The sequence below is a fragment of the Humulus lupulus genome, chromosome 4, assembly GCF_963169125.1.
Source record: "Humulus lupulus chromosome 4, drHumLupu1.1, whole genome shotgun sequence".
Lineage (NCBI taxonomy): Eukaryota > Viridiplantae > Streptophyta > Magnoliopsida > Rosales > Cannabaceae > Humulus > Humulus lupulus.
In genome coordinates this window covers 232,803,868-232,875,956 of record NC_084796.1, presented here as the reverse complement: position 1 = coordinate 232,875,956, position 72,089 = coordinate 232,803,868, and the positions used below count along the sequence as shown (strand labels likewise).

General features: G+C 36.3%; 3 protein-coding genes across 12 annotated transcripts; 2 read left to right on the top strand and 1 right to left on the bottom strand.

The window, feature by feature from the left end:
* The first annotated feature begins 20,248 nt into the window (after positions 1–20,248).
* LOC133831312 (BTB/POZ domain-containing protein FBL11) lies at positions 20,249–34,209 on the top strand. Of its 10 annotated transcripts, none has more exons than XM_062261564.1 (20): positions 20,249–20,522; positions 20,632–20,682; positions 20,804–20,924; positions 21,483–21,618; positions 21,741–21,790; positions 22,665–22,753; positions 22,841–22,937; positions 23,142–23,178; positions 23,274–23,425; positions 27,891–28,407; positions 28,567–28,833; positions 29,059–29,204; positions 29,881–30,228; positions 30,911–31,154; positions 31,452–31,507; positions 31,680–31,747; positions 32,797–32,877; positions 33,213–33,257; positions 33,366–33,434; positions 33,828–34,209. In XM_062261564.1, exons 1-20 carry the CDS (start codon positions 20,341–20,343, stop codon positions 33,856–33,858), a joined length of 2,787 nt encoding a protein of 928 aa, XP_062117548.1. In that variant the 5' UTR covers positions 20,249–20,340; the 3' UTR covers positions 33,859–34,209. The 10 variants fall into 10 exon arrangements, 8 of the variants coding, with proteins under 8 accessions (XP_062117548.1, XP_062117550.1, XP_062117549.1 ...); XM_062261566.1 differs by having other exon boundaries at positions 33,823–34,209; XR_009892480.1 differs by lacking the exon at positions 33,828–34,209 and having other exon boundaries at positions 32,797–32,922.
* A 1,905-nt stretch (positions 34,210–36,114) lies between these two features.
* LOC133831311 (protein BUD31 homolog 2) lies at positions 36,115–38,818 on the top strand. Its single transcript, XM_062261560.1, has 4 exons — positions 36,115–36,263; positions 37,195–37,296; positions 37,437–37,624; positions 38,450–38,818. Exons 2-4 carry the CDS (start codon positions 37,203–37,205, stop codon positions 38,603–38,605), a joined length of 438 nt encoding a protein of 145 aa, XP_062117544.1. The 5' UTR covers positions 36,115–36,263; positions 37,195–37,202; the 3' UTR covers positions 38,606–38,818.
* A 3,911-nt stretch (positions 38,819–42,729) lies between these two features.
* Positions 42,730–45,072, bottom strand: LOC133829451 (uncharacterized). The gene is made up of 3 exons (XM_062259180.1): positions 44,128–45,072; positions 42,969–43,480; positions 42,730–42,884 (listed from the first exon to the last, which is right to left on the bottom strand). The coding sequence occupies exons 1-3, from the start codon at positions 45,010–45,012 to the stop codon at positions 42,743–42,745; spliced, it is 1,539 nt and encodes a 512-aa protein (XP_062115164.1). The 5' UTR covers positions 45,013–45,072; the 3' UTR covers positions 42,730–42,742.
* Between the last annotated feature and the right edge of the window lie 27,017 nt (positions 45,073–72,089).

Genomic DNA, 72,089 nt, shown 5'->3' with positions numbered 1-72,089 from the left:
CAATCCTTCCGCAGAAAGGCCTTCTGCTCCCCAAGGCAAGGGGAAACAAAAGGCCAAAGAGCCGGTTGTGGACTTGGGGGAATCCTCTGATGAGAACGGTAAAGTTATTTTGCTTTTAAATAGCTTGCCAATTCCCTATCACTTGTTTGACGGGGAGGGCAACTTTACATATACTCCAAATCTAGGGCCAGACTTCTTCATGCCAGATAATGAGTGTATGACTAATAAAGTCAATAGTATAGCGACCAGTAGTTGTAGCTCGGGTATTAACTTTGTGACCTTCTTTTCTGTTTGATAAAGAGTCTTCATCTGCCTTTATCTTTACCCTTTGCATGTTTTTACTTGTATGCAGATATGGTCACTCCCAACGTCTTCGACTTATACCAGGCTGAGGAGGAAGAGGAGGTTCCTCAGCTCCGGTGAAAGCCATCAAGGAGACACAACGGCGAAACAAGCCAAGGACCTGCCAAAAAGAGTCGAACAGAAGCTTCCAAGGATGTGCCAACTGGGCAAACTTCTGCTCATCCTCCAGCTCCTGCTGAGAAGGAGACTCCTCCTGCTCTGACAAACCCTTCGGCTGCGCCCAGCAGGGAACAAAACAAGCGGGAAGAAACTCTTGGGGCCAAACTCTCGAGCCATGCCTTACGAGCAGCAAAAGATTGCCTTGCGCACATCATGAAGAACGACAGCGTCAAAAATGCTATGGTTGAGGCAGAGAGTATGGGGGTCGACCAAATTCTGAATAGGACCCTGAACGAAATAGCCAGCGTAAGTGCTTCTTTATCTCTTTGGCCTTAGACTTTTTTATTCTTTGCAACAGGTTCTAACTTTATCTTCTGTCCTCAGGCTTTGCTGTCTGCAACTGCTGCTCGTACCCGCACCCAAGCCACCATCGAACAGGCTCGGGCAAAGGCTATCGAGAGGCACCAGGTGAAAGAGGCCGAGGAACTTTCGGCTGCAGAGGCCAGGCATGCAAAGGAGTTGGAGGCGATGGTTCAGCAGAGGGATGCCGCGGTGACGAAGCTATCGGAGGTTGAAGCTTCGAAGGCAGCTATTAGGAAGCAGAGGGAGGAGTACCAGGAGTCCAGCCGAGTCCAGTATCGCGAAGTCAAGAGAGTGGGTGAGGAGCTCAAGTCCAAGGACAAGGCCATCGCCACCCTTGAGAGCCAAGTGGGGCAGCTGAAGCTTGACAATTCCAAGAATCTGGAAGGGTATAAGAAGACGATGCTCCGGTGTTTTTACAACTTCTGGAAACACAATCAGGGCGCCGACTTCAGCTATCTTTCAGAAGATGTTAGGACTGCTAAGCTGGCTCGCTGCACTGCTCAATTGGCTGAAGAGGAGGACAGAGCAAGGATCCCTGCTTCCCCAAGCCTCGCTGGTGCAGAAGAAGAAGGAGTCGTCGAGGATGCAACCAATTAGAATGCTGATAAAGATCCTCCTGCTCCCAATGCCTCTTGAGCTTTATTATTTTTTCTTTCTTTTGATTACACGACCCACAGGTCGTGATGTAAAGACAATACCTTTTTTTTGAATTTGCTGCATGGGCAGCAAACTTTTCCTTTTATTTAAACAGTTACATCCAAGCAGTGATGCTTGCGGTGTAAAATATTGCATCATGATGCTATAATATTTTCATTTATTATAACATTTGTCCGTATGACCGAACTTATCATAGTACTTTGGCTTGATTTAACAAAATATAAATTTTGAAAAATACTCTAAGTACCTTAGCATGCTTTCACTCATTTTGTTCATGTGTTTACATACCTCATGGTACGCTTTGCTATCGATGTGCCTTATATGCCCCCCAAGTGATCGAGGAGCTTTAGGTCCTTGGTCACTTGCCTTGACCATGACCTGTTCGAACATTTCTGCTCGGGTGAAAAAGTAATATTTGTAATACAGCAAAACAACACACGTAATGAACAAATACTTGTAAATATAAATTTACAAAGGTTGGCCAGAATGACTGGCTGTGCACAGTCCCTTATAATCTCGTATTAAAAATGGACTAAACATGTCTTTACGAGTGATTCTAAAATAGAATCTTACATATACGAGCGATTAGCCATACAACATGGCTAACCCTCTTTGCAAAACTTGTAAAAAGTAAAATTTTATACAAGCCAGTCCTTTAAAAAGGACTGTTCACTGATAATACTTGCGCAGGTCTTCTCCATTCCAATAACGTGGAACGAGATCTCTGTTTAGGCATGCAAGTTTGTAGGTGCCCGGATGAAGGACTTCTTCGATCTGGTAAGGTCCTTCCCAATTAGGTCCGAGTACTCCAGCAGTGGGGTTGCGGGTATTTAAGAAAACTCGTTGTAGCACCAAGTCACCGACGTTGAATTTTCTTTCTTTAACTTTGGAGTTAAAGTACCGGGTGACTTTTTGCTGGTAAGCAGCAACTCGGAGTTGGGCCTTCTCCCGTATCTCGTCAATTGAGTCTAGGGACTCCATCATTAGTTGGTTGTTCTGGTCCTGATCGTATGTTAGGCGTCGATGTGAGGGGGGATCTAATTCGACAGGCAACATCGCCTCATATCCGTAGGCTAAGGAAAATGGGGTATGTCCTGTCGCTGTTCGGTGAGAAGTTCTATACGACCAGAGGACTTCAGGCAGCTGCTCTGGCCATGCTCCTTTAGCTTCTTCAAGTCTCTTCTTCAGGGTATCTTTAAGAGTCTTATTCACGGCTTCGACCTGCCCGTTTGCTTGGGGATGCGCAACTGAAGAAAAACTTTTAATAACTCCATGCCTTTCGCAGAAGTCGGTGAATAAGTCACTATCAAATTGGGTTCCGTTGTTTGAAACGATCTTCCTGGGCAAGCCATAGCGGCAAACAATGTTCTTGATGACAAAGTCAAGAACTTTCTTGGTCATTATGGTGGCGAGGGGTTCAGCTTCGGCCCATTTAGTGAAGTAATCAACTGCCACGACTACGTACTTTACTCCGCCTTTCCCTGTAGGAAGGGATCCAATCAAATCTATCCCCCATACTGCAAAAGGCCACGGGCTTTGCATCTGTTTCAATTCATTTGGAGCTACTCGTGGAATCTTGGAGAACCTTTGACACTTATCGCATCTTCGTACAAACTCCATCGAATCCTCGTTCATTGTTGGCCAGAAGTAGCCTTGCCTTAGAATCTTCTTTGCCAAACTCTGCCCCCCAGCGTGATCCCCGTAGAAGTCTTCATGCACCTCTAACATGAGTTCCTTAGCTTTTTCTGGTGCAACGCATCTGAGTAGTGGTATGGAATATCCTCTTCGGTACATAACACCATCGACCAGTATGTACCTAGCAGCTCGCCTTTGTAGAGTTCTGGCTTTGTTTCTATCGGCTGGTAGCACACCGTTCGTCAGATACTCCAGGTAAGGTGCCATCCACGTACCCTCCATTCGAATCTCCATATTGATCTCAACCGCTTGTATGCTTGGCTCACTCAGTCTTTCTATTGGCACAATGTTCAAGGTGTCAGCATCTTTTGCGCTTGCAAGTTTTGCTAAGGCGTCTGCATTTGAATTTTGATCCCGCGGAATTTGCTGAAGGGTGTATTCCGTGAACTGGGCTAGTAGGTCCTTTGTTTTATTCAAGTAGGCCACCATTTTTAAGCCTCGCGCTTGATATTCTCCTAGAACCTGGTTCACAACCAGCTGTGAGTCACTGTAAATATCAAGCGCCTTTATGCTCATATCTTTTGCCATTCTCAATCCAGCGAGGAGTGCTTTGTATTCGGCTTCATTATTTGACGCGGTGAAGTCGAATCTGATGGCGCAGTGAAATCGATGCCCTTCCGGCGTTATCAATATCACTCCCGCTCCAGCGTGGGATTCGTTGGACGACCCATCCGTGAATAACTTCCACGAAGGAGCTTTCTCTTGAGGCTCAGGCGCACTAGGCTGTTTGCATTGCTCGCTGTGTGGGAATTCAGTGAACTCTGCAATAAGATCGTCCAAGACTTATCCCTTGACTGCTGCTCGTGGTGAATAGGTTATATCGAACTGCTCTAGTTTGACTGCCCATTTTAATAATCGTCCAGCCGCTTCTGGTTTTTGGAGGACTTGCCGAAGGGGCTGGTCAGTTAAAACTGTGATAGGATGGGCTTGAAAGTAGGGGCGTAACTTTCTAGAGGTCAGGATTAAGCAATATGCTAACCTTTCAATTGGTGGATATCTCAGTTCTGCTCCGATCAGCCTTTTGCTTACATAGTAGACCGCTTTCTGTACACCTTCTTCTTCTCGTACTAGCACTGCGCTCGCAGCAACTTCTGTAATCACCAGGTAAATAAACAAAGTTTCTCCTTCTATTAGCTTTGATAAGATGGGAGGCTGTGCCATATGAGTTTTCAAGGCCTGGAATGCCTGTTCGCAGTCCCCTATCCATTCAAACTTCTTATTTCCCCTAAGTAGATTGAAAAAAGGGACGCACTTGTCTGTTGTCTTCGAAATAAATCTACTTAGGGCTGCGATCCTCCCGGTTAAACTTTGTACATCTTTGATCCTTTTTGGTGACTTCATGTCGATCAGGGCTTTTATCTTGTCGGGGTTGGCCTCGATTCCTCTTGAATTTACAATGAACCCCAAGAATTTCCCCGATCCGACTCCGAAGGAACATTTGAGGGGATTTAACTTCATCTGGTATTTATTCAATACATTGAAGCACTCTTGTAAATCCTTCACATGTCCTTCTACTTTCTTAGACTTTACCAACATGTCGTCCACGTATACCTCCATGTTTACTCTGATCAGCTCCTTAAACATGTGGTTGACTAGCCGTTGGTAAGTCGCACCTGCGCTTTTCAGTCCGAAGGGCATTACTTTATAACAGTATAAGCCTATATCAGTCCGAAAGCTGGTGTGATCCTCATCAGGGGGATGCATGCTAATCTGGTTGTAGCCCGAATATGCATCCATGAACGAGAGGATCTCATGTCCTGCAGTAGCATCGACCAGCTGGTCGATTCTTGGGAGTGGGAAGCAATCCTTCGGGCAGGCTTTATTGAGGTCTGTAAAATCCACGCAGGTTCGCCATTTGCCGTTAGGCTTGGGAACCAGCACTGGATTGGAGACCCACGATGGATAAAATTCCACCCTGATGAACCCATTCTCCTTTAATCTTTCAACTTCTTCCTTTAAGGCTCTCGATCTATCCTTATCGAGCAGCCTTCTCTTTTTGTTGCACGGGTGGAAAAGTCTTGTCTATATTTAGGACATGGCTGATAACTACAGGATCTATCCCGGCCATGTCTTTGTGTGACCAGGCAAAAACTTTCTGGTTCTTCTGCAAAAAATCCACCAGTGCGTGCTTCGTGGCGGGCTCCAGGTTTTTCCCGACCTTTACAACTCTGGTCGGGTCTTTTTCATCGAGTTGGACCTCTTCCAGGTCCTCGATGGGTCCAACATTTTCTTCAAAATCCCCAAAGCGAGGATCTAAGTCTCTATCCTCACTTTGGGCAATACCCTATTTGGTGACTTCATCACCGGATTGGGCTTGTGTATCTACTGCCATCTGCAACCTATCAGAGGTAGGGCTCTTTGGCGTTCCTTTTTTCGCCTTCGTTACTGAGGCGTTATAGCACTCTCTGGCTTCCCAACATGCGTCCTGCTCCTGCGTCCGTTGGGAACTTCATGGCTAAGTGCCACATAGAGATGACGACCCGTAGATCAACTAGTATAGGCCTCCCAATGACGGCATTGTACGCCGAAGGACAATCGACCACTACGAAAGTGGCGAGTAATGTCCTTGTAGCTAGCGCTGTACCTGTCGTCACTGGTAGTCTGATCAATCCGGCAGGGGCAAGTCCTTCTCTAGAGAAGCCGTATATCGTTTGGTTGCAGGGCTCTAGGTCCTTAACGGACAGCTTCATGCGTTCAAGTGAAGACTTATACAGGATATTCATCGAACTTCCTATATCGACCAGCACTCTTTTCACCATCATGTTGGCCATTTGGATGTCCACGACCAGCGGATCAGAATGTGGGAACCGGACGTGTTGGGCATCGCCATCAGAGAAGGTTATTTCGCCTTCGTCTGACCGAGCCTTTTTTGGTGCACGGTCCTCAACAGTCATCATCTCGATGTCCTGGTCGTGGCACAAGGTCCGAGCATATCGTTCCCTGGCCTTTCCGCTATTTCCCGCGAGGTGCGGGCCTCCACAGATGGTTAAGAGTGTGCCAGTCACTAGGGTAGGCTGTAAGGGTGGCGAACGTTGGCGTGTGGGAGCCTGCTCGTTGCTACCCGGAGCTTCTCGTTGGGAATTTCCCGAGGCCCGTACGTATCTTCTCAAGTGTCCTTGTCTGATAAGGAACTCGATTTTGTCTTTCAGCTGGTTGCATTCGTTGGTGTCATGTCTGTAGTCGTTATGGTAACGACAGAACTTGGTAGTGTCCCTCTTCGAAATATCCTTTCGAATGGGGCCAGGTTTTTTATAAGGCACACTAGAGCTTGTGGCCTGATAAACCTCTCCCCGAGACTCAACGAGGGCAGTGTAGTTAGTGAACTGAGGTTCATAACGGTTACCCTTTGCTCGTTTATTGTCGGAGGTGGAAGGCTCATTATACGGCTGTTTTCCACCATTCTTGCCATTGTCGTTCCCATTGCCTTTGCCGTTAGGTTTGGACCCATTGGCGGCTTTGGCGGGCTCGGCTGCTTTCTTATCCTTGCCAGAAGGCTTTCCATCGTCGGCAATGGCATCTTCGAGCTTGATGTAACGATCAGTCCGGTCTAGGAATTCCTGGGTAGTTCTCACTCCTTCCTTTCGGAGGCTTTTCCAGAGAGGGGAGCGATGCCTAACCCCTGCGGTTATGGCCATCATTTTGCCTTCGTCTCCCACCGTTTTTGCTCCAGCTGCTGCTCGCATAAAGCACTGGATGTAGTCCTTCACTGATTCTCCATCCTGCTGGCGAATTTCAACCAGCTGGTTTGCTTCGGTCGGATGCACATGACCTGCATAGAACTGTTCGTAAAACTCCCTTACGAACATTTCCCAGGAAACTATGCTTGCGGGCCGGAACTTAAAAAACCATTCTTGCGCGGCTTCAGAAAGTGTTGCAGGGAAGATCCTGCACCGAGCGTCTTCGGACACTTTCTGAATGTCCATTTGTATTTCAAACTTATTGACATGGGATACTGGGTCTTCGTACCCGTCAAAGTTTGGAAGCGTAGGCATTTTGAACTTGCTTGGAGTTTCTGCATTAGCTATCCTCTATACGAAAGGAGTGCCTTTCCTCCTATCGTGGTCGATATAAGATGTCCTTCCCCCGACCAACTGTTGCACTGCCTGGTTGAGGGCGTCTATCTGGGCCTGTACAGTGGCAGGAATCGCTGTAGCCTCTGTTGCTGAGGGGACGTTCTCGCCATGTCGCTCGCAGCGATCGTTGAGCACGTCTCGAAAATCCTCGTCTCTTCTCCGCTTCTCGCTACCCCCGAGCCGGTTGAAGACATTATTTTGCCTGGGCTGCCTCCCAGCATCCCGTCTATTGGGTTGGTCATCTTGAGGTACCTGGCTCCCGCCTTTACCTCTTTCTTCATTCCTTCGGCCAGCGTTTCCCTTGCCTGAGTCGGCCTCATTATATCCATGGCCATCTCTGAATCTCGATTGGCTATGGTGGGATTGACTGTTCCCTCGATTTCCATCCCTGGCTGAAGTTTCCCGAGCGTTAGAGGGCGGCCTGCGCTAGTCGTTGTGTCCCCGTGCATTATCATGCCGTGGGGGACCTCGGACCGCAGATCTTAACTCTGAGTCCCTCCTGTTACCAGGAGGGTACTGACCTCTGTTCGGTAGGTTTGGCTCATCACCCCTACGGCGTCTAGGACTGCGAGGCTGACGCTCGGCCCTATTCTGCCTCTGTTGCGGGGGATTACCTCGAGCAGCTGGGGATGGTGGCTGTGCCTTAGGGTCCAGTGGAACATCGTCATGGGGCACCTGAGGCTGCTTGGGCCTTTGCGGACTTGAGGGCTGGATTGGTGGGCTAGGATTGGGACCCCTCTGAGGTGGCCCATTGACAGGTTGGTCAGGCTGCGAGACAGGCGCGACCTGATTCCTAGCCAGTTGCAAGGCTGCCTCAAGGGCTGCCATGGCTTCGCTCTAGCGGCGGCCCATCTCCGCCTGCCTTTCGCTTAACTCCGTGCGCTACCGTTCAATCTCCTGCTGCTGCCGTGCCATAACCTCGACAGTTGTCTCTTGACTGGCTCTCAGATTAGCCAGCTCTTCTTGCAGCACTCCCAGAGTACTCTTCAGCGTCGCATCATCCATTTCTTCCTCCTCAAAATCTAAATGTGGCTCATCCTCAGCCACGCTTGCATGAGGAGGAGGAGGTGGCGGGTTTGACGGTGCAGCGGCGGCCGCCTGTCCATTTTTCCTTGCAGTTTTCGCCATTGGTTTTCTCAACAATGATAAATCAAGCTCTCAATGAAAGCACCAGAATGTTGACCCAGATTTTGGTCAACTGACACAGAGTCAGAATATGCTTGATGTGAATGAATGTGTTGACAAGAATCGAATGGCAAAAAGTAATAAGAACACGATATTTTATAGTGGTTCGGCCCCAGGATCTGGTAATGACCTACGTCCACTTAGATTATTATTGATATGAGAATCAAAGGAGTGATCAAAGAACAAGGGTTCAATGAGTTTCACTAACCTTTGAAGAACAATACAATATTCCAAGGAGAATTATTCTAGTCTCAAATAATTCAAAAGCCAAAAGTTCCTTCCTTGAGCTATCTTTCTCTATTTATAGGCTCAAGGGGGATTACACAAGATTGTTACAGATATTCTCTCATGAATAATGGGATACTCAGGAGATTGTGTGAGTTGAATTCAGGATTTACAAAGATCTTTATAGTAATATTACGTTTCATGCGGAACTATCGACCAGACTGGTCATAGGTGAGGCTGGGCAGCTTATTGCTTCTAATACGTCTTCTGGTCGATACACTAGCAGAGCTCCTCCAGATGTCAGCCACGTGTCCTGGGATCACTTGCCACGTCATCAATGCCAATTTTTTGGATAACATAAGGGTATGATTTTATGATTTAGAAAATAATTATAATTTGGATAGTTATAATTATTTTAGTTAGTATTTATAAAGATTTTAACATATGATTTAAATTAGTGTATAGTTTTAAGCTTTTAATTAAATTAGAATATAGTTTTAATGCACATTATTTGGGTTGTCTAAGGATTTTACATGTGACATTAAATTAAGTCCCATTCATTTAAAATAAAAGGTGTGGCCGAAATTCCATATAGTTTTATTAGGTGAAATTTTTGTGAATTTATTTATTAAATATAAGAGTTATTTTTAAAAGCCAAATCAAAGACCATAGCTAGTCATAGGCGTGTGACACAATTCTAGACTAGATTTTGACTCATTTTTTAACTTAAGGAACTAGGTGTCACTCCAAGCTTGCAAAAATGAAACTAAGATATTAAGTTGGTAATAGTTGAAACTTTTTTAAAACATTTGAACTTAAGAAGGCTTAGGTGTAGGCGTGAGCATAAGGTTTGGAGAAATAGTGCAAACTTTGACTATTTTGGTTACATGTGAGTGTGTGTGTCATCAAATGAGTGTTTGTAGCACAAGGATAGGAGAAACAAGTGGGTTGGCCGAGCCTATGGAGTGGGAGGGAGATTTAAATTTTGAAAACTAGTTGAATGTTGGTGGATAAGTTTAAGGAAAGGAGTTGGGGTTGGAGCCTATAAATAGAGCCATTATCTTTTCATTTTTTCACATAATCAAAGCTTTCAAGCCTCTCCATTTTCAAAATTCTATAGTCCCAAAAGCTCTCATCTTCTTGCCCCACAAACACCTAATAGCCGAACCACTATACCCTTAATAGTGCTCGGGAATTATTTTTCTTCTATTTTCTTAATTAGCCTCAAACACTTTAGCCAATATCAACCACACATAGCTGAAACACCTTGTTAACCACTTTATAGCTGAAATAGTCCTAGTATTTAAGCTCTTGGTGTTGTGTTGGAGATAGGCATTATAAAAGGCTCGGAATTTCGATCTTTTGATTCTAGGTTAAAGGTATGACTTTTATAAGGTTTAGAGATTTTGGAAGTTTAGTTTTATTATAAGTATCTAATCTTAAATATTTTATGTTATATGTAATGTAACACCCTACTACTCAGGGACTATTACACTGTGTATTTTAAATAGTGCTAAACTCGATAAACAAGTCATTTGGCCATAACCGTGTCACTAAACGTGATTAATAGTTTAGGGTTAAAATTTTTGGTCAAAGGTACAACTGTTTCACTAAAACGTTTACTTCATACATGGGATGCCAAAATACATTTAAAAAGATTAATTACAATGAAAAGTTACAACCAGCCGACCTAAGCGGCAAAATAGGGTTTGACCCTAGTTCCTCTGAGAAACCCATGCTGTGGTGGTCGAGCAGCCGCATATGTACACATCGTCACCGAAGCTCTCCAACTCAAGGATGGTCCAACTTTCTTTTCCCCTTACCTACACCACAAAGCACCCGTGAGCCAAGGCTCAGCAAGAAAACTTAACACATGCTCATTGTAACACCCCAATTTGCTGATAGGGTTTAGGACCTTGATTAGCGTGCATGGAGGGCAATAAGTGAAATAATATGATAATATATGAATTTAAATGAATATGTGATTAGAATGCATGTTTAGGTGGTATAAATATGCATGTGGGCCCCGTTTGCATGTTAGGGGTAAATTGGTAATTTTAGCCCGTTGAGGGCATAAATGCGATAATTGTGTTGTGTGATTTGTACCACGTGAGTGTGGTGATATCAGTGTGATGCACGTGCCGAGACGGTCCTAAGGAGCTAGTTAGTTTAAAAGTCACAACGGGACTAAATACCCGGCTCGGGAGGAGCCTAGGGGTATTTTGGGGATTTTGTAATTGGGTTCTTATGAGTTAATGGTAATTGGCAATTTGGTAACTTGTGTAACCGTTAGTAACCGCTGAGAGTAACAAGTTTGGTTGAAAGAAGTGGTAGAATTGTAAGAAAGTAGGAATGACAAAAAGGCCCTTGAGGTTTAGCTAGAAAGGGAAATTTAAGGAAGGGTAGGATGGTCAATTGGCTGGGGATAGATAAGCTTGAGTTGAAGGGAAGGATGGTTCACGTTACTCTTATTTGGGCAACTTAGTTTTACTGGAAATTGGAGGAAAATCAGAAGGAAAGGGGAAAAAGAAGAAGGGGTTGAAGTTGTGAGACCTAGGAGGAGATTCAAGGGGATTTGAGGCAACCAAAACTAGATTTAACCTAGGACTACTCAGAGGTAAGATCTATGTTCTGTTATTGCTTGAGTTCAAGGTTGATTTTTCAAAGATTGAGTGTGGAATTTAAAGATAGGATGGCTGGTTTTTATTGAAAATTCAGTTAGGACAATTAAGAGGAAAGAGGTTGGAGGCTGGAATTGAGAAGGGTTCAAGCCAGATTCTTGATTGAGGTAAGAGTTTGAACATGTTTATATTCTGGTTTCTGATGTGGTCTAAGATTTTAGAAGCAAGGTTTATAGTTTTCAAGCTCTGGTTTAAGTCTTGGAAGCCATGGTTTAAGTTTTAGGAATTTGAAACTCAAGATGGGATTTTGGGTGTGATTGGGGTTGCTTGTAATGTTTATAGGTTGTTAAAGGGTTTATTTGGGGTTTTGAAATGATTTTGGGACTTAGGTACTTGCTTGGTATGATTTGGAATGGTTTTAGCTCGGGAAAAACGCAAGGGAAAACCCAGATTTCTGGGTTCGCGAAGGAGCGCCGCGGCCCTGTTCTTGGGCGCCGCGGCGCGAGGCTGTTTCTGGGCGGGGGAAGCTCTCTGACTTGCTGGGCGCCGCGGCGCTAGGCTATTTTCAGAACATGAGATTTTGCAATTTTGAGCCTTTGCTCCGGGGGTTCGGGGGATGTCTTCGATGTATTGTTTTAGGGATTTGGGGGTTCCGAGAGTGTGGGATTGGCCCTGGGAAGTGGTTTTGGATTGGTTAGCATTAAAGGGTGTTTTATATGTGTTGTGACTAGGTTTTCGGAGAGGCTCGGGATTGAGGACTGTGCTTGTGACCTTGGTGCATCGGAAGGCTTGGTGTACAGGTAAGAAAACTGTAGCACCCGTAGAGCAGGGCTTGGCCCATAGTGTTGTTGCAGGGCGCGACCCTAAGATGTATGATTGTTAAGATGTAGCTTTAAATGTATTACTATATGTTTGATTGTTAATTGAGAATGCTAAATATGGTTATAGCAGAATGAACGACAAAGGAGCCGGGAACGGCGAAAGGCCGAGAACGGCGAGAGGCCGAGAACGGCAGTGGGGCTGGGAATACCACTTAGCACATGGCGTGCCTGTGGTTAGGGTGAGACCCCAGTGGATACATGGGATATCCCTACGGTGAGGACCGAGATCCCGGGCTTTGGTAATGTCTCCGGGACGGCACGGCCGTACTTGTTTAGTCTGAGAAACTATCTGTGTTGTCTGTGGACTGTCTAATGTGTGGATTATATAGTATGCATATGTTATGTGCTGTATGAGTTTTCTTGCTGGGCTTCGGCTCACGGGTGCTCTGTGTTGCAGGTAAGGGCAAAGAGAAGGTCAACCAGCCATGAGTACGGAGAGCGTGGGGGCGGTGCGTACATGTTTAGCTTGCCCAACTGCTTTGGTTGGGGTGTTTTGAGAAATGGCTGTATAAACCCTAATTTTGATACTTAAACACTTGTAAACTTGCTTTGGAGTTGTAAATATTTTATAAACTGTGTTTTGGGATCCCAGATGTAAGACACTTGAAATTTTCAATGAATTAAGGGATTTTCAAAGATTACAGCCTTATCTTTAGTTTAAACACGCTTTTATTCTAAAAACCTCATTTAGCGAGTTATTAGCATATTTTAAACTCACATAGTAACGGCTCTAAGGTAGTAGGGCGTTACACTCATAAACAGTTAATAACACATTCCTGGTCATTACAAGCATGCCTAGCAGTATCAACCCTACCCATGTATGCATACCATCCATATAAATGACTACAACATTGTAATGCCTCAAATTTCCTAATAAGATTGAGGACCTTGATTAGGAGGCCGGGGGGGCCATAATTGGTTTATTATATTATCAGATGATTATATTGAGAGGTTCTGTATCATTTTCGACATACAGTCTAAAGTTTAGAATATTTGTATCAATATTTCAACAGGTTGTCCAAAATTTTGACTGCATGTCTAATGATTTCGACAGGCAGCTTGATATTTAGACTGCCTATTTCAAAATTTCGACAGGTTGTCTGAAATTTCGACTGTCTGTCTAATAATTTTGACTGCTGGTCTAACATTGTGAAAATGTCAAAAAAAGAGGTCCAACAATTAAAGCTAAATAAAGTGCATATCGTCATTATTGGATTATAATTAATATTTTTCAAATGAAATTTTGTTAACCAACCATTACTTGATGATTAAGGATTGAGTGGTGGATATTCTAGTAAAACTACTAAGAAAGGTCATGATATAATTTCAACCATCCAAAGTAGTAGGTTTGGCTATTTTAGGATTATTTTGAAGCATCAAAATCATATATATACAAAATAATATTACATTGAACCGTAGAACATTAGATGTGATGGACCCAAAACGAGTATGTTTTAAAAATTTATACTCGCAAGCGCACGAATCGTATATGGAATATAGTGTTCGTGTAAGCACGAGATCGAACCCAAATGAGTTGTCTAAAATAAAAAAGAAAACTATTTTAAACCAAAATTAATAAATTCTAACCTAGCTCCAAAGGTTGATGAGAATTTGTAACAAGAAAATCAAATAAGAGACAATAGAAAAAGAAATTAAAGACAATATATAAACATAAATTAATAGTAGAAATCAAGATGGTAAAAGAAGATTATTAAGGTATTAGAATCCACAAAATATAAGTTCAATAATATTTATAAGTACATTGATTCCCAAGTTTTAGTGATAGTTAAAATAAATCAAACTATCATTTTCCAAATAGATTTATAATTTTAAGCATAAATTACTTCTAAAAGGATATGATTTTTCTTCACTTTTCAAAAAGTATAATTTCAAAGTATTTAATGTGAATCAACCTAATGAAACAACAAAAAATCAAATAACATTATTTATAAGACAAAACATAATATTTTCGTTCTAAGCATTGGATGTGTACAATTTAATGACACATCTTACACAAAAAATATTATGTTTTTGCACTAATGAAGAACAAAGTGTAAATATGTGCTAACAATAAAAAATACATGATATTTAAGACGAAAGAAGATATTTGAAAAAGAAAAATCCATAAACTTTGTTGCACATGGGAAATCAACATACAAAATAAATACTATTTAGTTACATATTGTTTCATCATCACTTTAATAATCTTAAAAATATTAGAAACTCATAACTAGAATAGAAAATACAAACAAAAAAATTACAAACATAACTAGGAAAATTTGGAGGAAAACCCCCAAATTGTTCCTCTAAAAATACATAGAAAATTAACCAAAAAGAAGAAGAAGATGAAGAGAGGTCTTGAAAGTGTAGAATGTGTAGTGTAGCCTCTTCCCAAAATAAGCACTCCAAATGGTCTTGGAAATTCCCTATTTATAGCCAAAATGAAAGCATTAAAATAATCAATTTAAATTAATAATAACATGGCAAATAGGGATAAATTGTAGGGTGTAATGATGATTTTGGGGTAAAATGTGTAGAAAAGTTAGGGTAAAAAAATTAGTATTTTTAGACAAGGGGACAAAGTGACAATTTGTGGGCTCAAGGAATTGGAGGCAGCTTTGTGGGCTGTGGCAGGTGGCTAGGAAGGGGAAACCGAAGGTGGGCTGGTGGTGAAGCAGGTTTGTGTGGATGGGGTGGTGAGCTGATGGCCGAATGGGTGAAGGAGGTGGAGGATGGGTTGGGCCGAAGGTGGTTTGTTGATGGCTGGAGCTTGGGGGAGGCGCACGAATGAGCTGGAGTGGCAGGCGTGAGGTGCCTGAAGTGTTTTGGGCCGAAGGAGTGCTGGTGAGTAGAGAAGTGCTGGAGGCAGGTGTTGGTGGGCCTGGGGGGCTGCTGGAGGAACGGGCCCAAAGGCTGCTGAAGGGACAAGAGGCTTGGGCCAATTTTTAGTTTTACCACACTTTTTTTTCTTTCGTTTTCTTGTTTTTCAAGAGCCCAAAAATACAACATATTTCCTATAAAAAAACATAAATTAAATTAAAACTAAATATTTTCAATAATCAAATATATAACATAAGTTCCATGAAAATATTAATTAAAACTTAATTTGTATTTAACATTTAAGTTCAATAATACAATATTTTTTATCTCAAATTAAACAACAATAATTCAAATGATTCACTATAATATTTTACAACAAAATAACTATAAAAACACCAAAAAATGTAAAAAATCAAAATAAACTCAATAAATTCAAAATTACTTTAAAACTTAATAAATCAATTAAAAACTCAAGAATTAAGTAACAATTAGCACATAAAAAGTGGTAAAATAACTCTATTTTGTAGAGTTATCAAGATGAAAAATACAAATCTCTACTTTGGGACATTCATTGAATAATTTGCATTAATTTTAGACCACATGTGAACTTACGTGCACTTAACCTAGGGAAGAAATGTTTTTCAGTAATGAAATTGGATATGAGTAAGACATATGATCGAGTTGAATGGTCTTTCTTAGAGATGGTCATGCTCAAACTTGGTTTTGCCACACCTTGGGTTAATTTGTTGATGAATTGTGTTCGTTTTGTTCCCTATTCATTTAATATTAATGGCGAGGTCAAGCATGTGTGCTTTCATCTTCCACTCTTTCTTATCTACAAAATATTGACTAACACAAAAAACCTCTTCAACAATACTTGTTGCATTTGAGCTTGGTGTACTACTAACATGACTTGTTTCATTACAATGATCATCATGGCATACATGAGGAAGTGGACCATGATTTTCTTCAACAGTGTGAGGTACAGAACTAGAATCAGGAACATTACATATGTATGCACCATCAAAGTAATCATCAAAAGTTCTATTTTTATGACACGGGACATTCAAATTTACCTCAACAAGACCATCATCAATATTGTTTCTTTCCCCCTCTTCAACATCACCGTATTTGTCATCATCATCATCTTCTAAACCAACATCGTTTAAACCAGCATCATCAAAATCATCATCACTAGAAAGGTCTGTAATAGAATCAACCTTTGCAGTAGAATCAACCTTTGGAGTAGAATTGTAATGCCCCAAATTTCCTAATAAGGTTTAAGACCTTGATTAGGAGGCCGGGAGGGCCATAATTGATTTATTATGCTACTCAATGATTATATGTATGTTTATGTGAATTATATTATTATATGATGGTAAATGCATGCATATGGGTGTATTTATAATTATAAGGGCATTTTGGTAATTTGGCCCGTTGAGGGCGTAATTGTGTATTTTCGTGCATGTGGGTGAGATTTGAATGGTACCACATTATATGTGGATTTGTTTGAGCCTTTCGGAATGAGACGATCATGAAATGCAGGTGTTCGGTCTGGTCATAATGGGATTAAGTTCGGGGCTTGGGTTGAGTCTCGGGGTGTTTTTAATGATTAGAACATTACTAGGAATTAAATGGTAATGGGATATGGATTATTGGTATGTGAGAATATTGAGAATAGCGGGAATTGGAGGGTGTTAAGTATGATTAACGAAATAGGTGCGAAAGGACGGTTTTGCCCTTGGTGGCTGTTAATGTTTTATTTTAGACTTAAGGGCATTTGGGTCTTTTCACCCTTAGAGATTGATATTAGCCATTAAGGCTGTAGAAGAGTAACAAAAACAGAGTCTCCTTTTTCCTTCTCTTCCGATAGGTTTTCTCCCTCATTTCTCTCTGGATTTTCAAGCTTTGTTTGAGGAATCAAGCCAAGGAACCAAGCCGGGATAAGCTAGGGTTATGCTCCACCATTGAAGAGGGTGTGTTGCTGAGATTGAGGTGAGTTTTTAGCCATTAGAACTATTGCTTTTGCTCTGTTTTCTGAGTTAAGTTCCAGCTGGTTTTTGGGTTGGAAAGTGGGGAATTGATTGGAGTTTTGGCTAGGGTTCTTGGGGTTGTGGTGCCTAGGACATGTGGAGGTGGTATTTGGGTTCATTTGGGACTTAATTTGATGTTTGGAAGCTTTTGGTTTGGGTTAGAAATGGTGTAATCCAAGGAAGAGATTTCTGGACAGTTGCTGGCTGAAGGTAGCGCTACAGCGCCCAGTGTAGGGCGCTACAGCGCTACCTGCAGAGGAGGCTAGGGCGGTTTGGTTCTGAGTAGAGCGCTGGGGCGCTAGGAGGGTAGCGCTGTAGCGCTACTCTGTTTCTTCAGAACCCCGTTTTGAGTGTTTTTAAGGGTTTTTGGCTCGGGGTTTCAATCCTTAAGGCCCGGGATCGAATCTACTCACCGTGTGGGAATGTTTCGAGGTCTTGAGAGTGAGGTTTAGATCAAGACCCTATCTTTGTTGATTTTCATTAATTGGAGGTTATGTTTGGTTATGACTAGGTGACCGCTAAAGAATTAAAGGATCGATCGTTCTCAAGGGTCGTTCTTGTTCTAATTCTCGCTCGAACCAGAGGTAAGAAAACTGCACCCCATATGTGACATGCATGGTTATTCTTGATGCATGTTGGATGTTTTACTGTGATATATGCGATGCATGAGGAACATATGCTTAGGGCATGCCATGAATATTGAGTATGAGACTGATCAGAGCTTGAGTCTCTGTGTTTGTGCATGATCATAATGATGCTAGCAACTGTTAAGTAAGCATACTGAATGCCCTACTCTTGAATAATTGGCATATGATACATATTGATAACATTGCTTACTTGTGCATGGCACTGACTAATTAGTCAGAATTGGCAAAGGTGTCAGTATCAACTGTGAAGCTGTGACTCATTAGTCAAGTTCGGCAGTGGTACTAGACACTGGTCACATAGTGCTGACTCATAAGTCAGGACGGCCCTAGCGTGTTCAACGCAAGCCAATAAAGATTAGATCTAATCGATATCTGCATTGGATGACTCAAAGAGCATTAATGCCGGACCAACCTCAAGTTCGATGAATACTATAAGCGCTTGTCTAGCCAAAGGCTAGTCACTGAGAGCCACAATGACTATTTAGTCGCATGGCTGTGGGTGTTGAGCCCGTGAGACTTACCCATCAGTCTCTCATCTGTTTAAGTTAGTGGCTACCCATCAGTCACTCATCTGGTTAGAGCCATTGCAGGAAAGCCCAGGTAACGGTTTCGTTACACGGCTATGGGCACCGGGCCCCATAGTGACTTGTTTGACACTCACTCAGTATGGTTTTCTAGAACCTCAAGTGATATTCACTCATCTGTTCAGAGCTATAAGCTCTGTATGATCATTTTGATCATCATATGCATGGCTTTGGGTGCTGAGCCCCGTAGTGACTTGCTTGTTGGTCACTCAGTATGGTTTACCAGAACCTCAAGTGTTGAAACACTCATCTGATTAGGGTTGACTTGATAGTCATCCAATCAGAAGGGCAGGCTTCCTTATCATGGATACCCCAGCATTGCTTGAATAAAGTTATGTTTGCTAGGCATGCCAGATATGATTTGATATCATGATATGACTGTTCATGAGCATATTGAGTTTTCTTGCTGGGCTTCGACTCATGGGTGCTATGTGGTGTAGGTAAAGGAAAAAGAAAGCTAGACCATCCTTGAGTTGGAGAGCTTAGGTGACGATGTGTACATATGCAGCTGCTCGACCGCCACGGCCGAGGTTTGAAGGAGAGGAGCTAGGGCTAAACCCTGTTTTGCCGCTTAGATCGGTTGGTTGTAAATATTTTGCTGTAATAAACCTTTAAATTATATTTTATTTTGGGATCCCAATGTATACAGTAAACGTTCTAGTGAAACGTTATGCCTTAACCGAAATTTTTAATCCCTAAACCGCTAATCACACTTAGTTACACGTTTATGGCCAAATGACTCGATTAGCGAGTTTAGCACTGTTTGCAATGTGCACCGTAACGGTCCCTGGTGTTTTGGGCGTTACAAGAATCAATATTAGTAACAAGTTTATCCTTAGAGAGTTCATTTTCCATCTTCTTTATCAAACCCACACATAATGAGATCAGATCACGCTCTTGCCATGTAAAGAAACTAACAACGTCTCTACTATTCATTATTGTAATCAGTTCAATTTTCACCATCGTCGTTACCTTGTAAGTTAATTCTATATCTAAGAGGTTGCGATCGATTTCTATAACTTCATAAATATGTTCAACTAACTCCTCAAAAGTGAGGTTAGTTTGTACCAAACTTGATCTTGATCGCGAGCCATTCGAAATCCATTTCCATGAGTCTTCATTATTTTTTCATAATCTGTCACTTAATAGTACAATATTTTTTGATGACATTTGAATAAAAAATATGACAAACAAACAAATATAAATTATTGGTATTACTTAAATTAAAAGATTATATAAGAAAATTAAAATCTGAAAATTCGACGCCCGGTTTGAAAATTCGATAAGTGGTCGAAATAAATGACATGCTGTCTGAAAATTCAACATGTGGTATAAAATTTAGACTGGTGGTCGAAAATATACTACGACTAGTCTGAAATTTAAACAACTAGTCTGAAATATCAGACAACTTGTCGAAAAATTAGACAGGTTGTCGAAAAATTATGAGTTTCCTTATCCCCGAAAATGGTCAAAACTACCATTAAAATTTTCAGATTTTCAAACTTCAAGCTCCATAAAACTCAAGAAATAAACCCAATTCCTTACTGATACTTTCAATCTACTAAATAAAAATCATTTTACACTTTTAATCTACAAAAACAACATCAAATTTTATTTTTAATAAAAACTCATATAAACTAACCTTGTTGGCCAAATTTGTGGAGAGGCGTGGTGGTGACTGTGAAGGGTAGTGGTCCTCGACGACTATCCCAGGTGGTGGTGGCGGTGGCGGCAACGGGATGAGCGGGGTGGTTATGGGTGGGTGAGAGAGATGAGTGAGAAAGAAGAAAATAGTTTTAAAGTTTTTTTGTTTTAATCTAATATTATATTATTTTAAGGGCAATAAGAGTAATAACAAAATTTTATTAATAAAAGAAATTATTTAACTAAAAATTATGTAAATAGGCCATAGTATCATAAAAATTGTACATTTCCACAAATTTCTGTATTGTAAAATGGAAAATTAGATAAAATGCTCTTTTTTTAAAGGAATATCTAAGTAGAAGTTAGGTGTAAAATTTAACTGGTGCGATTATTATAACCAAAATGAAAGCAGTGATATTGTAGTAGAGAAGAGATACTTAGAACTTTCTCATGGCTTCAAGCTCGGACGATGACAATGACTTCATCATTCTCACGATCACCAACTCCAATCAATTTGAGGAAAACTCAGTCTCTGATCAAGACCTTTTCCTCTCAGCCACCGATATCTCAAGCTGGGATTTGCCTTCAATTCTCACTTTTTCCACGCTTAGAGTACAAGCGCATCGAACTAGGCGAGTGTCTTTCATTTCATTTTCTTTACTCGTTTTTGTTTGTTTCCTGCGAAAATTGCTGAATACTTACTTCTTCATAATCTTTTTGGTTTTCACTTTTTATTTAAAGGCTTATTGAACAGTCCTCATATTTCCATGGGATGCTTAGCTGGAGTTTTAGGTAAATTTTTTAAGTTATGCTTATTTTCACATTGTTTTTGCTGTCTGGTTGGTTGCTAAGAAAATTGAGGGTCGAAATAAAAATAATATGTATATTTTTTTCCGGGGGATTTTTTTTGCAGTGAATCGCGGCTGGATCATATTTCGATCGAGTGGGAATTGGAAGCGTTTGTGAATATTCTGAAGTGCTTATACGGTTGCTCAGTCGATGTTACTTTTGATAATTTTCTCAACTTTTATGAGGTAAAAACTTATGTGCTTCTTCTATTAAGTTTAGCAATTTAGCAGGGGAAAAGGAAAGGGGAAATTGAAGAAAACGACGATATTTTGGGTACACGACAACAACTTTAAACGAGTCTCTTGCGTGTGACAATAATTCGTAAACAATGAGAATCTCCAAACAACACTAATATTTCAATTTTAAAAAACTATAAAAACGACATTAACAGACAGTGAAGTTTACCAGCGACAATTTTTTTTCTACAAACTTTAATTATATTTAAACCGAACTCTCTAAAGAACAACAATAACTTGGAAATTCATAATTATGTTAAAAAAAAACCTGCAATAGGATGTATCCTCTTAATTTGTTAAAATAGTATATATACAATACAACGAAATTTGAAATGAAGGAGAGTAATAAATCCTTCCATTTTCTTTTACATTTTACTTTTTGGAACTTCACTATTGTTTCCAATTCCAAAGAATAAAAGTGAGATAATATTTTGTCAAAAAAAAAGTGAGATAATATTGTATTACAACATGTATGTGCATCATATATTTATTCTATTAATATTTCAGGGGGCACTTTATTTTGGAGTCAAGATTCTTCTTGAAAAGTGTAAAACTTGGTTTTTGGAGGTGGTATCATCTACAGTGCCATCACAAATGCAGTTGGATGATTTGATTTACATTTGGAACTTTGGCTTCAAGCATGGTCAGTCTATTTGATTTTCTGATTACTAATGCCATTTCAATACAATTAAAAGATTTGTGTTTGTTAATGTTCAGAGTTTGGTTTAATATTCGGTCTAATTAACAAACTAATATGTATTGCAGCCAACGATTATCTTCCAGAATTGTGTACAAGCTATCTTGCAAAAAATTTTGTACGTGCCAAACTTTTGTTTGCTCATTAGAAGAACTATATGCTAATACATGTGCATCGATCTGTAATGATTCTTGCACAATACATATGGATTTAATATAGTTCTTGTTATTGTTTCAATAAGAACCTCTAGTGTGTTCTTCTCATCATGCGTTGTAGTTGCTCTTGGCACTATGCCATGTACATGCTATGATACCAGCAAGAAAAAGCACTTGAGCAAATTCAACTCTATTTTTCTTAGTAAAAATTAGAGTTTGAATGGGAAATGGGATGATCTAGTCTTGTTAGGATTGTTACGAGCCATTACGAGGAGTTGTTACAGTACCTCATTTATTATTGCAACAACTTTAACTTCTGGTTGACATTATTTGAAAATGAAATATTTTCTGTAGTTCAATATAATAGCTTGAACAAGAATTTTCAATTTAGTTAATTGTACTTTAAAATTTGCTTTCTGATTATGAATTCTATATGTTATCATATAGGAATACGTAATAAACAAACAAGAAAGAAAATGAAGAAACAATACCTGAATTGGACACTTAATACTTCATGCCAATAGTTTGAGAGATTCAGATTCACTTGTGAATTTAGTAGTGTGATAGAATTTTGTTCTTGAACTCTTGTTGTTGCTAGAAGGTGTTTTACGGAATATATGTGTAGATTGTTGCTGTTAAAGGTGCGGCCCTTTACATGCCTAGGCTGGTAATTTTAAGTGACTTATTTGGTGCCTTGATATGTTTCCGATACCAATTTAATTGAAATATGTCGGCGATTTGTGAGATCGGAAATTACATCAAGGGCTTATCGCTTTACTGGTTTATACTTTAACCTGGTTTTTGCTAATTGAAAGTGACAAATAATATTTTCTGCAGATGTGGGCGGTTTCTTGTAAATCTTTTGTGGATGTTCCATACAGATTACTACAAGATTGTGTGAAGCACCCCCATTTGACAATACAAAAGTAGGTTTTTATTTTAGGATAACGGTAGCCTAATCAAATCTGATGTGTAGCATATATTGAGCTTGTGTTATGTCTGTGACCTTACAGTGAGATGCATCTCTCTGATGCACTTTTCATGTGGATTGATGCTAGCACAAAAGATTTGAATAAAATGGAAAACAACTGCACTGACATTTTAAAACAGGTAAAATCAATGTGAATTTAGATTTTTATAATTTGTGCCTTTAAGTGAAGTTTCTGTTTTCACCCACTGTTTTCTCAGTGTTATGTCTCATATTGGCTATTGTGGATTAAAAAGAAACTAGGACACCAAGTGTGATATACGAAGCAATTTTATTATATACTATGAAATATTAATATTCAATCTTTCATCATTGGTGTTGAGCAGATCCGTTTGAGCCTTTTACCATTGTGGTTTGCTGCAGGTATGATCAACTTCTGAATGATATAAACGCACGACAAGATGCTCATTTACATCATCAAAGCCATTAGTGATATAATTATTGGCTTACCTTTTCAGGGAAAAGAAGAAATTGTCATTATACTAAGCTTGTAGATGAAAGCATTGCTTCAGTTTTCAAACTACTCAAAATTTCACCTGCTGGCTCATTACGTTTTCTAGAGGGCGGTGACTTGAAAGATTTTAGGATTCGGGTGACGGAATATTCCAAGGTATTCCTGTTGTAGTCTCATATTTTTCTTGTTGGGGGTTTTAAATATTAATAAAGAACAGGAAGGGCAATTTCTACTATGACTTCAAGTGTTTCCTTGTATAATTGTTTTCCTTTTTTCACATTAGTGATGTAGAAGGTTATAATGTTTTTGATATAATATATTCCCTAGTTTTGCAATTCCGAAAGCTTGGTGGAAAACATACTAGTTCACCGCACACTTGGGTGGTTAAGTTTGATTATTTCTAATACCAAACAAGGCAATATGAAAATGACATGCTTATTATCATATTATTCTGAATATAGTTTCAAATATATGAAAGTTTTGTCATCAAGTTAATATGAATAGTCAATATGTATGTGCAAACTAGGGTCAAGAGAGTGATGTTCAGCTCTGTGGAAAATTAGCCCTTGATAATCTTTATTGATAAAGAATAAGACCTTTAAATAACCACTATATAGGTATAAACAAATCTGGTATTTAATTCCAAATATTCTAGATTAATTACAAATATTCTAGAGTAAATCAATTATCCTAAAACTAAATAATCTAATTATAGTAGCTTTCTAATAATTCAGCTTGGTTTCCTCATTAGAAAGATAGAGAGTAAATGCTTAATATACAATATTTTTTACATCCTCCCTCAAGCTGGTGCATAGAGATTCCACATGCCCAGCTTGCAAACTAACTCGTTGAAACGTTCTATTGATAACCCTTTAGTTAGTAAGTCAGTCTGCTGTTGCTTGTTAGGAATATATACAACACATAGTTCATTTCCATCAATTTTTTCCTTAATGAAATGTCTATCACTTCAACATGCTTGGTTTTGTCGTGATGGACTGGGTTGTGTGCTATGTTGATTGCTGACTTGCTGTCGCTATACAACTTTAAAGGCTCGGTCCTTTGAAGTTTTAATTCTTCAAGTATGCGTTTGATCCAAATTAATTCGCATACTCCTTGAGCAAGAGCTCTGAGTTCTGCTTCGGCACTACTTCGGGCTACCACTAGTTACTCCTTACTCCTCCAAGTAACCAAGTTCCCCCATACTTTAGTACAATATCAGTTGTTGATCTTCTATCTTCAGTTGACCCTGCCCAATCTGCATTTGTGAAGGCCTCAACACCTTTTTCCTCATTCTTTTTGAATAGCAATCCATTTTCTGGTGTTTTCTTCAGATAGAGTAAAATTCTGTACACAGCTTCCAAGTGTTCTTCGAATGGATTGTGCATGTATTGGCTAACTAAACTCACAACAAATGCAATATCGGGCCTTGTGTGGGATAGGTAGATCAATTTTCCCACTAACCACTGGTACATTCCTTTGTCAATTGGCTTCTCTTTTGTTGTTTACACTTGCCTTTTGGTTTAACTGGTGTTGTCACAGGTTTACAACCACTCATTCATGTTTCCTTGAGTAGATCTAGGACATATTTCCTTTGAGACACGGCAATTCCTTGTTTTGTTCTTGCAACCTCCATTCTTAGAAAATACTTCATTGGTCCAAGGTCTTTTACCTCGAATTCTCGGGCTAGTAAGCCTAAGTCTTTCTTGCTCTCCATAATCATCACTAGTGAGTATCATGTCATCAACGTAGACGATGAGAATAGTTACCTTACCCATTTGTGAGTGTTTGAAGAACAAGGTGTGATCCGATTGAGCCTGTGTATACCCATACTGTTTTACCACCTGATTAAATCTTTCGAACCATGCCCGTGAAGATTGTTTTAAGCCGTAGAGAGATTTTTTTCAGCTGACAGCCATTTTTTTTTCCATATCTTTTCTCGAAGCCTGGAGGGATTCTTATGAAAACTTCCTCTTCCAAATGCCCATTGAGGAAGACATTTTTGATGTCTAGTTGTTGTAGGGGCCAATCGAGATTTGCAGTAACTGATAGCAGAACCCTGACTGTGTTTAACTTGGCAATGGGTGCAAACGTCTCGTTGTAGTCCACTCCATATGTTTGGGTGAAATCTTTTTGCAACTAGTCTCGCTTTGTATTGGTCTATCGTTCCATTAGCCTTGTGTTTAACTGTAAACACCCACTTACATCCAACCACATGTTTATATCTAGGTCGATTGATTATTGTCCACGTTGTATTAGTTCCTAGTGCCCCAATTTCCTTGCAGATTGCTTTCTTCCATTCTTTCTGTGAGATGGCTTCAATTATATCCTTAGGAACTACCACTTGCTCGGCGTTTGCTAGGAAGGCTTTATATTTCGGAGTTAGTCAACTATAGTAGACATATCTGGACATTGGATGCAGAGTACAACTTCGGACTCCCTTCCTCTTGGCAATAAATAACTCAGATACAGGTTCCACCATATTAGAAGACTCAACATTAGGAACATCATTAGGCAAGATGAGATTGAGAGAATGATCACTTACATTAGGAACAGTCTGTGGGTCAGACTCATGAGATGTTGGAGCAGTAGTTGGTTGTATTACGTGATGGTCCTTTGATCGCCGAGAGTAAGCTAAAATTTCTATAGTTTGGGGATGAGATTGTTGCTCAAATGTTCCTATTTCAGATAGAGAAGGAGATGAGAGATTGATGTGAATAGTTTGATCAATTTTTGGGACAGCTTTAGGTAGGCAAGTATCCCAACTAGAAACTTCACTCAGTCCCTCCTTGAAGTGGAATGTTGGGATTAAAAGGTTGTTCTTCATTGAATGTGATGTCTAAGGAGACATACATAAGTCGAGTAGAAGGATTATAGAATTTAAATCCCTTTTTGGTAGAAGAATAGCCCAAAAAAACACCTAAGAGCATGTGGATCAAATTTGGATCGGTTTGGACCTAGAACATGGACACAAGTACAACCAAACATTTTTAAGGGGAGATTAGAAACAAGATGAGTATGTGGATATGTTTTAAGAAGGATAGAGAGTGGAGTGTGAAAGTTCAACACTCGAGAGGACATACGATTGATGAGGTAGGCAGCGGTAAGGATAGTCTCACCCCAAAAATACTTAGGGACAAATGTGGTAAACATTAAGGCCCTAGCAACCTCCAACAAGTGTATTTTTGCGCTCGGCAATCCCATTTTGCTGGGGTGTGCCAACACACGAACTCTTGTGAATGATGCCATGAGATAGAAGATGATCACCTAAGATGGAATTAAAATATTCAGTGCCACTATCTGTGTGCAACACTTGAAGATTAGCATTGAACTGATTTTTGATCATAGAATGGAAGTTTTTAAATGTCATGGCAGCATCAGATTTCTGTTTAAGAAGAAAAACCCAGCTAACACGTGTGTGGTCATCAATGAAAATGATGAACCATCTAGTATATGTGGCATTGGTTATTCTAGATGGTCCCCATATATCACCATGAATAATAGTAAATGGTTGAGTTGATTTGTAAGGTACTGAACGAAAAATAGCACGTGTATGTTTAGCAAACTGACAAATGTCACGAAACAACTTAGGAAATATATATTTTAAATTGGAAAAACTAGGGTGTCCTAGCCTATAATGCTACTGCATAATATCATTACTACGAGAAGCAATACAACCAGAAACGAAAGTTTTATTTACTTGAGCAGGAGGAATCAGATCAATGTAATACAACCCACTACATGCCTTTGCACTCCCAATCGTCTTCCTCGAGGACATATCCTGAAAAGTACAACAGAGTGGTGAGAAAGAGGCAAAACATTGCTGATCTCGTGTGACTTTACTGACAGAGAGCAGATTACACAATAGATTCGGGACATGAAGAACATCATAAAGAGTAATAGAGGGGGATAAATATATAAACCCTTTGCCAGCCACAGAGGAGAGGGAACTATCAACAATCTTAATTTTTTGAGTACTTGGACAAGGAGTGTATGTAGTAAACTGATGGGACTGACCGGTCATGTGATCCGAGGCCCTTGAATCTACAATCCAGGTAGAGTTTTGAACATTTGAGGCAGCGAAGGTACCTGGATGTGAAGAGGATGATGGAGCATATGCAATAGCATTCTTGGATGTATTAAGCAACTGATGGAGTTGGGTGATCTGAGTTGGAGTGAATGGGAAAGGCTCAGATGGAGCGGTGATGAAGGGCTGGCCTTCCGAAGGGGCATGAGCAGAGGAGCGAGGTTTCCAATCAGAAGAGTTTTTGGTGAGAGTGGCCATAAGGAAAGAGACGAAGGCTAAGAGAAAAAAAGGAGGTTTTGAAGTTTCCAGTTTAGAGGGAAATCTCTGATACTATGTGAAAAATTAGCCTTTGATAATCTTTATTGATAGAGAACAAGACCTTTAATTAGGTGGATAAACAAATCTAGTATTTAATACCAAATATTCTAGATTAATTACAGATATTCTAGAGTAAATCAATTAGCCTAAAACTAAATAATCTAATATACTATATTGGAAAGATACTCAGTAAATGCTTAATATACAATATTTTCTACAACCTCCATGTTCTTTGCTCCCATTATTATTATTTTTACGTAGTTTCACAACACTGTGCAGAAGCTGAACCTTTCAAGTTGTCCACAGATAACATCGGCAATACTACTCTTGTCTCTGCTTCCTTCTTTAAACTGTACAGATTCCATGTTAAGGAGTAGCGTTAAGCAGTTATTGACTAAGCTTGAAAGTCTTGAGAGAGATCCCTACTTAATTTCACAGGGATTGTTGCCAATGTTATCTTTTGAAGCAGTAGAGGAAGTGGATATTTCCAAGTGTGACAAGCTGCATCTTCGAGCTGCCATCGAATGTTTTTCCATGTCATTTCCATCATTAAAAATATTGAAGGCAGCTTATTTGTTGAATTTCAGTATATCATTCTTACGTCAATTGGTGCTAAAATGTCCTGCAATTTGTGAAGTGGACCTAGCTGTTGATGTCAGTCCTATTATATTGGAAGTTTCAAATAATTCCTTAACTAGTGGCGTCAGACTTGTGGACGTGTCACCTCTTCATACGTCCAAAGTGAGACTTTCAAATATCACAAAGCTTACACTAGAGGGCCGAACTGAGCTTTGTGGTGAGACTATATTCTGTTTTGTTTGTTTTATCAACTTTCTTGCTATCAAAATACTTAGTTCACTTAGCTAGGGAGACAAAATTATAGAAGATTACATTTGATTTGTTTTTTTTTTCTTTCCTACCACTGATCTAATCATCATTTGTTCTTTGTTTGCAGATTCTGATCTCTTGTATATTGCTAAATTTTGTATCAACTTACAACACCTGAACCTTAACGGGTGCACTACATTAACAGACGTTGGCATGTCGAATCTTTTACACAGATGTCTTAGATTGAAATCAATTCTTGTGTGTCATACTACTTTTGGATTGAATTCTGTTCTAGCTTTATGCTCCGACTTTCATGGTTATGATAATACTTCGACTCAAATTTCAGTGTCTTTGGCATTTAATATTCAGACACTGCATATTGGTGACTGCAAGTGTAAGCTTCATTTTCTTTGTTTATCGTGCTGTTTGAGGAAACCTTTCTTCCAAAACTGCTCCTTTGTCTCAAAGTTTTGAATTACAATTCTTGCTAAAATTAAGATTTTTTTTTCTTATTTGTGGCACTATGGGTTGAGATATTCTATAAATTGAGTTTATTTCTTTTTTTATGGTTTAGCCCTTAAAGTCATGGCACCCTATAAAATAATTTTTTTTTCCTCAGGCGTTGACGAAACATCTCTTCTAAAACTTCTGTCTGAAACACAAATGCTGAAGAGTCTTTGTTTGAGGGACACTCACATTACTGACCGTGCTCTTTGTAGTATTCATGGTTCTTCCTTGGAGATGCTTGATGTTTCTAATACTATGGTTAGTCACTGTACTTTAAAATCCGAAATCTTGATTCCATGTAGTGATTGAAAGTATCATCCTGCATACTATCATTTGGAAGTTACTTGATCATAAACTTTCTAGATATTGGCTAGTTCAGTCTGATAAAGAAATATAGAACCAGAAAGTAGGATGCTTTATTGGCACACTAATTAATGACACCTGAAAAGTGACCAGTGGTCAATCAAATTTTTCCAAGAAAGCTACTTGTGATAATAGAAAGACTAGTTAATTGTTATATCAATAATTTGTCATTGTGAGTGTCATTCTCGTAGTCCCTATGCATCTATAAGACAATATGTCCACCCGCATTCACAACTACTAGTGTGACTGACACAAGGTATGAAGGATAATGAATTTTCTCCATCCTAACTGAATCATACTGATCTACAATTTTGCACCTGAGTGCAGTTTTTTAATAAAAAATTATTTTACTAGATAATGGATTGTACATCTAGTAAGCTCTGTACCTGTCAATTGAATCAGGTCTTGGTAAAATAAAACTACTGTTTTACTATTTATTAATAATTATGGCATCTGGCTGACAAATTTTAGTTCCTTTCACTCTTCATCTTATCTCAAATTTGTTAGCTATATACATCATTACTCAGAAATGTATCTTCTCTAAGTGAAGGATATTTTCCTGAGTTTGTAGGTCTCTAGAGAAGCTTTAACACATATTATCTCTGGAAATCCTGGTTTGAAGTGTTTAAGAGTAAAGGGATGTAGGAATTTGTTTGAATACAAAAGCAATGCTGCAATGGGAGAATTTTCCTACTTAAATTCTTGTGGGGAAGTGGAAATTGCTCTAGGCAAAACTTGCAGATTGCAAGAAATTTCCCTTGGATGGGGATTTTCTCACTTTTCTATGGAAGCTCTGAAACCTGCAATAACGTCACTGAGGAAGTTAACAGTGGGCTTGGGTGCATCATTAGGTGAAGCTGCACTGACAGAACTACCTTCTACTTGTCCTTTTCTAGAGTCTATAGCTCTTTATTTTCAGGTATTACTCTCCAAAAGTCTTCGAGATACTTGCTATTAATTTATTGTTTTTTGTCGTGTATAGCTCATATATTCAGCAGATCTGAACACAATAAGTATATGTATAGCTATAAAACCTAGTCACATCAACAAAGCATGTCAAAACTGATTTGCTGATATAAGCCCAAAAATATGTTGAGACATCTATCCAGAACTTAATAATATGAGGCAACATCTCTCAACACATACTATTTCAGTGGTTTGTTGAAACATATTTGAGTTTTTCTTTAGTACTAAAATAAAAACCAGGCACTTGATTCCCTGATTTCCCCAAACTACTTTAGGTAAATGAACTTTGCTGGAGATATGCTTCCCATATAGTCAACAACTTTATCTAATTCTCTAGTATTGCTATCTCATTGTTTAGGTTAGTTATTCTCTGAGTCCTTTCCTGGATTTTCTTTTGAATCGGAGATAAAAAATATATCTTACATGAAGATCACTTTGAATCACTGGGTCACCACCTCAATTAAGATTGAGTGTCAGGTCTTTTGAGCCTCAATGCATCCATTGTTTCGACAACTATTGTTCACACTTGGCCAATCCATTAGCATCATTCTTTCCCTGTTTAAAAGAAATATTTCTCAGGCACCAACCCTCTTACAAAATAATGTAATATGTAGACTGATATCAGTTCTTTACAGGTAATATCAGACATTATTATTGTAAACATCTTGGAATCCCTGAGGAACTTGCAAGTCTTGGCTTTATGCTATTGTTTTGGCGATATATCCTTTGTAGCTTTCAAGTTCTATATGCCAAATCTGAGAAAGTTGCAACTTGAACGGGTAAGCCCATGGATGACCAATGAAGATTTGGTTATTCTGACACAGAGCTTTCCAAATCTTGCTGAGTTTTCATTGCTAGGGTGTCAACATCTGAATTCAGGTTAGTAGTTTTTTAAGCATAGTGTACTATTATATTTTCTGCAGTCATCAATTATTACATTTAAACTTCTTTTTTCGTCCAAATATTTTTCTATACCCATCAATATCATCTATATGGTTCAGAAAACAATACACTTTGGATGTACCTCTTAATAAATACTATCTTTGCTGCCGTGTTTTATAGAATTTGTGCTGCTTCATTGGCTTGTGGGAGTGTTTCTAAAGAAAATTTGAAAAACCAAATCTCCAGAGTAATACAGAATTGACACCACCCCCTCCCCATTTTTTTTCTTTTCAGATTCGCAACAAATCATCTCACATGGATGGCCCGGCTTACTTTCAATCCATTTAGAGGTTTTGCATCTTCAAATCTCTTATGACTGGATAACAGATTCTGTTGTCTTATCCATGTTTAATATTAAGTGCGTGAAAAACACTTAATTTATTGAAAATATTTTTATCCTGACTTAATTTTTTTTAAGAAACATGACATATTTACAATTATCGATAGTGTAAATGTATTCAGGAAAAGGATATCATTTATAGGAGAACTCCTTGCTTTGCTATTGCCAGTATTTCTCAATTCCTTAATTGGTAGGCTATTACTGTAGTGAGGTCAGCGGCTTTGTCTTCTTATTTTTTTTTCTACCTTGTATATAGGATAGACCTATAATGAACTTTATGACATGTTTGGATGCTTTTGAGGGGTATTGAAATCAATAGCAGAGCCCTGTTGAGGAGAGGGGTGCGATTTTTTTTTTAATTAAAAATCATTGCCTATGTCACAAGGTGTTTATTTTGTTGTGGGTGTTTAGTGGTTCATTTGTTTGTTGTTTTGGTGTTTTATTTTGTGAAAATCTATTAGGTCTAATCGTTATATGCTTTTAATGTTGTTTATGAAGAAAGTTTCAAGTATTTTATGTCTCATGCCTTAAACTAAATTTCTATCCCAACCCCCGATCAGAATCAGAGTAAATTATTGTTTTTTGACATTGTGGTTAATGTGGTCTGCTTGTCAATTATGCTAGTTTATATTTTGATGAGCACTGCAAGAAATTAGAACTTTTAAGTCTAGTGCTTCTGTCTCATGTACTTGATCTGATATCTGATAGGGTATCCCTGCAATTTCAGCAACACAAAGCAGTAGCAATAGGGAAATAATGAAGAAATTTCATTGAATAAAAGAAGTAACAGGATTTCGAGAGCCTGTATTCTCTCCCTCTACAATCTTACTCAGATATTCCCCACCCCTTCCTTACTCTACTGGTCCTTATTTACTAACTGACAGGAGCACACTAGCAATCCTGTACTTGACCGTAAACTACCCTTGCCCACATAACAAACTTGTCCCACCCCTTTAATTCTCTACAGTTTCTACACTCTCCTCTGCTGACTTGGCAGTCTTCTCGGCATTTCTTTTCTTCTGTGTGTACACATAGGTTAGTGGTAGCCTATCAATATCCTTCTCTCTTTCTGCTTTCCTCTTCCTCATATTCACAAGTCATAACTAGTTAACCTGACAAATTGTTTTGTGTTTCTAGAGGATTATCTTGAATTAATATGAAGTCTTCAGGTGTGGTAATGCAAAATTTTGATGCAATGGTCATATTAATGCTGTTCACTTAAATTCATTTCTCATTCAGGAATGTGGAAAGATTACAGCAAACGGGGTTTCTTCTCTTCTTGAGTGTGTGGCTCTTGAAGATCTGTTGTTGCGACATACTGTGAGACTTTCCTTCCTCCTAATTTTTCCTAAATCCCAGCATCTGGTACTTACAACCATGGTCAATTTTTTTTTAAAGTACTTTTTCTATGAGAAAGTAGGGTTGTGTCTATTTGAAAGAACAGTCTTTGCTATTCTTGTGTAGATCGCACCCCATTATGTTTTCAATCAAATAAATTTACTCATGGAAAACACTAATGGCTTATTCTTTCTCTTTTACGGACTTGTAGCCAATAATTACAAATGTTGAAGATGGAGCTTTTCCATTTTTTTTGGAAATTTCTAAACATCCCAACACATTCATTTTTCTGGGCTGAATTTTCCTGCTTTATACAGGGTCATGGGATACAAAGGAGCTTCATTCAGGATGCTGCTTCAAAAGTAAGAATATAATAGATGTCGTAACACTTTTTTTTTTGGTTTCAATCAAATGAATAGTGTTTATGGAGTAACATAAACTAATATTATAGCCTTTCATGATGACTACAGATGCCGTTACTTAGACGAGTGTCACTGGATTTGTGTGATGCTAGTGATGGCTACTTCGATATTCCACCGGTAAGTTGTGAAATAGCTGTCTTGAAATTAAATCATGTTCTAATGTTCTTACTAATCACATAATGAGAAGGTGATGTGTTTGAACAAGTTGAAAACAAGGCATCAAGTAGGTATCTCTTCATAGCTTATAATTCATAATCTTAGCTACACCCTAAGCAGCCATATCTGAAGGGTAAGGAAAAACAAAGGTGAAGAATGAAGATAATTTACTTTATTCCTAATTCCAAATTCAATGGAATATACTTAAAAAGTTACTCACCTAAGGAGATGACAAAAAAGTAATAGGCCCTAAATGAGTTGGGATGTTATTGTGGGGTTTGGCCAATGTGATAGCGATGTTGAACAGCTGTGAAAATCAAAATTGAATCTGTTCTAATTTTTTGTCTAGCTCAGGATGACGAAAAGAGTTATTTACGCTTTGTGATGATAGCACGATGCAAATCGATGGAGTGTGGTTTAGCTTTACATTGTCTGGAGCCTCGAAGAAAGCGAGTTCACAAAGAGACGTTATTGGTGTCGTGGACCAGTGAAAATGTCATCAGTAGAGTGGTGAAGGAAAGGCTGTAGGGGTTTTGAATGAGGTGGTGGAGCCTCAATAAGTTCATCACGAGCTCATGTTCAGTAATAGGTGAAGTTTTGCTGTTTACCTACCAACTTAACTTATTGATATTTGTTGAATGCTTTTGTTAACTTGTTGTATACGAAATGAGCACAAAAAATTAGTCAAAATAGAAAGAGTAAAATTTTCTTTACTAATAAATTGCAAGTTCAAGCATTGTAACTAGTTCAAGAATGTTCCATATGTATTATTTATTCTAAATAAATAAACTCCAAGATATTTAAAATTTTAACTAAATTTCTTCACACTTTTTTTTAAAAAAAATTTCATTTAGTAAGAAGTTTGAAAAAAAAAAAACCTATTTTGCATCCCTATACTTAAAGAAGAGTCTATAGAGAAGGGGAAAATGTGGGGTTCTATAAGAGGTTGTATATTTCCAGTTTGGGAATAAAGGTTTGGATTGGAAGGGCATTTCCAATCTATATGTCTAAATGGTTAGAGAGACCTTGTGAAGAACAAGAGATTAAGAACTATCTTTGAAAGTGATGTTGACAAGGCTCGTGCACCATATGGTTTTCAATGGCTTTTCACCAAGAAAACTTGGGAGATTATTAAGATGAATTGATCGAAGTCTTTACTGAATTTGCAAGGGATGAATGGTCTCAGCAGCTCCTCTTATAGTTACAAAATTAATTTAATAATGTATTTATATGTATTTTAAGTCGGCCTCGTGTGATAGTGATGTTGAACATATATGAAATCAAAATACGATCTGACTTTGTGAGAAGGGCTTTGAGATAATAATGCAATGCATATTGATCGAATGTGCTGTATGTTTGAAAAGTCTGAATGTAATTGGAATTGAGTATAATTTGGAGTAATTATTCAATTTGACTGGTTTGTTTACCATGTAATTATATAATAATTTTGTAATTGGAGGTAATTAAGAGTTCTCAATTACAATCTCTAATTATCATAGTCTTATGTAAATTATGTGTAATTATTAATTACTATTTGAATTAGATATATTATATATTTTTTATTTTCTAAAAATAATCTACTCCATCCGACTAATTTTAAATAATATTTATTATGTAATTTTTTTATAATTATCAACTGTTTCACCAAATATGATAATAAGAATTCATAAATAATTAACACTTGACATCAAAATACATTATATTTTAAAATATAATATAATTACTTAGATATATAATTACACAACTGTTTCCAAACATATACAGATTTTGAATGAGGTGGTACATACATAGTCTTGGCGATCACAATTTTCTTGAAAATAATAATGTCATTTTATATGCCAAAAGACCACAAAAGATTAGTAAAAATTAAATGATTAAATAAAGGGAATTTACTTATTTGGTACCCTGTATTTTTATAAAGTATCGTTTTGGTACTCTTTTTTTTTCAATAATGTTCATATGTTACCCTTTATTTTAAAGTCATACATATTTGGTATCCTAGACTTAGATTTGATTAATAAATTTTTTGACAATATGACCAAACTGCCATCAGTTATATGTAATTAAGTAATTAAATTTGAATTTGAAACTTATACAATTGATAACAGTTTGATTAAATTGGTAAAATTTTATTAATTAAATTTGAGTTTAGGGTACCAAATATGTACGATTTTAAAATACAGGGTACCAAATATATACGATTTCAAAATATAAGATACCAAATGAACATTATTGTAAACACATGTACCAAAATAATACTTTATAAAAACACAAAATACCAAATGATTGCCTCCAGTTAAATAAATTACATGAACTTCTGTAACTAGTTTAAGGGTATTCTAGACTGTGTCTTTGTTCTAAATAACATCCAAGATATTTATAATTTTAATTAATTTCCTTTTACACCCCTAATTTTTTTTTTCATTAAATATATACTTTTTCTTACAAAGCATTTTTATATTTCATTATACTTAAAAAAAAGGTATTTGATACTGTTAGATATATTTTTTTTAAATAAAAAAGTTCATGAAAAATTTTAATTTTTATTTCTTCAAACATAAAATAAGAACAAATAAATAAAAATAGTATTTAAATTTAATGAAGTTGTCATTATCAATAATTTAAAATTTGAATAATCCCTAATATTTATATATTAATCGTTTTAAAAATACGAGTAATTCTAAGCCCCTTCGACTCATATTCTCTCTTCCCTTTCATCTTCTCGTTTTCTTACAGTGTCTCCGCCGTGAGTGGTCGCCTCTCCGCCGCGATTTGTAGCTTCAGAGTTGGGTATGTGTGCTTTTCATTAGTTGTTCATTAAGTGTGGAAAAAGTTTGATGTTATTTTTTCTTCTTTGGTATCGATTTGTCTTGAACTGGGGGTTTCTGGGGGTGTAATTGGGTATATGAGGTTGTGAAGTACAGGTTAATTTATTTTTTGGGTTTGTTCAATTTGGTTCAATTGCTTTGGTTTTTGAAGATTTTGAAGATATGGTTTCTGATTCAACAATAATTTTGAGGGTTTTGGTCGATAGAAGTAGAATACATTTTAACTATTTGGGTTTGAGGCCTTAGAAACCCTTTATATGAACACATGATTGTTTGGCTTTTAAGAATGTATGATTAGTCTGAACAAGAACAAAATAAAATAAAAATAAAGGAAATAATTGAAGAGAAAGGGAAAATCTGGAGATGAATCAAAGAGTCACAACAGTTCGATAATTCATATCACAGTTTTGTAACACAGATTTATTCTATATCTTCTTACAATGAAAACCCGATAGGAAACCTTGTAACTGCCGCATAAACGTCAGTTTGATGTCTATCAACCTTCAGTTTTTAGCTTTACCGAAGCTAGTATTCTTGGTTTAGCCTATAGAGATTTGATTGAAAAAACTAACTTTGGGGTTTGAAGTTCGAATTTCAAATGCGTTCTGATACGTAAGATGTGTTCTTATTTTGATTTGGGTCTTAAATTTTATTTGCATAAACTGAGATGGGAAATTGTGGTCCGAATGTAAGCTGTGTGCAAATTGGGGTTTTGTATAAATTGATTGTGTTCAATTTGGGTATTAATTTTGATTTGCATAAACTGATTGGAATCAATGGTCAGAATGTATTTCTTTCTTGTATATACCGGGATGGGAAATTCTTGTATCAGTTAATTTCAATGGAAAATATTGTAGAGTTTTGTAATTTATTTTTGCACTTCTGATTTGCAGATAGGAAAATGCCTAAAGTCAAAACAAATCGTGTCAATTACCCAGAAGGGTGGGAATTGATTGAGCCTACTCTTCGTGAACTACAAGCAAAGATGAGAGAAGGTTGATTTTTTTTTTTCAATACATTCTTAATTATTTGTACATATTTTCTCTGTTTTATGAACTTTTCGATGGATAAAATACTTCGGAGTATTGACAAGAAAATCATGAAGCTCACATTTTGTGTATTTTGTACTGGGCAGCTGAGAATGATCCTCATGATGGCAAGAGAAAGTGTGAGGCTTTGTGGCCTATATTCAAAATAGCACATCAGAAGAGCCGTTACATTTTTGACCTTTACCATCGGCGAAAGGAAATATCTAAGGAGCTGTTTGAGTTCTGTCTAGACCAAGGTTATGCGGACCGCAATCTGATTGCAAAATGGAAGAAGGTTCGTTTACAGTATACTCTATATGAACATGAAACTGTTTGCACCTGCTAAGATCGTAACTTGTATTTAAAAAATAGCTGTTAATCTTACTTTATAAGACTAACTAAGAATATAGGCTTGAGCATATATGTGTGAATGGGATTGAGTTTTGTGCCGTTATGTGATGCATTCCATTCATCCCACATATGTTGAATCAATAATTGGATTGATCGGATGGTTATTAATTATTGAAAGTCTGAGCATATCACACCAAATTTAGAGTACATTAAATCTTAGTCTAAATACATAAAACAAAATCTGTAGTACATAACGAGATGCATTCCTTTTTTACAAAAAATGGATAGCTTCCACTTCTGTATATAAAAATATATCAATGATAACAATAGTATGGTTTCCCCTCTTTGCTTTTGTGTTTGGTAGTAGACGACATCCTTGCCTTTGCAAGGAAAAGTGTCCAGAGGAACACTTTATGCTTTTGTGTTTGACAGCAGAAGACATCCTTGTCTTTGCAAGGAAAAGCGTCCAGAGGACCAGAAGCTGAACACTTTAACTTCTGAATTCTTATCATGAGCGCATATGTGTAATTGTGTGCGGAGATAATAACAATACTAAATGAATTTCATGGGCTACTTATTCACTTGTAGTAACGATAAATTTTTGCTATAAATTAAAACTTGTTCATCTTTCTCTTTATATTATCAAAACTGTCCACGTTCCTTTTTTTTTTTTTTGGCTTTAAATGCAGGCATGCCTTTCAAGCTCCTCTCTTTTTCTTTGGATTATTTAGCTTCCATATTAACTTCAATGGTTTTTGTTGAATTGCAGCCTGGTTATGAACGACTCTGCTGCTTAAGGTGCATGCAGCCTCGAGATCATAACTTTGCTACCACATGCGTTTGTCGAGTGCCGAAACATCTGAGAGAGGAGAAGGTTATAGAGTGTGTACATTGTGGTTGTAGGGGCTGCGCTAGTGGAGACTGATCGGCTTCCCTTTCTTCTGAGTGTAATATGTGCTAGAATCGTCAATTATGGTTACCTGTTTTGCTGGGCTATGTTTAAACTCTTCACTGATCTTAATCCTTTTTCAAACTGGACCTTTTGCAACTGTTTTTGCTACTTCTCTTCGGTCATCTTCTTGTTGGGTACAATCCATTCTGTTAATTAACCATCTGTAATCTAGCTGTAGTTTGAATATCTTTGTTACTTCTTTGCCCTTGATTTCCATATATCTTGCAACAAGAATGAAATTGACTTAAGGGGCATTACCTAAGGTACTAGAAAAGGGGTTTATTAATTTGAAAAAAGAATGCGAGGAGGTGGGATGTGTGTATTGGTTGAACACTCATCATCAGTAGTGGAAAATGAATGGTGTATTTGGTTGGAGGGAAAGGGTTCAGGTGATTATCGATTTTCGTTAGTAAACTTACTCTTGTTTGGAGTTTTTAAGTATGATTAGTTTTATTTGGGAAATTTCACTTTTTATCTCTAATAATACCTAATATTACCAAAAAATTCCAACATTAATAATATTTTCAAATTAATGCTAAACTTTCCTCCCATACCCAAAATACCCCTTCCATTATATCAAAAAATCACAAAACCTTCTCTTCCACTCTCCTCCCTCTCTCTCTCTCATTCTCACGAAATCATACACAAAACCTACAATTTTGTATAATTTTCTTGTCAAAATCATTGTTAGCCATCTCCATTGTCTATGTGAAGTCGTTAATATCAAAGACAACATCTATTTTGAGAGTTTTTTGAGGAGAAAAACCATGGGTAATAAGATTTTATATTTTATGTATTGGGTATTATTTGTTTACATTTTTTTTGGCTATTTTGAACAGATTTGAGCCTATATTGGTGTATTTTTCGGGATTTTTTGAGAGATTCCGCGATCTGTGTTTTTCTGGGTTTTCTGCAACTTTTTTGCTCGATATGAGCTCGATAATGGTTCGATATGAGCTCGATGGTATGTAGAAGAAGGTCTTGTAAGAGCTCGATGTGAGCTCGATTATAGCTCGATAGGCTTGGGTAGTAGTACTCGATTGTGCTCGATGGAAACTCGATAATGGTTCGATAAGGGTTCGATGGGACCCTACAATATCTGAGCTCGATAGGTTTAGGTTTCTCGATATGTGCTCGATATGAGCTCGATAGGGTTCGATGGAGGGTTTATGTTCGGTTTTGAGAAATTGTAGCTCGATAGTGTTCGATAAGAGCTCGATGCTAACTCGATAAAGCTCGATGTTAGCTCGATAAAGTTCTTTTTTAATGTATTTCTGAAAAAATGACAGTTTTCCTGACAATTTTAATGTTTTTTTTTCCAACACAGGCTCTATTGTCTACGTTTTTGTATCCTACAATGGTGTTTGGGAATTACAAGGGAACAAGTGGATTTTCAAGGACCCTCAATGCATGGTGATACCGATGGAGGATACTGTAACGTACTTGCAACTTCTTGACATATTGCACAAGGAACTTAAAGTTGATAAATAGATTTATGAGTTGAAATTGGAGGTTCCTTACACTTGTGGCGACCAACCGTTTACACCAGTTCATGTTGAAAGTGATCTTGGTGTCCGTGCATTCTTAGGAGTAACATCTAAAGAAAGGTTGGCCTTGTGTGTCACTCCTGTTAAAAAGATTGTCATTGCAGACCCATAATCCACTCCCGGACCTGAGGGAGCAGCCAGTACTTTAGGATTTCCTATTACTGACCTGAGGGGCAATCAGTATGAGTACAACCCCTATGTGAATGATGATCCGGTAGCTGAACACAATGAGGACTTAGGAGACAATTCAGTGGATGATGATCTATTAGCTGAACATTTGCAAGTAGAAGAAGTACAAGAACAACCAATACGTCATATTGCACGGACGAACCCACCAAGTCAAGGACGTCGAACACCTGGCACCAGCTCTAGTCGTCCTGGTGGAACAGAATATAACTATACAGGGAACATTTCAATAAATTCAACAGAAGATCACAGAAAATGGAGTGCTCCCATGTTTACAAAAGAAGATATCATAGCTTGTAGTCGTTCTGAATCACCCTCATCCGGTGTAGCATTGGGGGAATTACATCTTGGGAAGACATTTGAGAACAAGATGGAATTGAAAACCAAAGCGGCTCTCTTTGCAATGAAGAATAATTTTGAGTTTATGGTAAAGAAGTCTAGTACTGATGTGTTGTATATCACCTGCAAGGATCCTGATTGTGGTTGGAGAATAAGAGGGAAAAAAGTAGCGCGATCGGAGATGTTTGAGATCACTGTTTATAATAGTGTACATACTTGCTCACTAGAATTGCGACAAAAAGACCACCGTCAAGCAACACCTTCTGTCATTGGGCACCTTATCAAGAACAAATATGCTACTGATGGCACTAGCTATCCACCAAACAGCATAAAGGAGGATATGAAGAATAATTTTGGGATCGATATGAGTTATATGAAGGCTTGGAGATGCAGAGAGAAGGCACTCGGTTATGTCAGGGGGACACCTGAAGAATCGTACACCAAGTTACCTTCTTACCTGTACATGCTGCAGCAAAAGAATCCAGGTACGATTACTGATTTTGTCACAGATGACGGTCGCTTTCTTTACTGTTTCTTCTCACTCGGAGTTTGTAGAAGGGGATTTACATCATGTCGTCCTGTTATATGTGTGGACGGCACTTTCTTGAAGTCAAGGTACGGTGGCCACATGTTGTGTGCTGTCGCATTGGATGCGAATAACCACATTTATCCAATTGCATTCGCGATTGTTGACAGTGAGAATCATGCTTCTTGGAAGTATTTCATGATGAAATTGAAGGAAGCCATTGGAGTTGTTGATAATCTGTCTTTTGTTTCAGACAGGCATGCTAGCATTATTCATGCTCTTGAGTTGGTCTTCCCTGATGCCTACCACGGCGCATGCTACCATCACATAAGTATGAATGTAATCGCTAAGTTCAAGACCAATCACTGTCACAAGGAGATGTATAATGCGACATATGCATTTCGGAAGTCAAAATTTCACAGGTTCTTCAATAATATAAAGCAAATGGATCCTGCCATAGCTCAATATCTCGAGGGTATTGGCTTCGATAAGTGGACTCGTGCATACTTTCCTGGGAATCGATACAATGTAATGACAAGCAACTACGCTGAAAGTTTCAACAACAAAACCAGAGACGCACGAACCTTCCCAGTCACTACTTTTGTGGAATTCATTCGTTTCACAATTCAGTCATGGTTTGCCGCGCGTCGTGAGGAGGTAGAGAAGTGCACATCCAAATTAGCAACAATATATGAGAAAGATGTCTCAGGCATTTTGGATGATGCAAGGTACTTGAAAGTCCATCCTCTTGGACAGTTTGAATTTCATGTGGTAGACCCAGAAGGTGATGGTGAGGCGAATTTGATGACCAAATCATGCTCTTGTGGTCAGTTTCAAATAATGGGTTACCCTTGTGTTCATGGTGTGGCTGCAGCCATGTTGCGCAATGTCAACATTTACTCACTGTGTTCACCATATTACACTACTGAGATGTGTAGAGAGTCTTACAAAGAAACAATTTACCCAACTGGCAACGAGAATGATTGGGAAGTTCCTGAGAACATAGAGAAAATGCAAGTTGGGGTTCCCGTTGAAAAACAACCAGTTGGTCGACCGAAGAAGAGTAAGGTGGGAAGAAGGAAGACAAACCGCACTCCATCGAATGGAGAAATCATTCGCAAAGAGCGCAAGTGTAGCATGTGTGGTGGTCTTGGCCACAACAGGGCTACATGCAAAGCTAGGCTTTAAACTCTTTTTTCCCATTTGAACTTGTTGTATTAATAAACTCTTTTTATTTGATTTTTCTTAAAATTTATGTTAATGGTTCGATATGAAAATGATATTGCTTGATATTAGCTCGATAACAGCCCATGAAAGTTATAAAAAAATGATAACAGTTAGAAACTGGAGATGTAAAGACCCCGTATACAAGATTATCATGAAGGTAACAAATTTTGATAATTCAATAACAGTTCGATATAGCTTGATATTAGCTCGATAACAGCCCATGAAAGTTATACAAAAATGTGAACAACAAACTGTACATGTAAAGACCCTGTATATTTACAATCATCAAGGTAACAAATTTTGATACCACAAGTCTGTGGTCCACTTGTTCCTGAACACCTCCATATTTTCATCGCAGATAGTTTCCAATGGAAGACCGACCATTAGATGCTCAATATACTTGATAGCATACACACCACAATCCCCGCTGTAAAGAAAAAAGTAAATATTAAGTGCACATTACTATAAATTTAGTTAGAAACAAAATTAGTATGAAGATGATGTTTGTTACCTTCTCTTTGACTGAGGGAGCTCTTGTTTCTGTTTGCGACGCAATGTGAACTGATGCGGCCTATTTCCTGCTGATGGAATCTTCAACATCAAGCTATCAGTAAACAATTTACTCTGCATTAACAGAGAAGGTAGCATAAAGCACCATGGACTCATAATATCCTCAAGCTTTGCGTCACTAATCACCGAGTTGTCTGAATCGTAAATAGTCAGAGTCCAACTAGAAATGGAAGCCTCAATGGCAAACCAATGTTGTTGTCCATAGTTCTGGCACCAATATACATCCTCAACTCCTCCCCAAGATGCCAGAAACTGCTGCTCGATGCCGGTCAACATGGACATAATGTCAGCATCCCAATAATACTTTGTTTTGTCGGCTGTTTTCTTGAACTGATCATATCGGGCAGGTATCACTTGTGAGAAATAACTGTTCATCACAACTGCTTTCTGTCGATATATATTGGGAAAATACTTGCGACGCATACGAAGCATGTGTTCTGCCGCATCAATATGCTGCAAAAGAGAGTACGATAAAAAAATTAGCAAAAACCATCATAAATTGCTGCTGTCGAGCTCCATCGAGCTCACATCGAACTCGTATCGAGCTCACATCGAGCCAGTCTAAAACAGTAAAAAAACAACCTATTTTAACATCCCTATCGAACTACCATCGAACTACTATCGAACTCATATCGAGCTCACATCGAGCAAGCATGAAACAGTAAAGACAACCTATTTTAACGTCCCTATCGAACTCCCTATCGAGCTCCATCGAGCTCACATCGAGCCACTTTGTTAAGGGAATTTTCACTATCGAACTCATATCGAACTCACATCGAGCTACCCTATTTTTAAGGGAAATTTCACCATCGAACTCACATCGAGCTTTTACCATTCCCTATCGAACTACTATCGAACTCATATCGAGCTCACATCGAGCCATTCTAAAACAGTAAAAAAAACCTATTTTAACATACATATCGAACTACTATCGAACTCATATCGATCTCACATCGAGCCAGTATAAAACAGTAAAAAAAACAACCTATTTTAACATCCCTATCGAACTACCTATCGAGCTCCATCGAGCTCACATCGAGTCAGTAAAAGCAAAACATGTAAAATTGAAAACAGTCCATAACTAGGTATAAATGGCTTACCCCATCATTGAGCCAGGATTGGGGTGTCTTCAACATCAGAAACCACGCTGGACCATGACTCCCAGTCTTTACATCCCGCGGGGTCTTGTTGGGCATGTCTCCAAGAAGCCACTTGCACATTGTCCTATACTGTTTGGGATCTGGCTTCTTGAGAGGGTCCAGCACATGTGTAGCCTCTTGTGTAGCCTCGTCTGCTGGTGCAGCTGCAGCAGTGCGAGGTCTTTTCCTCGTGGGATCCGTATAGTCCTCAAACCAATCTGGCTTGCGTCTTTGGCGTCTAGCCCTCTGAAACTGAACCCCAGCAACATCCTCAGGGTTGACAATAACGACTCCCGGAGTCTCAGCATCAGGTGTCACAATGATGGTAAGAGGCGTCGTTGGATCATCAACATAGTCTAGCGGAATATCCAATGACTCTGACTCTGAATCTTCATTGGAGCCCCTCGGTTTCTCCTTAACAAATGTCAGGATCTGACTGAGTACGTCCAAGATCACTGACTGGTTCTTCAAGAGGGTCTCCTGTCGACCCTCGACTCTGTCCAACCGCTCAATCAAGTCGGCCAGCTCAGGGGCTGAGGCTGGTGTTGGGGTTGGTGTTGGGGCTGACGCTGAGGCTGGGGCTGATGTTGGGGCACAGGTTGAGGCTGGGGCTGAGGCTGGGGCAATAGGAGGGGTGGGACCTGCAACATCCTCCCCCGGGGCAGCATCAACAAATATCTTGGCTGCCTCAGCAGCCTGAGAAACTTTCTCTGCCATTTTCTCAAAAGTCGCATCCTCCTCCTCATCAGTCTCCGAGGGATCCTGGCCAAGCCCAGGATAAAGGGGAAGATCTCCCTCAGTCAAAGACAAGTAATAGTCTTTTTCTGCTGGCCGAGGCTTCAACATCGGAAGAACAATTAACTGCAAACAACATAAAATATTTGGTTAACTCAAATAATGATAAAAGATAAGCATATAGATAAAAAAAAAACATAACTTACATTCTTCTTCAATAATATCGGTGCGATGACGGACTTGGTGAAATCCTTGTTCCTCTGATGCAACCAACTAAGCATCCTCGGGAACATGTTTCCCGAGCTCACAACAAGCTCCACCGCAAGCTGTTGGATAGCCTCATATGCCCAGTACTGTAAGGCGGGGGCATAACCATACATACTGTATTTGGACTCTTGCTGCACCTTGGCATCCTTCTTGGCATCATAGTTGGCCTTTTCCTTCACCATGTCCTTCTTACAAGAATGCAATAGCCTCCTATAAGAGTACTTCCCCCATGGATAGCTGAAGAAGTACTCTACATTCTCAACAATTTTTAGAATATCTCGCCAAATGTGCAGCTTGCCCTCAATGGCATTCAGAACCCCCTCAACAAACAGACATAGACCAAGCTTGTACACATCTTCCACAACCGTACAAGTCTTGAAAGCATGGTCCACCTGTGACAGCTTTACTTTCTCAGCATCGTTGAAATACTCCTTTATCAACCGGTCGCTGAGATTACGCCCTTCCAACTCTTCTGGTGACGGGAAGGCACTGAAATCCAACCCCGTCACCAGGGCAAACTCTCCCATGCCGAATCTACAAGACTTCGACCCCAAGAAAAAATGCACCTCATCTTCGTTGTTGCTGGCGATTTTCCTCAGCAACAGTTGATGCACCAAGACTCCGAAGAAATTAAACTCCGAAGCCAAAAAGAATTGCTTGAAAGGGGATTCCTTAGCCCTTTCAAGCAGCCCGAGCTCCAAAAACCTGGTCTTAATGTGATTTAAAGTACTACTACCCCGATATGTCACTCGACCAGGAAAGTGATCACTGAACGGAACAAGCAACTTAGGCATCTGTAACAACACATGAAAAAAAATTGGTAAGAAAACAGAATAAATTTTTTTTCATAAAAACACTGAAATAAGTTGTCATCGAGCTCTATCGATCTCTATCGAGCTGCAACATACCCTATCGAGCAACTATCGAGAAACTATCGAGTTCCATCGAGCAATATCAACAACCTAAATTTATCGAGCCTATCGAGCCAATGTCGAGCCTATCGAGCTAAGAAAAATCTGTCTACATAAATAACCATCGAGCTACAGTATAGTCTAATATCGAACCATTATCGAACCTATCGAGCCCTTGTAATATATACCACATATCCATCGAGCTTATATCGAGCTTCTATCGAGCCTACTATCGAACCATAATCGATCCTATCGAGTTAGTTTCATAAATTGCCATAGATCTATCGAGCTCCTATCGATCCATCATCGAACTGTTCAAACTACCCCTATCGAGCCTACTATCGAACCATAATCAAACCTATCGAGCCACTGGTTCAAACCCAGAAAAAATTTCCCACAAAATCGGACAACCCATTCCACAAATCACAGATTCAACAACAATACAAAGCAAATATGGACTTAGGTTCAAGATTTTACCTTTGTTTTTTAAACTTTGAAGGAAATATGCTCCGTGGGTCACGGGTTTGACAGAAAAATGGGAGTTTGCAGTGGGTCTCGAGATCGACGGAGAAATGGGAGAAGGTGGGGGCTCGACGGAGATGCGGGCTCGACGGCTCGACGGAGATGGGGGCTTGACGGCTCGACGGAGGTGGGGGTTCGATGGTTTTTGGGGGATTTTTGTGAGACTGAGAGAGAGAGAAATCGAGACTGAGAGAGAGAAGGCTGAGGTTGAATGGGAAGGGTATTTTGGGTATGAGATAAAAGTTTAGCATTAATTTGAAAATATTGTTAGTGTTGGGATTTTTTGGTAATATTAGGTATTATTAGACATAAATAATGAAATTTCCCTTTTATTTTCACTTCAATTATTCCTTCTTCTTTTTTTCCCTTTCCATTTGATAAGGCAAATTTCACTTTCATACTTAATGGGTGTTGCTAATTAAAAATGATGCTAGGCATTATGTAAACTAAAAAATGATGCTAAACTTTTCCAACTTCTCCAAAATACCCCTTCCATGTCCTCTTCTCTTTCTTGATTTTCTATGAAAATGGCTGCCACAACACCACCACCACCACACACTCACATCCCTCTTTCTCTGAAAATGGCAGCCACACACCACCTCTCTCTCTACTCCTTCGAATCTCATCTTTCTCTTAACCTCTCCCTGGAAGCAACACAAAAGAGACTTATAATAGTTTTGAATGATTTAGAACTTAAACTTATGACAAGTATGAATTGTATTTTGAACAATTTTGGGCATGATTTTGGGATTTTTTGCAATTTTTTTTTTAGATCTGAAACTCTAAATTCTACAGAAAGTTGACTTTGCTCGATGCCAGCTCGATGAGACCTTCAAAATCAACATTTTCATGAAAAAATTGACCTTTCCCGATAGTGGTTCGATACTGCTCGATGCGATTCTTGCAAGAGACGTAATTTTTCACTTGGGTATCCGTTTGTAGTGATTTTTTTTTTAATTTGAGTATTTTTTTTTCGAGATCTACACATTTAAAATGTTTATATACACATTTGGAAATTGTAAATCTTGAAAAAAAAATACGAAAATGCAAACATACCTCATGTTTAAGACATGTTTTGGTATGTTTTCAAATTTTAAACTTCACAAATGTATATATGCACATCTCAAACGTGTAGATTTTGAAAAAAAATACCCAAAATGAAAAGAAAGAAATCACACAAAATAGACATCTGAGTGAAACGTTACGTCTCTTGCAAGAATTGCATTGAGCACCATCGAGCAGTATTGAGCCACCGTTGAGAAAAGTCGATTTTTTCATAAAAATCTTTATTTTGAAGGTCCCATTAAGCTGGCATCGAGCACTATCAAGCAATGTTGAACTGTGCATGATTTTTGAGTTTCTTTTTTTTTTTTTCAAATTTGAAATTATGATATCTACAGAAAATCGACCTTGCTCGATGCCAGCTCGATTGAGCCTTTAAAATCAAGATTTTCATGAAAAAATAGACTTTTCTCAATGGTGGCTCGATACTGCTCGATGGGATTTTTACAAGAGACGTAATTTTTTACTCGAGTGTCCATTTGGGGTGATTTTTTTTTTTTGAATTTTGGTATTTTTTTTTCAAGATCTACACATTTGAGATGTTCATATGCACATTTGTGAAGCTGAAAACTTGAAAACATACCAAAACATGTCTTAAACATGAGGTATGTTTGCATTTTTGTATTTTTTTTCAAGCTTTAAACTTTCCAAATGTGTATATAAACATTTTAAACGTGTAGATCTCGAAAAAAATACCCAAATTAAAAATAAATCACCCCAAACGGACACCCGAGTGAAAAATTATGCATCTTGCAAGAATCGCATCGAAACATCAAGCAAATGTCAATTTGTGTTATCGTGGGTGGTGGTGTCTTTGGGTGGCTGCTAGTCTTCTAGCGTTTTCGTTCTCTCCATCGACATTTAGATTGGCTTCTCGCTGGCGTAGGTGGGGGTTCTGTCCCTGGTTGGCGTGGGTGGGAGGTTCAGTGCCTTCCCGGATCTGGCTGGAGCTATTGAGGGGGGCTTCCTACGGTTATGGGGGTGTTTTGTTCCATTAGATTTGTTTGGGGTGTGTTTCTAATGGGACGGAGACTTGTTGCTGCTGGGTTTGGGTGCTGGTCCTCTTTCTCTTTGGTTCTTTCGATCTAGGACTTCCGACGCCAGTGGTGGGTCAAGTGTTGGGGTCGAGTTGTTGTCTTGTGTTAGTGCTTTTGTTTTTAGTTTCTTATCTTTTGTTTGTTTCTGGTTTAGTTTTTTTTTGTTTTATTTGGTGTTTTTCTTGTAATAATGGTGTTGTATCACCATGTGCTTGTGACTTTGGCTTGTGCCAGTTTTGTTTGGTCTAGCCCTAGTTTTGCATTCACTGTTGAGGGGTCACCGTGACAGGTTGGAGCGCCGTGGCTTAATTATTAGATATTTCAAAGGCGTACCTTTTTTGGGCGTGGTGTGCTACTAGGGTCATGACCTTGTTCTATTGGTTGTCCCTTGGTTGGAAGTCTTTATTCTTGGATGGTTGTGCTCCCATATTGTAATCGACGTGATTTGTCGTCTGTTTGGTCATCTCTTTGTGAGATCTGTGTGACTTTATTTCCACCTGACCTGTAGAACTTTGTCCCATTAACCATTGAATGAACATTCTCTTTTTAAAAAATAATAATAAAAGAGACAACAATTCCATTGCCAAGAATAAGTACAAAACACTGGCTGGTCCTATTCCAGTATATGATTAGAGTAGTTATTGTTGTTTTCTACTCCAGTACATTTTAGCTATTAAAAAAAAATCATTTTAAAGAAGTTAAGAGGGTGTTTGACACCTTAATTAAAAAACTGTTTTTTGTTTTTAAAAGCTAAAAACTGTTTTTTGAAAACAAGTAGGGGTGTTTGACATTGTTTTCAGAAAACAATTTTTAAAAACAAAGTTACAAAAAATACAAAATTTTGAGAACAACAAAAAGTTGTTTTCTGTTGTTCTCAATTTTTTTTTTCCTAACTTTACTTCTTATTTTTCATCATTTTTTCTTTCAAATTATTTTATCTCATTATTTATTACAAATTTTTAAAATATTTTTCTCTTTGTAAATATATTTGTTAATTTTTTATTTAAGATTTAAAAAAAAAATAAAACTAAAAAAATTGTTTTTATAAAACATTAACCAAACGACTCTTATTTTTTGAAAACTACAAAAACAGTTTTCTGTTTTCATTTTTGAGAACAAAATTTTGAAAACAAAAAACAGAAAACAATGCCAAACAAACCCAATTTTTTTTTTTTTTACTAAATTGAAAGAGAATATATTAAAAGGCTAGAAAGGCAGCCGATAATACAAAATAGCAAAGAAAATTGCTCTGTCTCATAGAAAGAGTATGTTTTGCAAGAGAATAGATAGATCAATAAAACCTTTGCATCAATATCATCTAGAACCACACCCAAAAGTACAGTGTTCTACAACCTTTTTGTTGATACCTTAGTAAACATATATAAATATAACATTTTTTTGTAAACAATATCATTACATATTTATTTTTAAGTAAAATAACTAAAATGTATTATCTTAAATATTTAATTACATTTATAAAATTATAGACTTAATTAGCATATTCTTTTTTTTAATAAAAAAATATTATTAACGTATGAGTACGTTTATTGTATTTGAGGGGTTTAAATTATTATTTTTTTATAAAATTTTATTTGAGATTGTATTAAGCTTTTGTATTGTATTTTTGCATTTATTTATTTATAGAAAAATTTAAATTTATGATTTAACTAGAAAACATAACCGCGCTTCGCGCTGTCTTTTGTAATTATTACAAAATATACATATTTTAAAATACTTTTAGGAGATTGCTATGATATTGATTTTTTTTCACCCTACTCGTACAACATGTTATTTATATGGACACGTGAGGGCGTATTGACCACAATTTTTTTTTTCATAATAGTGTCCATTGTATATCAAAGCTCTTGCAAGTTTTTGAAAAATTCTAAATAATTAAAATACCGAAAACAAAGTTAAAAAATTTTGTTGTACATGTGCTTTTATTTTTTATTATTATTATCATTATTATACGCTTTACGTAATTTTTTTTACAAACAATCTAAATTATGTATATGGAAATTTATGTTTTGTGTAAGACTTATTTTGGACGATTACCCGTTTGAACCCTTTAGTTTTAAAAATTAACTTTTAGAATTCGTGTTTTGTCAAAAGGTTAAATATATGATTGGATATATCGATTATTTGAATATTGTATTTTGGTCGATTACCCATTTTGACCCTTTATTTTTATAATTTAACATTTGGACTATATATTTATTCAAAAGGTTAAAAATTATTTATAAAAATTAAATTATATATAATTTATGTTTTTTGTAAGGGTTCACATCATTTTGAACCTTGTATTTTAGCCGATTACCCGTTAGGACTTTTATTTTTAAAAATTAACTTGTGGACCTTAAGTTTTGTCAAAATGTTAAAAATAGGAATAGATAGATCGGTTATCTGAACACAATACTTTGGCCGATTACTCGTTTTAACTCTTTATTTTTAAAAATTAACCTTTGGATTATGTATTTATTCAAAGTGTTAAAAATTCTTTATAGAAAGTAAATTATATAAATATATATAATTTATGTTTTACTTAAGGGTTTACACCATTTTGAACTTTGTATTTTAGCCGATTACCCGTTTGGACCCTTTATTTTTTTTTTAAATTAACTCGTGGACCTTGTGTTTATTCGTTTAGATAATTTATTGTTAAAAATTGACATTTGGATCTCGTATTTTGTCAACAGGTTATAAATAAAAATAGATAGATTATTTATTTATTTATTATTATATATAGATTACTCATAATATATAGATATAGATTAACATAATAGAGTGTCTATGTTTTTTCCAAACTAACTATATATCACCACACCATATGATCTTTTATATACCGCTTCAAAATTTTTATTTTATTAGTATATTATGTAGTATATATTTGTAGTTTTTTTATTATTTTATTTTTTGTTAGTTTATTAGGTATTTAATTAAAAAAATATCTAAAAAAAACGTTTAATGTAGTTTTTGTTTTATTTTATTTTTTGTATTAAAAAAATAAAGTTTAAATAATTAATAATAAAAATGAATAAAAAAATTAGATTTAAGGATAAAATAGAAAAAATAGTTTGGAGTAATTTTAGAGTGTCACATCATTTCCTTGAACCTCTCCTTTATATATATATTAAAAAAATATCTTAATTAAATATTTAAAAAAATAAAGTGTAAATAATTAATAATAAAAATGAATAAAAAAATTAGATTAAAGGAAAGTATAGAAAAAATAGTTATTAATAATAAAAATGAATAAAAAAATTAGATTAAAGGAGAAAATAGAAAAAATAGTTTGGAGTAATTTTAGAATGCCACATCATCTCTTTGAAGCTCTCCTTTATATATATATATATATATAGATTTTTTCAATTTTTTTAATAAATGAGGTGTATTTATATATGAGTGCTTCTATTGACACTTTTTTTCTTTCTCTTTTCACTCCTTAATAATTAATTTTTTTTACTTCCAAATATAATATTATGTAAATTAACATAAATATCCTTATATAATTTTAAATCATAAATCTTATTTCTTAATACATCCTTCTCTAACACATTAATTAGGTATTCAAAAAATTAGTTTATCAATTTAAGAAACCAAAATTATAAACAATATAACTAATGGAACAACAAAATATGGATGTGGATGTAAAATATTGTGCTTCTATTAATGTTTTTAATTCTCATGAGATAATATATTTTTAATTATTAATGATTGTATTTATTGTGTATATCCTATAAATGAGCTCTTTAAAAAGATGTTGCAATGTGTTTTTTAAATTAATTTTATTGTTAAAATTATGCATTGGATGGGACGAGTAAATGAGTACTGTTTATAATAATTAAATAATAATGTAGAGGAGTGGGAAAATCATTTTTTTTTCAATATATTTTTTTAATGAGTAATTTTGTGCTTATTAAAATTTCAAAAGGGGTTTAGAAAGATTTTATATTTTTTACAATTTATAGGGGGTTTATTAGAAAAAGAGAAAAAAATGGATGCAAATAGAGCCAATCTTTATATATTTATTGGGTATAAATATCATTTGCGGGGTATGTAAAGTAGTTATGTATTTGACATATAATGGCTTAAATACAAAATAATACAATAAAAATAATATTTTTTTTTAGGGTTGTCAATTTGTGTTATCATGTCGTATTTGGAGTCAATGCGATTTCGACACGACACGATTAATAATGTGTCATAAAATATAAATTCGAATACGACACATTTATAAACAGGTTAACATGTGACACGGTATATTTAACACAATATTTAAACATGTCATATTCAGGTCGTATTAACTTTACAGGACATGTTTATATTTTGGATCTATTTATAACATATTTAACCTATATAGATAAATTAAAAGTGATAATCAGATTCAAACAAGTTATTTTAACCTATATAACACTTATTTATATATTACATGTGTTAATTTTAACCTATGTAATCAATTCAAATTTAAAACATAAATCTAATATTCAAAATATAAGATATCATACACTAAAATACAACATTATAAACTATTTATGAACTTAACATAAATAAGTTAAGCTTAGCTTAACCTATTTATGAACTATTTAATAATATATATTTAATCATGTTAAATGAGTCAATTTCAAATTTAACGGATTAATCCGATTTTAACCTAAAATTTAATCTAATATTAATTTCGTGTTATTTTTTAGTCGTGCTGACTTACATTAATATTTTTAGAGTTCTATACTACCTGATTATAAATTATAGCGATGGTTTGTATTAGGGGTGAGCACGGTGTGGTTTGGGCGGTTTGAACACTTTTTAATACACCACGCCACAAGTGCGGTTTAGTAACTAGAATACACCATGCGGTGTGATTTGGTTGCACCAAACCGACCAAACCAAACCATTTTTTGCGGTGTGGTTTGGGCGGTTTTCCACGGTTTGTGTAAAAAAATATGTCATAACAAAATTTAAATTTTTTAAAAAATACTAAATCCTTAGTTCATAACAAATCCTTAATAAGTTCTAAACAACATCACAAGTTATCAATTAAGTTCAGTGAAACACAAAAAAAATATACAAGTCTCTCATATTGGGTAACTATAAAAAATGGTATATATGTAAAGTTTATTTATTTTTAATATATTTGTAAGTATGCAGTGCGGTGCGGTGCAAATCAAAATTTCACACCGCCAAACCGCGCACCGCACCACACCGCGCGGTTTAGCTAAAATACAAACCATACCGAACCATTATACTTTTGACACCGCGGTTTGCGGTGTAGTATGGTGCGGTGCGGTCGGTCACCGCAGTTTGTCGGTTTAGATGCTCACCCCTAGTTTGTATTGATTTTGAAGATTTCTGAAATGTAATCATTACAAAGTAGATACACTCAATATTTGTAGATACCCACCACAAACGAAGCACAAATTTTTCGTGTACTCTGGATCTTCGAACCTCAAATTTTAAATTCTTTTAATTTTTATTATTAATTTGTCAATTTATTTTTAATAATATTACCCAACATTATAAAAAAAGAATTTACTCATTTGGTATTCTTTGTTTTTGCAAAGTATCGTTCTGGTACCATCTGTTTTCAATAATACTCATAAGGTATCATGTATTTTGAAAACATAGATATTTAATATCTTAATTAATATGATTTTGTTAATATGACCAAACTGTCAATAGTTATATAGTTTGTAGCTCGTATGATTGAGAGTAATTTGATTAAATTGGTAAAATTTTATTAATTAAATTTGAGTTTAGGGTACCAAACATGTACAATTTTAAAATACTAGGTACCAAGTATATACGATTTCAAAATTTTATAAATACAGAATACCAAAATGATACTTTACAAAAATAAAGTTACAAATAATTACCAACCCAAAAAATACATTAAAATATCATTCCCCATCAAAATTTGAGCTCCGTCCTACCTCAAAAAAGCAATCATAATAGAAAGTAGAAACGAAGTACATTGTTGTCCTGTGAGAATAGCGGTGATACGTAATGTTGTGGTGTGCTTCACACTTCTGTCGTGGAATAGCAACTATGATTATAGCAAAATTATAGAACTTTAGTAAAAAGTAAATTTGGCTTCTACTCCTTTTTACAAAACTACTTAAGTGCAAAATGAGCAAATATTAGAATACTCAAACTTGAATGATTTTCATGTGATTTTATGTTTTAACTAGTATTATTAAGATCTTCAAAGTATAAATATCTTTTTTTGAAAGGGTAAAGTATAAATATCTAATATTTTGTATTTATTAGAGATGAAATCAGGATTAACACATAGAGAGATACTAATATATTTTTTTTAAAAAATTAAGGGAGAAAATATAAATTTATATTAAATTTTTTCATGTACTAAAATGCAGAGAAGAAAAATTAGAGATAGTTATGCCACTCTTAGTCCTCCTAGTCCCATAATTGCAATTTTATATTTTTTTTTCACGAAAAATAACCAATGTCACAGAAATAGTGTGACCGCTACTACCAGGTTTGTTAACTCTATTAAATACAATTTAATATTGACTTGACTGACATGTTTCAAACTCATATTAAAAAATTTAAATAGAAAAATAAAATAAAAATATATTTTAAATTATATAATTAAATTAAAAAGTAATAAATTTACTTCATTAAAAAATATCTTTACCATTAGTTTAAAGAAATTAAACTTTAACCTAAACTAAAACAAAATAAAATCTAAAATAAATATCTTTTAATTTTGTTAAAATTTTGAATATGAGTTTAGATTAGAATGATGTGCATAGTAAGAAGCATAGCGTTCTATCTCAAAACCAATTGGTGATAAGTGAAGTAATTCATGCTCTTATGTATTGTTGAATGTACTCACACACTTTCTATGTGTGATATTTTCTCTAACATCCTCTCTCAAGATGGTGGCTATTTTCGTTCACCAATCTTGGACGGCTCGATCACAAGTGACTCTTTGGCTCACTATCCCCGAATTACAAGTGGCTCTCTTAGCTTGGTTTTCGATTTGGATCAGATACATACTCGTTAAAGTTTTATTTGGCTCATGATGCCATGTTAGAATGTGAAATATGAATTTAGAGTAGAACGAGGTGCATGGTAAGAAGCATAAGGTTCCATCTCAAAACCAATTGGTGATGAGTGGAGTAACTCATGCTCTTATGTATTGTTGAATGTACCTACACACTTTCCATGTGAGATATTTTCTCTAACAAATTTCATTTTATTTTTCTTCTTCCTCTCAAATTGCATATTCTTTCTGCTCATAAAAACAAACACCATGCCGAATCGAAGGAGCTTTGGCCATCATGCTAAGTCGGAGGAGCTTTGGCCACCATACCTAGTCGAAGAGGGAGCTCACAGGAAAACACTACACTAATCGGAGGAGCTTTGATTGCCATACCTAGCCAAAGAGAGAGCTATGTTGAACTAACCCATCACGTCCTTGACAACCACGAAAGAATCATCATCGAGTCGTGATCTTTGAGGTTTATTGGTTTGAGACATTTAAGGGTTTAAAATCTTAGTTTAATAGTTTTTTTTTTGTCAAACGAAAATTTATTATAAATTAGAAAGTTGCTACCACATTGGGGTAACTCCCCTAAAGAGAGATCTCATTAGAGAACTTAGCACCATGTGCCCATTTAGCTATTTAGTCAACTTTAGCATTTTCAAAACTTGGTAGAAATTAATAGTATCCATCGTGTAAGATGGGATACTTAAAACAACTAATTTCACCAAAGCAAATCGACCAGCACACAAGAAATTTTTTGTAGGATCTCATTTATATAAGTCTATATGTATAATGTATGCTCCCCAAATATATATTCAAAAAAATATACATAGTAGAAAACATAAAATCATACAAGCATGTGATATATTACAGAGATACATAAATACAATAATAAAACCATTAGAGTACTTACGAGATGCGTAGCGGAACAATGACTACACCATTTGGATTCCTTAACCTTTTGTCTCTGTTGAATGCTAGGTATTACAAGGAATCCAAATCACTTTGAAGTATTGCAAGGAATCAAAACCACTTTGAAACAAGACCACAACCTTCCAGGTCTTTCTCTAAAACAACCTAGTGTTTGTGTGGGCAAGTCTCAACACATGAGAAGAGAATTCCTAGAGAGAAAATTAAGAGAGAGTGGACGAATAGGTATAGAATATTAAGAGTGAATTTTTTGTTAGGAACGAGTTTCCTAATGCGCAGCGGAAATGTGGTGGGTTTGGCCCAATGTACAACAAAAAATTTGTAACACATTTAAACTACCTTTAAATATGCGGATCCATTAATATACATACATTAATCATAAGCAAGAAAATAATAGAAAGCATACATCTTGATGCCTATCAAGTGTCCTTGCTATCTTTTTGTAATTTGAACGAACTTCCTATCCAAGCTGCTCCCAGGTACTCACACCAAGATCTTCCACAACGTTCTCTACACCTCAAGAAATGTGTGGGCACTTAGAGAATAAATGATAGTTAATTTGTGATTCTACTTGATGTACTCAACACATGAGATCAAGAGAATAAGGTCTGAAATTTGTTCTATATCTTTTCAGGGAGAGATAGAAAATTATTGTTCTTTTTCACAGAGTGAATTCTTGAGTATCTGTTTATTTTATGATAAGTCTAACTTAAAAAATATTCAAATTTAAAAAAAAAAAAATCTGTAACCAATTTACAATTTATCTTTTAATTAATTAATTATCTTATTAATGAAAATATCCAAAAACTAACTTTTGAATTTTCCATTAATTAATTAATTAAATAAATAAAATTGAAAAATCTATCCCTAAAAATTTGTGCAGTACACGCCATACACAGTCCATGGTCTAACTTATCGTGTACAACTCTATATTTTAGGGATATTTGATTTTTCTATTTTTATTTATTTATTTATTTAAACTATAAAAATCTAACAACCTGATAAATAATTCAAATTTAAATTAAATATCTTTTTAACTAATTATCAAATATAATTAATTATTTGAATAAATATCAATCTTTTAAATTCAAATCTGATTTGAACTTATAGATTATTATCTCACACTCAAATAAAGACATTTAATTACTTCTACCAATTAATTAAAACCAATAATAATTTTGAAATTAAATATTTAATTTATTACAATTTCGAAAATTATAATTAATTAATTATTTAATATAATTTCAAAAATTATATAATAATTAAACATTAATTAATTTTGTTAATTATAATTAATTAATTAATCACTATTATCACATAATTGCATATTTGGCCCGAAGAACAAATTTCTTCTTAAATATGTCTTTCAACCATTTTCCCTTTATATCAACTCTTGCCTTGAATAGTGTTGATAGAGCCGATGTGGGGACCTATGGACCTATAATTCCAAGCTCCAATGAATTTGAGATTATTAATTAAACTCTTTAATTAAATAATCTTAATTTATTAATCTCATGATTACTCCACTATAAATATGAGACTGCACTCTGGTAATTATAGACATTTCATTCATGGAGTATTTTATAAAATAAAGCGTCCATTGATATAATCATTACATACAAATTAACCTTCTAATAATAGTCCATAATTAACTGGGAATAAAATTACAATTTTACCCTTTTAATTATATCTTGTTTCCTTAAGTACCATTGAATTTACTAGTGAGGGTTAATTCATAACTAAATTATGAATTTGAGCTCAATAACCTTTCAGTCCCAAAAGTCAACCCTTAAGAGAACCATTATTCAATCTCTTACGAGAAGGTATAGATTCCATATTTGTGTACTATGTCCCTAGCCATTTACATTAATGAGTTCCCCAAACAAAAGTTTCTAGCCTGATCATTCTGAAAGACCCTAACGAGTGAATCAAAGAACTCATATAACATAAACAGGAGTTCATAGTAACTTCAGGATTAATATCTATTTGTATATGATCATTAGATGATATATTTAATTAATACTTCGAAACAGTATTTAACTAAGTATTAATAAACATATCTGGTCCACTTTTATATTCTCTAGTATATAAAGTACCTCCACTAAAGTGTCCTACTACACTAGTGATCCAGATCTAGATCACATGTATTCATAATACTAGTGGACCGTATTTGCAGTAATTAATCTAAAGATTCCATAACTTTATTTTACTGCGAACTATTCAAGTTCATTTATCTCAAACACAATCCTCCCGTGCCAATACGTGTTTGAGATCACATATATGAACTTAGGAATTTTTCTGTTATTTACTTAATATTATCACATAATAATATAGTCCATAAAATATATGCATAACAAATTCAATTTATTTATTTATTTCTTAACACAATGTCTACTACATATACTTTCAGGGCACAATTCCCAACAATCTCTCACTTGCCCTAAAGAAAATGAGGCATCTCTCTCATTCCCATGTTTTTTACATGCTCCTTAAAAGATTTTATAGATAAAGTCTTTGTGAAAGGATCTGCAATATTATGCTCAGAAGCAATCTTCATAACTGCAACATCTCCTCGATGAACTATCTCTCTCACCAAGTGATACTTCCTCTCGATGTGCTTTCCCCTCTTGTGACTTTGTGGTTCCTTTGAGTTTGCTACTGCCCCACTGTTGTCACAGTGTAGGACTAGTGGCTTATCCACATCTGGCACTACTTCCAGATCGGAATAGAACTTCTTAAGCCACACAGCCTCCTTAGTTGCTTCACAAGATTCTATATACTCGGCTTCCATAGTGGAGTCTGCAATGCTGGTTTGTTTAATACTTCGCCAAACTACTGCTCCTCCTCCAAGAGTAAACACTGATCCAGAAGGCGATTTCCGACTATCTCTGTCTGATTGAAAATTAGAATCAGTGTAACCAGTGGGGCTCAGGTCTCCACCTGAATATACAAGCATATAATCTCTAGTATTTCTAAGATACTTGAGAATATTCTTCACTGCAATCCAATGACTCAATCCAGGATTGGATTGATAACGGCTGACTATCCTTATTGCATAACAAATGTCAGGTCTTGTACACAACATGGCATACATTAGACTGCCTACCGCTGAGGCATAGGGATACTGTCTCATATCTTCCTCTTCCTGAGGTGTTTTGGGACACTGCTCCTTGGAAAGGAATACTCCAGAATGGGTTGGCATATCATCCTTTTTGGAGTTTTGCATATTAAAGCGTTCTAGCACCTTATCAATATAAGTTGCTTGAGACAGTACCAAAGTTCTATTCTGTCTATCTCTGAGAATTTTAATGCCCAAAACATACTTGGCTTCTCCCAAATATTTCATTTGGAATTGTTCAGCTAACCAGTTCTTTACCTTTGATAATGATGTTACGTCATTTCCAATCAGTAATATATCATCAACATAAAGAATGAGGAATACTATTACACCACCTTTGATTTGTTTATAGACACAAGGTTCGTCAACGTTTTGTTCAAAACCAAACGTTTTAATTGTGTCATCAAATCTAAGATTCCAAGATCTAGAAGCTTGTTTGAGTCTATAGATGGACCTAAGAAGCTTGCAAACCTTTTTCTCTTGACCTTTTACTTCGAACCCTTCTGGTTGAGACATGTAAATGGTTTCGTCAAGGTAGCCATTTAGAAAAATTGTTTTGACATCCATTTTCCAAATCTCATAATCCATGCACACAACAATGGACAAGAGTATACGAATGGATTTTAGCATGGCTATAGGAGAAAAAGGTTTCTTCATAATCAACCCCTTCTTTCTGTGTGTAACCTTTGGCTACAAGCCTTGCTTTGAAAGTCTCTACTTTCCCATCCAATCCACTTTTCTTCTTGAATATCCACTTGCAACCAATGGGTTTGATATTCTCAGGCGGATCTTCAAGAACCCAGACAGAATTGGAATACATTGATTCCATTTCTTGGTTCATGGCTTCTTGCCATTTTTCCTTGTCTGAATCATTCATTGCATATTTAAATGTCAATGGATCGTCTTTGTTTGTGTCAGACACAAGCATTTGAACTTCGTGTTCATAGTGTGTGGGTTGCTTAGTAACCCTTCCACTATGACGATGCTCTTTACTATTCTGACTAAAACTAGCAGTTTCCTCTTGCCGTTTTTCATTGGTTGTTGCTGGTGACTTTGCAACTTCATTCGAGACCATCTCCTCCAGTACAACCTTACTGCGAGGTTTGTGGTTATTAACATAGTCATGTTCAAGAAAAGTTGCATTTGTCGATACAAATGTTTTATTTTCTTTTGGACTATAGAAAATTCCATCTCTAGTCTCTTTGGAATATCCCACAAACATGCACACTTCAGAGCGTGATTCCAACTTCCATGTCTTTCCTTTAAGCATGTGTGCAGGACACCCCCAAATTCGAAAATGGTGAAACTAGGTTTACAACCATTCCATAATTCCATGGGTGTATTTTGGATAGACTTTGATGGAACAACATTCAATATGTATAGAGCACATTGAATTGCATAGCCCCAGAATGACAGTGGTAATGATGAGAAGCTCATCATTGACCTAACCATATCTAGTAACGTTCTGTTCCATCTTTCTGAAACACCATTTTGCTGTGGTGTTCCAGGTGCTGTGAGTTGGGATTGAATGCCATGCTCACGCAAATGGTCATCGAATTCAAAATCAAGTACTCTCATCCTCGATTAGATCGAATTTTTTTTAGTGATTTACCTAATTGCTTTTCAGCCTCTGCTTAAAATTCTTTGAACTTTCCAAAAGTTTCAGATTTTCTTTACATTAAGTATAGGTAACCATATCTTGAATAATCATCAATGAAAGTGACGAAGTATTCATAACCTTCTCTTGCTTTTACATTAAGTGGAGCGCAAACATCCGTATGTACCAGCTGAAGTGGTTTGTAGCTCTTGAACCTTAGCAGAGAAAGGTCTCTTGGTCATCTTGCCTTCTAGACAGGATTCACAAATAGGGAGAGATCCAATAAATAGTTTTCTTAAAGGACCATCCTTTACAAGCCTATTAATTATGTCTAGACCAATATGGCCCAATCTCAAGTACCACAGATATGTTTCACTATCAGAATCAATCTTTTGTCGTTTAATAGATCTAGGATTAGCTGTTTTAAATAATTCAGAATTATAAGTAGATTTCTCTTTAGCTTGCAGTTTATAAAACCCATCAATAGATTTTGCAGAACATATCTTAAAACCATATCTTGAAATAATAATCGAATTATTATTAAAAGAAATTTTAAAACCTTGTTCATGCAACATAGAAACAGAAATTAAGTTTCTAGAAAATCTAGGAATATAATGAACGTTCTCTAAAATAAGAAATTTATTCTTCTTAAATTCCAGACGGGCTGTTCCAACTGCTGCTGCAAAGACAATCTGACCACTGCCTACCCTCATAGTTGTTATATTATTTTATAATATAATGTAATATTATATTATATTATAATATAATGTTTTAGATTAAATAAATGTGACAAAGAGTGTCACATATATTTACATATATGAGAAATATCCAAATATGTAACATATTTGATGTTACAAATTCAGCTACAAATTTGTAACTTCCAAATTTTACCCTTTATTGTGTAAATTTGTTGTTACACAATATTGAGATGAATTTCATAAAAGCTATATGTGAAATGGCTGTTAGAGATATGATTTTAACCCCAATAATGTGTTTTGAAGGTTACAAAATCATTTGGGAGGGTTTGGAATCGTTTGGAAAACAACACATTTTCAAGTGCTGAAATTGGTTAGTGGTCGCGACCTGTGGGACAGAGAGCAGTGGCCGCGGCCACAGATGTATTTTTGACCAAATTTTTAGTTTTTTCAATCTTTGTTGAACGGTTCCGAAAACCCAAATAACTCCCAAATCTCATTTTTAATTCCATAAAAATCTAATTAATCATTGGTAACAGCCATGGGGGTTGATGGAATTTGAAATTTAAAGGGTGTCTCTAAACTCTATAAATAAGAGCCTATTGCTCACTTGAAAGACACAATTTTTCTATCCATTAGAGCACTTGGCTAGAAACACCTTGAGGCTTGATACTTCCAGAAAGCATTTCCTATAATCTGTGAGAGATCCCTTAGTGCTTGAGTTAGGGGGAAATAAGCTTTTGGACAAATGTTTCAAATCTTATTCAAGTTGGTGATCCCCAACACTCTTCACTTTGGTAGTGTGAGTGAGAGTTGTTTATATTTTGTTTCTTGTTCCTTTCTTTCATTCTATTGTTTTTCATCTTTATATTCTTTTTCTCTATTTACTTGTATTTCTTGTTTAAGAGTTGTAATCTTTTATTTTCTTTTGTATCAAACACTTTACTTTATTTGTAATCTTTTGCTTAGAGTTGTATTTCACTATTCTCTTCTTCTTCTTCTTTTGTTCATTTGTATTTTCAGTTATAGAGTTGTAACACTCTTTTTAATCAATCATTATTTATTTGTAATATATTGCATAGAGTTGTATTTTCTTACCATTTCCATTGAGGCAAATACATATTTTCCTAACATTCAAAAGCTTACCCTTGTTTGTTTCAATGGAAGGTGAGACCATCAAGATAATGTATCAAGACCTAGTGAGGTTGGATAGGTTTGATGGGTCCAATTTCACTAGGTGATAAGACAAGATGATATTCATTTTGACCACTCTCAAAATCGCCTACATTCTAGAATCCACTCTAGAACCTCTCCCAATGCCATCTGACAAGGACACTCTCGAGGAGGTGGAGAAAAGAAGGAAGAGGGAGGAGGACAATCTCCTTTGTAGGGGTCATATCCTCAACGCCCTTTCCGATAGGCTCTATGACCTCTACACCGAGACCAAATCGGCCAAGGAGATATGGGATGCACTTGAGACAAAGTTCAAGGCAAAAGAGGAAGGTACCAAAAAATTTTGATATCTCAATACTTTGATTTCAAATTTTTTGGTGATAAAATTATCCTTCCTCAAATTCATAAATTGTAAATAATTGTTAACAAATTGAAAGTGTTAAAGTTTGAGCTTCCCGAGGCCTTTCAAGTTGGTGCTATAGTGGCTAAATTACCACCAACTTGGAAGAGCTACAGGAAAAGAATCCTTCATAAAAATGAGGATTATTCTTTGGAGGAAATCCAAAAACATATTCAAATCAAGAAGGAATCGACATGTAGAGATAAACTTGTGGAGGGGTCTAATGGAGAGACTTCCAAAGCAAATGCGGTGCACAACCAAAACATCCCAAAAAACAAAAGGAAAAAGGGTAACGAGAAATCCTTGGGTCCACAAACCAACCCAAACAAGTTTAAGGGCGAGAAAGGTCCTTGCTTTGTGTGTGGGAAAAATGGTCACTATGCTAGAGAGTGTAGGCATAGAAAAGACCAACAAGGACCTAAGGTGAATGCAACTCAAGATGAAAACATAGTTGCTACCCTTAGTGAGGTGAATGCGGTCCAAGGCAAGGTGAAAGGGTGGTGGTATGATACATGTTGTTCAAGACCTTTGAAGAGTCAAAAGGCAACTATGAGATTCAAATGGGCAATGAGGGCAAATCCAAGGTACTTGGCAAATGTACCATTGAAGTCTTTTTCACCTCCGGCAAGAAAGTTACATTAGTGAATGTACTTTATGTTCCCGAAATGAGTAGAAACTTAGTAAGTGGTGATTTGCTTGGCAAGCCCGGCATTAAAGCCGTTTTTGAGTCTGGTAAACTTATAATTACCAAATCAAATGTATTTTTGGGAAAGGGGTACTCTTGTGAGGGTATGGTTAAATTGTGCACCAATGATGTAACTTTCAATATTATCAATAAAAATGCTAATTCTGCCTATATTGGTGAGTATGATTATATATTTTTGTGGCATCTTAGACTATCGCATATATCTTTTTCAACCATGAAAAGAGTAGTAAAAGATGGTATGATTGCATGCAATATTAAAAACTATGGTAAATGTGAAACATGTGTTAAGGCAAAAATGATTAAGAAACCATTTCCTAGTGTAGAAAGATCATCTAATTTACTAGATTTAATCTATAGTGATCTTTGTGAATTAAATGGTGTTTTAACTAGAGGTGATAAAAGGTATTTTCTTACTTTTATAGATGATTTTAGTAGGTATACCTATGTGTTTCTTTTAAAGCATAAAGATGAAACTTTTGATGCTTTTAAATTATATAAATTAGAAGTTGAAAATCAACTAAATAAAAAGATTAAGGTGCTAAGAAGTGATAGAGGGGGAGGGTACTTCTCTAATGAATTCAATACATTTTGTGAAGAAAATTGTATAATTCATGAGTGCACCACACCTTATACACCACGACACAATAGTGTTGCCGAAAGGAAAAATAGGACTTATCTAGAGATGATAAATTCTATGTTGGTGTTTTCTATGTTGAATTTCAACTTATGGGGTGAAGCGTTATTAACCACTTGTCACATTCTTAATCGAATACCGATGAAGAAAAATGAGATATCTCCATATGAGTTATGGAAAGGAAGAAAACCCAACATAGGGTACTTCAAAGTGTGGGGGTGTCTTGCATATTGCAAGAAAAACAAACCTAATAGAACAAAGTTAGGTTCAAGAGCCATAAAGTGTGCTTTTGTTGGTTATGGAAACAATAGTAAAGCTTATAGGCTATTAGACTTAGAGTCTAATATTGTGATTGAATCTAGAGAAGTTGAATTTTTTGAGAATATATTATGTGACAACAATTCTCAAGCTTCAACATCTCTAAAGGAGAATTTGTTATATGAGAACAATTCTCAAGCTTCTACATCCAAAGTTGATTCTCAAGAGGAGAATTCTCAAAAGAATGTAAAGCAACCCTTTGAACTTAGAAGAAGTCAAAGACTTAAAAAGGAGAAAAATCTAGAAGTGGATGAGATAGATTCTCAATGAATTTCATTCTACATGGTAGAAGGAAATAGAGAGGAAGTCATTAGGAAAATCCCTATTGTACTTCTCGTTGAGGATGATCCTATGACTTATAGAGAAGCTATGTGTAGAGTCCAAGAACTTTACTTAGCTAGTTAGATAGTAGTATAATAGTATTATTGTTATGACTGTGGATTTTTGGTTCAGACCAGGATTTATTTGGACACTCATAGTAACACTTGTAGATTTTCTAAGTTTAACCTATAGTTTAAGAATATTAATTTTAACCTAAGGTTTGATTAATATGACTGATATTGAGGGTAATATTTATTATATTATAAGGTTTAGATAATACCCAATAAGATAATAGCACATGTCAAGTAATGATTAAGTATTTTGAGGAATAAATTTATTAAGGTTAAAATTTGAATATCCTAGGGTCAGTCAGCAGCTTTGAAAACATTAGAGGGCTTAATCAAGGTTGTTTACTCAATTCAAATTAAGCTAAAAATGTGTACTTTCGTGTTTAAATATTCAGCGTATGCCGATATATCGCAGCTATAGGGGGCGATATATCGTAGCACGAAGATACGAAAAACACAAAACGTTGCATGATTGCCTCGGGCATACTAGCCCAGGCGATATATCGCCTATAGGGGGCGATATATCACCTCCTTCAGTGAATTTTTGAAAGTTTTCAAAAACGTTCTCATTCAAATCCTTAACCTCTTGATAAGTCCAACATCTTTCTGAACGAGTCTTCAACCTCTGCTGAACGATAATTCAAATGATTTTCACTTAAAAAGACATTATTTTTATTCAAGTTAAATGAAGATCTTTTCATTCCTAAACTCTATAAATAGGACCTAGTACCCAACCATTTATTCATCTATTACTCTAAGTTCAGAGGCTGCAAGTTGCTAGGTTATTATATTGAGAGAGTAAACACTTGGGTTGGGAATTATAAACTTGATCACTATAAGCTTACCAAACACTTGGGAAGTAAGGTTCTATTCACATTTCGGTTCAAGGTTTAGATTGACTATAGAAGCATTCAAGGTATTCCACACTCTAGTCCATTTCTGTATTGTATTCCTTGAAATTCGAATAGTTTTCTACTCAGCCCCTAACTTCATTCTTTATTCTTGGATAGGAAATCTAAGTTCTTGAGCATAAAGTTTTTGGTAAGTATATTCTTGATGGTATAGCTCTTTCTTCACTTTCATCCCTTTTCTTCAATATACTCACCCTGTTATAAATGGTTTTTAGGAGTGTTCCAAGGTCCCAAACTGGTTCTCATATCTCGGTAATTTTGTTGAGGAAAATAGGATAGGATTTATGTGTTATATGCTTTTATATGTTATCTTATGATTTTATGTTATGTAATATGTTATGTTAAGTATGATTGTAGACTTGGGCATATGACCTATACAACTAACAAGCCCCAAATAGATTATGGGCATATGACTTGCTTAGCTAACAAGACCCCACTAATCTAATGGGCATATGACTTGTTTAGTTTATGGGACCCCAAGTAATAATGGCCATTATAGTATGTATGTGACATAAGTGTTATAGTATGTTTTATGTTGCATTATGAATTTTTTTGTATATGGCTATATGTTAGATTTTCCTTGCTGGGCATTAGGCTCACTCCTTTTTGTTTATATGTGCAGGAAAATAGCTTTAGTGGCGGGAAAGGATCTTGGTAGTTTTGGGCATGTGTATTGAGGCGGAATGGATTCAAAGAGCCGAGAGTTTCGATTCGAGGATGAAGTCTTTACTTATGGTTTTATGTGTATTTTTCCGCACTTATTTATGTAATCTCTTTTAATTACAATTATGTTATGTTTTAATTTTAAAACAATGGGATCCCATATCCTAGCTTAAATTTTATGTAAGTTTAACCTTTATTTTTACAAGTTTTTAATAAAGTTATGATATTTTCACTTGTAAGTTCTATTATGGATTAGGGTCTATGTGTAGTTTTCATTAATGGTCCAAAGTCTAGAATAGCTGGGTCATTACACTATGTAATCGAGAGATAATGCATTTTGGAAAGAAGCCATCAATGATGAGATGGATTCCATTCTTTCCAACAACACTTGGGAATTGGTAGATCTCCCACCGGGGTCTAAGCCAATTGGGTGTAAGTGGGTATTTAGGAGAAAATACCACACTGACGGCACTATCCAAACCTTTAAAGCTAGATTAGTAGCTAAAGGGTTTAGGCAAAAAGAGGGTATCGATTATTTTGATACCTATGCGCCTGTTGCAAGAACAACTTCTATAAGAATTTTGTTCGCTTTAGCTTCTATACACAACTTGTATGTTCATCAAATGGATGTCAAAACGACATTCCTTAATGGTGACCTCAATGAGGAGGTATATATGGAACAACCCGAAGGGTTTGTCCTACCAAAATATCAACAGAAAGTATGTAGACTTGTAAAATCCTTATATGGATTGAAACAAGCTCCTAAGAAATGGCATGAGAAATTTGATCAAACCATCATGTTTAATGGGTTTAGACATAACAATGGAGACAAGTGTTTGTATGCCAAAAATTGTAAGGGATATGTGATCATTGTTTGCTTATATGTGGATGACATGCTTATTCTAAGTGATAGCATGAAAGGGATAGAAGAAATGGAGAGGTTTCTATCATCAACCTTCAAGATGAAAGATCTTGGAGAAGTTGACACCATACTTGGTATCAAAGTACAGAAACATAGTGAGGGATTTGCGTTGGGTCAAGCCCACTATGTTGAGAAAGTATTGAACAAATTTAACCATCTCAAGGTTAAAGATGCCAATACTCAATTAAATCATAGTATAAAACTAGAGAAGAATAAAGGAAGAGTGATGGCTCAATTGGAGTACGCTAGTGCTATAGGAAGTTTAATGTACGCTGCTTAATGTACTAGACCTGATATAGCATTTGCGGTGAGTAAACTTAGTAGGTTTGCAAGTAATCTAAGTGTGGATCACAGGAAGGCTATTGGAAGAGTCCTAGGTTATCTCAAGAAAACCAAAGGACTAAGCCTTCGCTACTCCAAATTTCCTTCAATCTTAGAAGGATATACATATGCAAGCTGGATATCCAATCTTGGGGACAACTTGTCCACAACTGGTTGGGTATTTCTTGGGGTTCCAAGAAACAAACCTGTATATCTCATTCCACTATGGAAGCAAAGTTTATAGCTCTGGCTGCTACTGACAAAGAGGCCGAATGGTTAAGGGATCTGTTGATAGAGATACCCCTAATCAAAGAGAATGTATGCACTATATCGATACATTGTGATAGCCAAGCGACATTGGCTAGAGCATACATCGGAGTGTACAATGGGAAGTCTAGACACATTAGTCTAAGACATGGATATGTAAGAGAATTGATTCAAAGATGAGTCATCTCAATATCCTATGTGAGAACAAGTGAAAATCTGGCGGATCCTTTCACTAAGAGGGATGGGACTTAAACTCCCTAAAGAGATTCACGATTGATGGTGACCTATCTTAACACTAGTTATTCAACATGTGTTAGGTTCAATAGGTAACAACAAGTCAATCAAGTGAATATTAGTTGTACTCAAAACAAGTCCCATCTGAGATATTGAGTACTTGTGAATTACCAAGTTGAGGGTTAAAACCAAAAGGTTTTTGAATAGAATTCAGTCTTGTGAAGACAAGTATTTTTGGTAACAAAATACTGTAAGAATTCTACCTATATGGACCTAGGGGTGGTGCTGCCTCTCATGAGAATTGGGAGTATTTTCAAGAACGTCCATGAATGGAAAGTGCACATGGCCATTAATGGTGCAAAGCGAGACATAGAGGTCTTAAGTGAACATCGCAAAGGTGTATGTGTTATCACCGATTTGTTATCATGAAAATATGGTTCGATGCCTAATGCAACCAAATTTTCGACAAATTTTGTGATAATTACACTATAGTAAAGTTCAAGTTGAAAAACACTTTACTTTATGCACTAATGCAATGACTCCTATAAGGGAGAGTTCTTATTTAATCAAGTGGGGGATATGTTATATTTTAAAATATAATTATTGATTAAATAAGTGTTACAATAAGATAACTATTTAATCTAGTGGAGGAATGTTATATTATTTTATAATATAATATAATGTAATATTATATTATATTATAATATAATGTTTTAGATTAAATAAATGTGACAAAGAGTGTCACATATTGTAACATATAATAGAGAGTTATGATATTTAGATATATGAGCAATATCCAAATATGTAACATATTTGGTGCTTCAAATTCAGCTACAAATTTGTAACTTCCAAATTTTACCCTTTATTGTGTAAATTTGTTGTTACACAATATTGAGATGAATTTCATAAAAGCCATATGTGAAATGGCTGTTAGAGATATGAATTTAACCCCAATAATGTATTTTGGAGGTTAAAAAATCATTTGGGAGGGTTTGGAACTGTTTGGAAAAACAACACATTTTTTAGTGCTGAAATTGGTCAGTGGCCGCGGCCTGGGGGACAGAGAGCAGTGGCCGCGGCCACTGATGTCCCTAGCCGCGGCCATAGGTGTATTTCTGACCAAAGTTTTAGTTTTTTCAATCTTTGTTGAGCGATTCTAAAAACCCAAATAACTCCCAAATCTCATTTTTAATTCCATAAAAATCCAATTAATCATTGGTAACAGCCATGGGGGTTGGTGGAATTTGAAATTCAAAGGGTGTCTCTAAACTCTATAAATAGGAGCCTATTGCTCACTTGAAAGACACAATTTTTCTATCCATTAGGGCACTTGGATAGAAACACCTTGAGGCTTGGTAATTCCAGAAAGCATTTCTTATAATCTGTGAGAGATCCCTTAGTGCTTGAGTTAGGGAGTAATAAGCTTTTGGACAAAGGTTTCAAACCTTGTTCAAGTTGGTGATTCCCAACACTCTTCACTTTGGTAGTGTGAGTGAGAGTTGTTTATCTTTTATTTCTTGTTCCTTTCTTTCATTCTATTGTTTTTCATCTTTATATTCTTCTTCTCTATTTACTTGTATTTCTTGTTTTAGAGTTATAATCTTTTATTTTCTTTTGTTTCAAACACTTTACTTTATTTGTCATCTTTTGCTTAGAGTTGTATTTCACTATTCTCTTCTTCTTCTTCTTCTTCTTTTGTTCATTTGTATTTTCAGTTATAGAGTTGTAACTCTCTTTTTAATCAATCATTATTTATTTGTAATATATTGCATAGAGTTGTATTTTCTTACCATTTCCATTGAGGCAAATACATATTTTCCTAACAATAGTCACCTCTCCATCAACAAGCTTCCTCATCGAACTAAGAATCTTTAGAGAAAAATAAACATGGTTAGTGGCTCATGAATCTACTATCCAAGATGAGGAATTGTCTTCCACTAAACAAGCTTCTAACACAAGTAAATCAAATTTACCTTTCTTTTTCTCTTTTAGGTTAGCGAGATACTTTGGCAAGTTTCTCTTCTAGTGACCATCTACTCCACAATGAAAACAAGTCCCTTTAGGGGTCTTCTTTTTGGAGCTTTTGGTGTTCTTGTTCTCTTTGCCTTTAGATGACTTTTTAGGCTTCTTTGAATTCTTGTCTTTTTCTTTCTCCTTGTCCTTTCCATTTCCATTTTTCCTCTTTTTGGTTTTAGCCTTTGAAGAGGATGGGTTAGAATCAGCAACATTTGCTTTTCCTTCTTTCTCAGAACCTTTGTTAAGAGATTCATAAGTTTGCAATTCATTCAACAATTGTGTCATGATATATGATAATTTTTTCATGACATAGTTGGTTGTGAAACCTTTAAAAGCTAGAGAAAGCAATTCAAGTATAATTCTTACTTGAGTCCTTTCATCAATGATTGCCCCATGGATAATGACATCGTGCATTATATTGATCATGTCTAATACATGTTCTCTGACAGAAACTCCTTTCTTCATTTTCTTGGTCATGTAGGATCTGGTGGCCTCATGCCTGCACTGATATGACTGCTGCCCAAACATACCTTGAAGGGTATCCCAGATCTCATAAGCATTTTCAATGTTCTCAAACTTCTTTCTGAGCACATCGCTCATACTCACAAGCATATAACACTTTGCTTTGTTGTTTGATAAGTCCAATTATCAAACTTTTCCCTTGCAGTTTTGGCAACAGTAGTGGGAGGGACTTTAGGACATTCCTCAGTCAAGACAAATTTGTGCTTTTCACATATTAATACAATGTTCAAGTTTGGTTTTCATTTCATGTAGTTTTCACTAGTCAACTTTTCATTTGCAAGTAAAGAAGATACATGATGTTGACCCTTGTTTTGGTCAACAACACGGAGTCAAGAAAACGACAGAAAAATAGTACAAAGCTTGAGAAAACAATCTAATGGGAAATAAAGAACACAAGGAATTATAGTGGTTCAGCCCCAGTGATTGGTAATGACCTACGTCCTCTTGATACTATTATTAATATTGAGCTTCAAAGGTGTGATCAAAGAACTAGGGTTTCTGAGTTTCACAGACCTTAGAAGGAGAAAACAATACAATACGATGGATAATAATAATGTAATTCGGAAA

Bases quoted from the DNA above. Each gene is read 5' to 3' on its own strand.
- LOC133831312 (XM_062261561.1), top strand. From the start codon at position 20,341: ATGGCTTCAAGCTCGGACGATGACAATGACTTCATCATTCTCACGATC. The intron at 21,619-21,740 runs GTCAGTCTATTT...TATGTATTGCAG, and splicing joins GAACTTTGGCTTCAAGCATG to CCAACGATTATCTTCCAGAA. The intron at 29,205-29,880 runs GTTAGTCACTGT...CTGAGTTTGTAG, and splicing joins TTGATGTTTCTAATACTATG to GTCTCTAGAGAAGCTTTAAC.
- LOC133831311 (XM_062261560.1), top strand. From the start codon at position 37,203: ATGCCTAAAGTCAAAACAAATCGTGTCAATTACCCAGAAGGGTGGGAA. The intron at 37,297-37,436 runs GTTGATTTTTTT...TGTACTGGGCAG, and splicing joins ACAAGCAAAGATGAGAGAAG to CTGAGAATGATCCTCATGAT. The intron at 37,625-38,449 runs GTTCGTTTACAG...GTTGAATTGCAG, and splicing joins TGATTGCAAAATGGAAGAAG to CCTGGTTATGAACGACTCTG.
- LOC133829451 (XM_062259180.1), bottom strand. From the start codon at position 45,012: ATGTTGAAGCCTCGGCCAGCAGAAAAAGACTATTACTTGTCTTTGACT. The intron at 43,481-44,127 runs GTAAGCCATTTA...TCTCTTTTGCAG, and splicing joins AATCCTGGCTCAATGATGGG to CATATTGATGCGGCAGAACA. The intron at 42,885-42,968 runs GTAACAAACATC...TTTTCTTTACAG, and splicing joins CTCCCTCAGTCAAAGAGAAG to CGGGGATTGTGGTGTGTATG.